The 60,948-nt window shown below is 43.7% G+C and overlaps 1 protein-coding gene and 1 long non-coding RNA gene across 3 annotated transcripts; one reads left to right on the forward strand and one right to left on the reverse strand.

Annotated features, from left to right (window-relative positions):
- Nucleotides 1-31,622: 31,622 nt before the first annotated feature.
- Nucleotides 31,623-34,587, reverse strand: LOC129817376 (39S ribosomal protein S18a, mitochondrial-like). The gene is made up of 6 exons (XM_055872538.1): nucleotides 34,194-34,587; nucleotides 33,234-33,265; nucleotides 32,850-32,954; nucleotides 32,501-32,624; nucleotides 32,344-32,416; nucleotides 31,623-32,172 (listed from the first exon to the last, which is right to left on the reverse strand). Exons 1-6 carry the CDS (start codon nucleotides 34,345-34,347, stop codon nucleotides 32,028-32,030), a joined length of 633 nt encoding a protein of 210 aa, XP_055728513.1. The 5' UTR covers nucleotides 34,348-34,587; the 3' UTR covers nucleotides 31,623-32,027.
- Nucleotides 34,588-41,920: 7,333 nt separating this feature from the next.
- Nucleotides 41,921-52,442, forward strand: LOC129817377 (uncharacterized). Of its 2 annotated transcripts, XR_008753701.1 has the most exons (3): nucleotides 41,921-46,973; nucleotides 47,074-47,177; nucleotides 47,577-52,442. It is a non-coding gene; the product is annotated as an uncharacterized LOC129817377 (long non-coding RNA). The 2 variants fall into 2 exon arrangements; XR_008753702.1 differs by having other exon boundaries at nucleotides 41,921-47,177.
- The last annotated feature ends 8,506 nt before the right edge of the window (nucleotides 52,443-60,948 follow it).

Raw genomic sequence — 60,948 nt, forward strand, 5'->3', positions numbered from 1 at the left:
CCAGACTACACTCAATCATAGGACCTACTGAAGTGATCGAGACCGAGTCTGCGTCTCTCACATGGATAGGCAGACCCTTCCATAAAAATTGAGCTCTATAGGAGAAAGCCCTGCCTCCAGCTGTTTGCATAAGAATTCTAGGGACAAAAGGAGGCCTGTTTCTTGTGACTGTAGCGTATGTGTTGGTATGTATGGCAGGACTAAATCAGAGATAGGTAGGAGCAAGCCCATGTAATGCTTTGTAGGTTAGCAGTAAAACCTTGATATCAGCCCTTGCCTTAACAGGAAGCCAGCACTGGAGTAATATGATACATTTTTATGGTTCTAGTCAAGATTCTAGCAGCCGTGTTTAGCACTAACTGAAGTTTATTTAGTGCTTTATCCAGGTAGCGGGAGAGTAGGGCATTGCAGTAGTCTAAGCTAGAAATGACAAAAGCATGGATTAGGTTTTCTGCATCATTTTTGGACAAAAAGTTTCATATTTTTGCAATGTTACAAAGATGGAAAAAAGCTGTCCTTGAAACAGTCTTGATATAATCATCAAAAGAGAGATCAGGGTCCAGAGTAACACAGAGGTCCTTCACAGTATTATTTTTAGACTACTGTACAAGCATCAAGATTAATTGTCAGATCAAACAGCAGATCTCTTTCTTTTTTGGGACCTAAAACTAGCATCTCTCTTTTGCCTGAGTTTAAAAGTAAAACATTTGCTTCCATCCACTGTCTGAAACACAGGTTTCCAGGGTAGGCAATTTAGGGGCTTCACCATGTTTCATTGAAATGTACAGCTGTGTGTCGTCCACATAGCAGTGAAAGTTGACATTGTGTTTCCGAATGACATCACCAAGAGGTAGAATGGATAGTGAAAACAATAGTGGTCCTAAAACGGAACCTTGAGGAACACCGAAACGTAGAATGGTCAGAGGACAAACCATCCTCAGAGACAAACTGATATTTTCTGACAGATAAGATCTAAACCAGACAAGAACTTGTCCATGTAGACCAATTAGGGTTTCCAATCTTTTCAAAAGAACGTGGTGATTGATGGTGTCAAAAGCAGCACTAAGGTCTAGGAGCACGAGAACAGATGCAGAGCCTTGGTCTGACGCCATTAAAATGTAATTTGCCACCTTCACGAGTGTAGTGTCACGTCTGTTCCCGCTCTCTCCCCCCGGCGCTTGAGGGCACCAGGCTGCCCTGCATCACGCACTTCTGCCATCTATTACGCACACCTGCCTTCCCTTGTTACGCGCATCAGCGATATTGGACTCACCAGGACTCACTCATTACCTGTTTATTACCTCTCCTATATTTGTCAGTCCCCTTGCTCTGTTCCCTGCTGCTGCATTGATTGTTTTTTTGTCTGTGTTACCTGTTTGCTGATGCTGTTACTGTCTCGTTCCATGTCCGTTCTATATTACATTTTTTACTCCCCGTACCTGCTTTGTCTCTCCAGCATCATCCCATGTGACATGTAGTCTCAGTGCTATGATGGGGTCTAAAACCAGACTAAAGCATTTCGTATACATTATTTGTCTTCAAGAAGGCTGCGCAACAGCTTTTTCAAAGAAATTAGAGCGGAATGGGAGATTCGATATAGTCCGATAGTTTCTGACATTTTCTGGGTCAAGGTTGGACTTTTTCAAGAGAGACTTTATTACCGCCACTTTTAGTAAATGCTGTTTTTTAGTTAGCTCCTCAATTAGGTAAAAAATATGATGATCGAGCAGAAGAGCTCTTCAATATTGCACTGTAATGTCTTTTCAAGCTAGTCAGAAGACTTCCAGTTTGGTGGAGCACCATTTCCATTCCAATTTTCTGGAAGCTTGCTTCAGGGCTCGGGTATTTTCTGTATACCAGGGAGCTAATTTCTTGCGACAAATGTTTTTTGTTTTAAGGGGTGCGACTGCATCTAGGGTATTTAAATCCTCAGTCAGGTGGTTAACCGATTTTTGTTCTCTGACATCCTTGGGTATGTGGCGGGAGTCTGGAAGGGCATCTAGGAATCTGGGTTGTCGGAGAATTTATAGCACAGCTTTTGATGATCCTTGGTTGAGGTCTGAGCAGATTATTTGTTGCGATTGCAAACGTATGTGGTCCAATAGTCCAGGATTATGAGGAAAAACATTTTGATCCACAATATTTATTCCACGGGACAAAACTAGATCAAGGGTATGACTGTGGCTAATTAAAAAAACTCACAAAAGCTCTGACGAAGGCCATGGGGCCGATACGTAAAGCTGACTAAAGAGCAGTGATACTATCAAGAGCAGTGCGTGGGTTTCTTCTTTTTTCTCCTTTTTTCTCATCACTAGAAGCTTAAAATACAAAAACACAGTCATGTTTAGTTTTGCCCAACCTAGATCGAAGCACAGACAGGGTCTCAATGGTCTCAATGGAGATAGGTCCGGGCAGCCGGCCAGATACAGTAGGTCCGGTCGGCCAAAGAGGTCCTGTTGGTCGGCCAGATAGGTCTAGTCGGTCATTCAGCTAGGTCCAGTCTGCCGGGTGGACGGCCAGATAAATCCGGTTGGTCTGCCAGTGAGGTACAGTCGGCTGGTTGGCTAACCAGATAGGTCCGGCGGGCTGACTGGACCTATCTGGCCACCCTCCCGGCCAATTGTCCCTATCTGCCTGACCAACCGGACCTATCTGGCCGGCCTACCAGACCTGTCTGCCTGACTGTCCAGCCCGACCAGAACTATCTGGCCAGCCGGCCGACTGGACCTATTTGGCCGCTTTGTGGCAACAGTTTGGGGAAGGCCCTTTCCTGTTTCAGCATGACAATGGCCATGCTCAACGTGAGGTCCATACAGAAATGGATTGTCGCGATTGATGTGGAAGAACTTGACTGGCCTGCACAGAACCCTGACCTCAACCCCATTTAACACCTTTGGGAGGAATTGTGCATTTTTGAAAGTGATCTTCGATGAGCCGGTGTCCACACACTTTTGGTCATGTAGTGTATTGTTAAACAGGTGAGACTGAGAACCCGCCTCTGTATCAATCAGGTGGGCGCAACGTTACAGAACATTCTGATAGAGATATGTACAAATAGACAATAATCTGTGTTGTACATGATTAGTATGGAATGGTTAGCTCAATGTTCAACCTTTCTATCTACAACTTTCTTAACCGCAAGCCAGTGTTAAGTTCAGATGATGTGGGATCTAACGCCTTCTTGTCCTGTCTGCAGAACTAGGCAAGAGCCATGTACGGGTGGACCCTGTGTGTGTTCACTGTCATTATGACCTGCAGCATCGCTGTACCTGAAGCACCTAGTGTATGATGCTAAAGCACCTAGCACCTTTGCCTACCTGCACACTTGCCTGGACAGATAGGTACACTTGGGAGCTGTCAATCAAGCCCTGGCCCTGACCATCATCTGGCTCTATTTCTTCTCTATCCTCTGGACAGGTAACACACTAACCTGGATAATTGAGCATTCATACATGGGAGGCTTTACTAACTTTGGCTGTTTCCCTGTACGTACCTGCTCAAGTTAAAGAACCATTTTTTACTTATCCTCCCACTTCTTCTGTTGCATGTGTTGGGGTCAGGATTCATGGCGGACACGTCTTTCTTCACCCTGGTGGACCTGTGTGGGACCATCTGCATACCTGCTTCAATGTAAGCTTGTGTTTGATGCACACACTAGGTTATTTTTCTATGTAAGTTTGTGTTAGATGCACAAGCTAGGTTCGTTTTCATATAAGTTTGTGTTTGATGCAACTGCTTGCCATGAGACTTCAGAATTTATCCACTGTTACCATGGCAACCTCCTGCCCTTAAATGGGGAGCTGAACATTTTAGTCTCACCTAAGTGACTCATATTTGAGGGTACATTATGCCTGATTGAGCATGGAATACTCCCCAAAACATTTATTCATGAACTTTTAGTCATGTCTTATCATTAAAACACTTTTCTTCAAATACTTTCATTGTGCTCATGTTTTAACACTGTTAACACTGAAAACACTTAGCTATGTATTAAAGATATGAGACAGGATTTATGTTCAACTTTTCTTTATGCACCTCTATAGAACAACTTGTCTAATGCAGGTGCATTGCATACTCATGTATTCATGTCTGGGGAGAGTGAGATGATCATTATATGTCATGATGAACCTTAAACCGAGACCAAAGAGCCCAACTCCCCCCTACCCCAGGTCCCTTTTTCCAAATGTGTATTATGTACTTCAAATCAAATCAAATCAACTCTATTTGTCACATGTGCCGAATACAACAAGTGTAGACCTTACCGTGAAATGCTTACTTACAAGCCCTTAACCAACAGTGCAGTTCAAGAGTTAATAAGAAAATATTTACCAAATAAACTAAAGTAAAAAATAAAAACAATAAAAAGTAACACAATAACAAGGCTATATACAGGGGGTACTGGTTCCGAGTCAGTGCGCAGGGATATAGGTTAGTTGAGGTCATTTGTACATGTAGGTAGGGGTGATGTGACAATAAACAGCGAGTAGACAGCAGCATGGTCAGTAACAGTTTTATTCCAAATCTGTCGAAGGGGAGAAGCAATATGGTGTAACCCCTCTCCTTGTTCTGTCCAATTATTTCAAAAAATTAGGTAAAGCCCATTTAAGAGTTTCAGAACACTTCTCTCTGTGTCCACAGGTTTACATTCCCAGGATGCTTAGAACTGACTTCCCCGACTTGACGGCCACGTCACCAGATAGGTGTAAAACCTCTCAGTTGTACGGGACCACAGACAGCAGCCCAGTCTGTCAGAGCCCGGTAGCTGATTAATTGTTGGTGAACCCCTGAACCTGAGACGCTACCCCCTTGTGGGGCACCCCAGAACTGAGGTGATGGTGTAACGGATGTGAAATGGCTAGCTAGTTAGCGGTATTGCGCGCTAATAGCCTTTCAATTGGTGATGTCACTTGCTCTGAGACCTTGAAGTGGTGGTTCCCCTTGCTCTGCAAGGGCCGCGGCCTTTGTGGAGCGATGGGTAACGATGCTTCGTGGGCGACCGTTGTTGATGTGTGGTTCGCGCCCGAGTCGGTGCGAGGGGACGCCATAAAGTTAAACTGTTACAATGGCATAGGGGAGTAGATCCCTAAATGTATTGCTGTACCATCCAACAGAGTTTAACACAGAGCCTTCCTATGATCTTGAAAATGCATCCTTTCTTTCCCTTTTCATTGAACTTAGCATGTATCTTATATCAATAGATTGGCCTTTGCTCTCACTTATTCAATAGTGCTCGATCAGTGATTATTTTCAGGAAGGGAAGAGAGAAGAAGTGGTTACGGGGCTCCTGCGACAACTCTGCCAAGGCACCACCAAGAGCTGGGAGCCACTCAGAAGCAAAGCCGTCCGTCAGAATTGCCCTAATAGACAAACCTGGCAGGCTTGCCTTAGCATAGATTATTTTCCGAAGACCTGCGTATAAGGACTGCCTCGGCTGAAAAGTGCCTTTATAGCAGAACATGGTTTAGAAATGACATTTTAAAGATCAACCCAGAGTGCATTTCCAGTTTGCTCTTGATATCCAGGTTGCCAGAATAGAAGGCATTTTGTTTCTCTGACCGACAGAGGGCACTCTTGCTGCACACTAAACCAGAGCCTTTCAAATCTGGACCTCAAGGTCCGCAGTACTGCTGCTTCTCGTCCTTCCACTCTAATATTTACCTGAACAAGACTGAACAACCTTTCTTCTACAGCAACCTTATATTTGAAACCAAAAACACAACATTTCAAATGTAGAAAATCTTACCATAGTGCAGCTGTGATTGATTATTTATTACATCATTGTTACTGTAGTTAAGAAGCTTAATTTGCCCGTTTAAAAGCATTATGCATAGGATAAGAATGATACTGTCAAGAATTTTGTGAATAGCGAACCAATAGCTTTTCTTCATACTTTGCACATACAGTAGTTACTGTAAATGGAAATCACGTTTTAAAGTTTAAAAAAAATACAGCCATGCAGTATTTTTACAAACACTTTTTTGTATTATTTAACAAGGACCTTTTATTTCATTGACTGAATCATGTTTTACAAATGTTTAATACTAATCTGATATTGAACATAAGATTTATTTGACATTTTTATTAGACTTTTGACCCTGACAAAATCTGTCATGAATTGACAGATGACAATTGATTATAAATGAGAGTATTTGTGTGCAAATAAACATCATGGAACGTTTCAGTGTTAAATAGAATGCGTTGAACTCTTTGAAATGTCAAATGGTTAATACATTATGAGCTTTTGTTGATAACTGAAGAGTTTATTTCCAAAACGCCATATCCACCAATTTTTCAAATTTTTGTTTTTTTATCAGACATTATTACTTCTGGGTTCCTTCATGAGTGTGTAAGATATTACTGTACTCAGATTTTTTATTCATAGATTTTAGATGTGAATGAAAATATATACTGTATGTATCCATTTTTCGTATCCTATATACACTGCGGATACCAAACACTAGGAACACCTTCCTGACTTACTGTAAGTCACTCCGGATAAGAGCATCTGATAAATTACTAAAATGTACCATGTAAACGTTTTACATACAGATCTCATTTTACTGTATTCAATAATTGTAAACATTTAAATATTGATGTCACATGTATCATTTGTAAATTCCTTTATAATTTTTGTTGTTGTTATTTGTTACATTTCACTCTGTAAAACCTAGTACACTACTTATTTCTCTAAGAGTGAGGCAGATATATAGCATTTTTAAATGAAACCATCAATTGGTTTTCAACGAATAAATGTCTGTTATTGAATAACCCCATGTCATGACTAGATAGTAAAAAAATATATATTTCATAATTTCTTTGACCCTGGAAATGACCCGGCCTAATGTTTTTTTTTTGCTGTATTGATCCCCCCCCCCAAATTGTAATCATCTAATATTCCATGAATTCCTTAAATAATGTGTCTTTAATGTTCTAACATCCTAGTTTTTTTTTCTTTCTTATTTTTTAAGTAAAAATTGTTTTTGCATCACTACCCCAGTTTTCATATGTGGGTCAAATATGACCGTATGTATTTCCTCTGGAATTCACCGCATTGCACTTGTCAAACTGACCTTTCTTTTTGCTACAACAATTACATTTAAGTAATTAATGCAATATTTATTAAAAATCTTGTTCTTATGTTCATTAATCACCATTTTAATTAGTCCTTTTTAACTCATTGAGTATAAGGAGTTTCATAAGGAGGCTCATAGGAATGTTGGCAGATATACAACCAAAATGGTTTTACAGATGCTGGATGAGGAAGCCATTGGTGCCTCTGACTCAGAATCTGAGGTATCCAATTCAGATGACACAGACTATGTGCCTGTGGGTCAAGTTGGAGTTGTGGATGCCCCTGGTAGTCCAGCTGTCCTAGATGATTCTACAGATGAGGAGGAGAGTGAAAACCAGTCAAATAGACTGAGTAAAAAGGTGTCTTACTTGAGTGAACCCCCCTCCCCCAAATCCTGGTTTCATCAGACTAGGGAATCTTGTTTCTCGTGGTCTGAGAGTTTTGTAGGCGCCTTTTGGCAAAATCCAAGCGGGTTGTCATGTGCCTTTTACTGAGCAGTGGCTTCCGTCTGGCCACTCTACCATAAAGGCCTGATTGTTGGAGTGCTGCAGAGATGGTTGTCCTTCTGGAAGGTTCTCCCATCTCCACAGAAGAACTGAGGCAATGGAAAGATGTGGGGTGATGAAAGAGAGCCATGCCACCACTACTCAGAGCAGCCAGGGCCAGAAGAGGAAGAGGTGCCAGCTCTGCCCAAGCGCAAAGGATAGAAAAGTCAGCTGCTGGTGTTCTCATTACAACACACCCGTCTGCAAAGAGCACAGTCACATGCTTGTGGTTTGTAACAAATGCATGGGCTAAGACAGCATAAGTAAGCATCACACACGCACACTTTGTTCCTCTTAGTGTTCATGCTTTCTAAATTCACAATTGTTAGTGTTGTCGTTTATATTTGATGATGAACTTTCGATTTTCAAATAAACATTTTGAAATATTATAAAACATGCTTAAGGTGGTTTTATTTTGTTCTTCACACTAAAAGGTTGAATGTGAAACTTTGATTGTAAGAAAAATATGCTCACATTTTCAATAGCCGTTATGAATTTTCACAATATGTTATCATTGAAATGAGTATCAAACTGTTGAAGAGCGAATAAAAACATTTCAAACAATAAAATAATTATTGAAAGGTCCAAATCTTCACTCAAAATAATTATGTTCCTCAAAATTGATAATGTTTTAGACCCGGCATATGCATTCTTGGGGGCCATGTTTACTATACATTCTATGTACCGTTTCAGAATGAAACTTTTCAATTATTAGTGTTTGAGCTTATGTGTCAATGAGTTATTGATGTATGAGTTATTGACGTATACTGTAAGTAAGTATCCATAACAACAGGGGGCACTGCCTGAGATATTGTTCTATTAGTATTTAGCATTATCTTGAACAGTGTCTTGTAAACACAGGACTTTTCTTAATTTTTTCCCTTGCTTTCTGCTCTCTCTCTCACCAGGGTGTATCAGTTTTCAAAAGGCCTCTTTAGGTCATATGTTTTTTAGAACAATAGATTAGTCAAGTAGGGTTAATGAAGTGCTAAACATGCCAGATATCTGGGTGGAGGCTTTTCACAGAGCAGAAAGAGAAAGTTTTGTTATTGGATTGGGATCAGTGTAAGTTCACCTTGTTTTTTGGGAGGAATGAATGGAACATATCAGGAACAGTAGCGAGCTGCAGAAGTCTTATTGGCTTACTACAAATGAGTACTTCCTTGTTTTGTAGTTTCACTACTGACACACTTTGTTATTCACTATTAATTAGCTGTCCCACACACACACACACACACACACACACACACACACACACACACACACACACACACACACACACACACACACACACACACACACACACACACACACACACACACACACACACACACACACACACACACACACACACACACACACACACACACACACACACACACACACAGTCAGACATAGTTCAGTTCCCCCAAAAGCCTCTTAAACTAACAGAATAATCAGCACAACAAATTGTTTAAGCCCAGCTGTGATCTGGTGAACTCAGCTCTGATCAAGGTCTTTCATTCATTCATGGACAAAGACGCAACATAAAGCAGGTAAAGTAACCATTTGTACTCTCAGAGATTGTGTAACAGCCATCTCTAGAGACTGGAGACATTTGGCAGACATTTGGCAGTATTAAGCTTAGACACCATCTCCTTACCCTTATCACATGTATACACGTGAATATTTACACACATACAGTACATACAAACAAACCTGTAATTGAGCAGACTTAAATTTAGGGGGCCCTTAAGACATACTTTTCCTTCTCTTGCTGTTGAACGCTCAAGGAGTTCATGGGTTATATGGGTATACGTTTGTTTGGCCTTTGTTGGACAGAGATTTTCAATTGCACAAGAAGTGAAACACTTTCCCTTTTTTTGTTAAGGTTGTGTGTGGGTTGGTGTTTGTGAATATGAAAGAGGGAGAGTGTGTGTGCAGCATGCAGTGTGTGTGAGAGTGTATGCTTACGTATGTGCCTGTGCGTGCGTGAAGTCCGTTAATAAATGGTAGATTTCATCAGAATGGATTACTGTTGTTAGCCTGTACCTCCCTGGAGTGTGTATTGGGTAATTGGGTAGCTGAACACCCAGAAAGCAATTAAAGAGTCATTGAGACTGCAGCCAATAATCTGCACCAGCAACTCATAATGGCAAATGTATCAACTACTATTCAAATATCTATGCCTGTGTATGACACACACACACACACACACACACACACACACACACACACACACACACACACACACACACACACACACACACACACACACACACACACACACACACACACACACACACACACACACACACACACACACACACACACACACACACACACACACACACACACACACACACACACACACAGAGAGAGAGGAGACATGAGAGTGTTAGACAGTGAGTGTCTGCGGGGGCTCTAATTGCTTGCAGGCATGCTGGAAGCTCTAAGGATGAGTTGGGAAAGAGATGTGTGTGAGTGGGACACCTGTTGTCTGGTGTGTGTCTATCTCTCTGGGGAGGTGTTGGAATTGTTGTAGGCTTAATACACTATACAGTACCAGTCAAAAGTTTGGTCAAACCTACTCATTCAAGGCTTTAATATGTTTGATTTTTTATTTTATTTCACCTTTATTTAACCAGGTAGGCTAGTTGAGAACAAGTTCTCATTTGCAACTGCGACCTGGCCAAGATAAAGCAAAGCAGTTCGACACATACAACAACACAGAGTTACACATGGAATAAACAAACATACAATCAATAATACAGTAGAAAAAGTATATATACAGCATGTGCAAATGAGGTAGGATAAGGGAGGTAAGGCAATAAATAGGCCATGATGGTGAAGTAATTACAATATAGCAACTTAACACTGGAATGGTCGAATGTGCAGAGGATGGATGTGCAAGTAGAGATACTGGGGTGCAAAGGAACAAAATAAATAAATACAGTATGGGGATGAGGTAGTTGGACGGGCTATTTACAGATGGGCTACGTACAGGTGCAGTGATCTGTGAGCTGCTCTGACAGCTGGTGCTTAAAGCTTGTGAGGGAGATAAGAGTCTCCAACTTTAGTGATTTTTTGTATATATATGGACATCCCTTCAAATGAGTGGATTCGTCTGTTTCAGCCACACCCGTTGCTGACAGGCGTATAAAATCGAGCACACAGCCATGCATCTCCACATACAGACATTGGCAGTAGAATGGCCCGTACTGAAGAGTTCAGTGAATTTCAACGTGGCACCGTCATAGGATGCCACCTTTTCATCAAGTCCGTTTGTCAAATTTATGCCATGCTAGAGCTGCCCCAGTCAACTGTTAGTTCTGTTATTGTGAAGTGGAAACATCTAGGAGCAACAAGTGCCAAAGCGAGTGCTGAAGTGTTTGTTTTGGCTGGAGTGGTGTAAAGCTCACCGCCATTGGACTCTGAAGCAGTGGAAACGCTTTCTTTGGAGTGATGAATCACGCTTCACCATCTGGCAGTCCGACCAACGAATCTGGATTTGGCGGATGCCAGTAGAACGCTACCTGCCCACATGCATAGTGCCAACTGTAAAGTTTGGTGGAGGAGGAATAATGGTCTGGGGCACAGGAGGTTGGTGACACCTTAATTGGGGAGAACGGGCTCGTGGTAATGGCTGGAGCGGAATGAGTGTAATGGTATCCAATACATCAAGCACATAGGTTCCATATGTTTGATGTCATTCTATTCCAGCCATTATTATGAGCCGTCCTCCCCTCAGCAGCCTCCACCGGTCTGGGGCGGTTTTTCATGGTTTGGGTTAGGCCCCTTAGTTCCAGTGAAGGGAATTCTTAACACTACAGCATACAATGACATTCTAGACGATTCTGAGCTTCCAACTTTGTGGCAACAGGTTGCAGAAGGCCCTTTCCTGTTTCAGCATGTGTTACAGGTCCCAGTTTAGGGACTGGTGCAGTAGATAATAGTTCAATTAACACAGGATAAATGATGAAACAGGAGAACGTGGCTTCTCTTTCAAAGGTTCTCTCAATTATTATATTTAACATTCCCTCAAGTGCAAATTGTATTTTTCTGTCTTTTCATTGTATTTCAATGTTGTTGTTTTTTTCTTTAAAGTGTATTTACTAATTTGTCTCATAAATCCCTGACACATTATTTCATAAACATATCAAAAATACATACATTTACACATAATTTAAAAAAAATTCCAATCCAATTCACATCCTAAAATTCTTTGCATTTATACCCCAAACACATTTACTCTTAACTTGAATTCACCTGTTTAGGTTGTAATTATGTAGTTGGCTGTTGCCCACTATAGCCCCATAGGAGACTCTAAAACATGAAAGGCTTTAAAGACTGGTATAATTTATTAGAAGTTACTTCATACCCATGATCAAAATACATTCACCCACTGTACGAAGGGCTGATAGAAAGACCAGACCATTACAAATGACATTGTTACGGCGTTCCTCCTCCTCTCCATTTTCGGAAAAGGAGGAGTATTGAGGGAACCAAGGCGCAGCGAAGTTTGAACACATAATGATTTATTAAATAAACAAAATAGACAAAGACGCAAACAAACTATACTGGATATAACTAACAAAATAACAAAACGATGTAGACAGACCTGAACAAACGAACTTACATATATACGAAGCACGCTGACACAGGAACAGACTACATAAACCGAAACGAAACGAACAACCGAAACAATCCCGTATGGTGTAAGACATAACACAGACACAGGAGACAATCACCCACACACAAACAGTGAGAATGCCCTACCTAAATATGACTCTTAATTAGAGGCAAACGCAAACCACCTGCCTCTAATCAAGAGCCATACCAGGCAAACCGAAACCAACATAGAAACAGATAACATAGAATGCCCACCCAACCTCACGTCCTGACCAACTAACACACAAAAACTAACATAAATAGGTCAGGAACGTGACAGTACCCCCCCCACAAGGTGCGAACTCCGGACGCACCAGCACAAAGTCTAGGGGAGGGTCTGGGTGGGCATCTAACCACGGTGGTGGCTCAGGCTCCGGGCGCGGTTCCCACCCCACCATAATCCATCCTAGCCCCCTCCCTTCAAGAATGTCCACCCTCTTTCTTCCCCCACAAAATCCTCCTAATAACATATCTAATAATGACAATACCGGGACAGAGAGATAAACCAAGACAGAGGGATAGATAAGACTATAGAGGTAGATAAAGATAGAGAGGGAGATCAGGATAGAGGGGCAACTCCGGACTGAAAGGCAGCTCCGGACAGAGAGACAGCTCTGGACTGATGGGCAGTTCTGGGTATCTAGCCTTTTCAGGCTGAAGGGCAGCTCATGGCTGACTGACGACTTTCGACGCTCATGGCAGGCTGACGGCTCTCGACGCTCATGGCAGGCTGACGGCTCTCGACGCTCATGGCAGGCTGACGGCTCTCGACGCTCATGGCAGGCTGACGGCTCTCGACGCTCATGGCAGGCTGACGGCTCTCGACGCTCATGGCAGGCTGACGGCTCTCGACGCTCATGGCGCTCTGACGGCTCTGGCTGCTCATGGCGCTCTGACGGCTCTGGCTGCTCATGGCGCTCTGACGGCTCTGGCTGCTCATGGCGCTCTGACGGCTCTGGCTGCTCATGGCGCTCTGACGGCTCTGGCTGCTCATGGCGCTCTGACGGCTCTGGCTGCTCATGGCGCTCTGACGGCTCTGGCTGCTCATGGCTCGCTGGCGGCTCTGGCAGATCCTGTCTGGTTTGCAGCTCTGGCATATCCTGTCTGGTTGGCGGCTCTGGCAGATCCTGTCTGGTTGGCGGCTCTGGCAGATCCTGTCTGGTTGGCGGCTCTGGCAGATCCTGTCTGGTTGGCGGCTCTGGCAGATCCTGTCTGGCGGGCGGCTCTAGCGGCTCCTGTCTGGCGGACGGCTCTAGCGGCTCCTGTCTGGCGGACGGCTCTAGCGGCTCCTGTCTGGCGGATGGCTCTGTAGGCTCATGGCAGACGGGCGGCTTTGCAGGCTCATGGCAGACGGGCGGCTTTGCAGGCTCCTGGCAGACGGATGGCTCAGATGGCGCTGGGGAGACGGATGGCTCAGATGGCGCTGGGGAGACGGATGGCTCAGATGGCGCTGGGGAGACGGATGGCTCAGATGGCGCTGGGGAGACGGATGGCTCAGATGGCGCTGGGGAGACGGATGGCTCAGATGGCGCTGGGGAGACGGATGGCTCTGGCCGGATACGGTACACTGTAGACCTGGTGCGTGGTGCCGGAACTGGAGGTACCGTACTAATGACAAGCACCTTCCTACTAGTGCGGGGAGCAGGGACAGGGCACACTGTATTCTCAAAGCCTACTCTATCCCTGATGCGTGGTACCGGCACTGGTGACGCCGGGCTGAGGACAAGCACATCAGGATTAGTAGGGGGAGAAGATACAGTTTGTACAGGGCTCTGGAGACGCACTGGTAGCTTAGTGCGTGGGCCCGGAACTGGAGGCACCGGGCTAGATACACGCACTACAGGGAGAGTGCGTGGAGGAGGAACAGGGCTCAGGATACGCACTGGTAGCCTAGTGCGTAGTGTAGACACTGTAAGTACTAGGCTGGGGCGGGGAGGTAGTGCCGGAAATACCGGACCGTGGAGGCGTACTGGCACTCTTGAGCATTGAGCTTGCCCAACCTTACCTGGTTGAATACTCCCGGTTGCCCGACCAGTGCGGGGAGGTGGAATAACCCGCACCGGGCTATGTAGGCGAACCGGGGAAACCATGCGTAAGGCAGGTGCCATGTATGCCGGCCCGAGGAGACGCACTGGAGACCAGACGCGTTGAGCCGGCCTCATGACACCTGGCTCAATACCCAATCTAGCCCTACCAGTGCGGGGAGGTGGAATAACCCGCACTGGGCTATGCACTCGTACAGGAGACACCGTGCGCTCTACTGCGTAACACGGCGCCTGCCCGTACTCCCGCTCTCCACGGTAAGCCTGGGAAGTGGGCGCAGGTCTCCTACCTGCCCTTGGCCCACTATCTCCTAGCCCCCCCCCAAGAAATTTTTGGGAATTACTTACGGGCTTTTTTGGCTTCCGTGCCAGACGCGTTCCCTCATAGCTCCGGTTCCTCTCCCCGGTAGCCTCTGCTCTCCTCAGTGCCTCCAGCTGTTCCCATGGGAGGCGATCCCTCCCAGCCAGGATCTCCTCCCAAGTGTAGCAACCCTTTCCGTCCAAAACATCGTCCCATGTCCATTGCTCCTTCTTATCCTGTCCCTTTCTCCGTTGACTCCGCTGCTTGGCTCTGGAGTGGTGGGTGATTCTGTTACGGCGTTCCTCCTCCTCTCCATTTTCGGAAAAGGAGGAGTATTGAGGGAACCAAGGCGCAGCGAAGTTTGAACACATAATGATTTATTAAATAAACAAAATAGACAAAGACGCAAACAAACTATACTGGATATAACTAACAAAATAACAAAACGATGTAGACAGACCTGAACAAACGAACTTACATATATACGAAGCACGCTGACACAGGAACAGACTACATAAACCGAAACGAAACGAACAACCGAAACAATCCCGTATGGTGTAAGACATAACACAGACACAGGAGACAATCACCCACACACAAACAGTGAGAATGCCCTACCTAAATATGACTCTTAATTAGAGGCAAACGCAAACCACCTGCCTCTAATCAAGAGCCATACCAGGCAAACCGAAACCAACATAGAAACAGATAACATAGAATGCCCACCCAACCTCACGTCCTGACCAACTAACACACAAAAACTAACATAAATAGGTCAGGAACGTGACAGACATTAATGCTAATTATTGGAAAATTACTGAACAAGCTAGCAAAAACCTAGCAAGCTAGCAACCAACTGACCGGAGTTAGCAAACAGCTAACAGGAGTTAGCATATAGCTAGCGGCTTTTCTAACATTTACAGCACAACAATTAAAAATTCTTAAACATCACAGTTACAACATGACGTTCTCTAAACCTTTAGGATATTGTCAAGTGTGTCTTTTTCAAAAATATAAATGGTCATGAGTTAACTATTTGTTTTTTCCTAGATCAAAGGAATGCACCGCCATCATTTCATTTTACACTCGACATGCGTTTTCTGTATAGTACGAAGTTTTACAATTACTATGTTTTTCAAAACCATTACATTCACTTCATCAGGCAAGTTACAAAACTATATTGTGGTATTCAGCGTAATTTTGCACTTTACTGACCTGCAACACAGGATTAATGATGAAACAGGAGAACGTGGCTTCTCTTTCTAAGGTTTTCTCAATTATGAGAACACACAGGTGCAGGATCGCATATAGTCCCAGTGTGAAGTGAACATGTCTCACTGTCCCCTACTGGCCAACAGTAGTATAAATGTATCGCAACAGCAAAACCTTGGAGAACGGACATTTCAGTAAAAGGATTCTTCCCCAATACAAAGAAACAATACATAAACACAAATATGACCATACATTTTATGTGCGTCACACATGACAATGTCCCCGTGCACAAAGTGAGGTCCATACAGAAATGTTTAGTCGAGATTGGTGTGGAAGAACTTGACACAAATGTGGGAAGCATTGGAGTCAACATGGGCCAGTATCCCTGTGGAACACTTTCGACACCTTATAGTCCATGCCCTGACAAAATTAGGTTGTTCTGAGGTGCAACTCAATATTAGGAAGGTGTTTGGTATACTCAGTGTATTTGTGTGTGTGTGTGTGTGTGTGTGTGTGTGTGTGTGTGTGTGTGTGTGTGTGTGTGTGTGTGTGTGTGTGTGTGTGTGTGTGTGTGTGTGTGTGTGTGTGTGTGTGTGTGTGTGTGTGTGTGAGATAGCCAGCACTGCTGGTGAGCAGAGGGAAGAGCACCAGTTCGTTGCCAGCTCAGCAGAGCAGAATTAATCTGGAGTTAAGAGCAAAGGAGCCTAGGAACCTGCTTACTCCAGACCCAGCAGTGGAGAAGCAGGTCAAACCTCACAGTGAAGCCTGAACCCGACCTGACCAGCGGTCAGACTGCAAACACAGTGGATCTGTTCTGACATTGGGTTTGGGCTGCAGTGGAGGGGTGTGACAGTTTCAATAAATTAGCCTATCATAATGAAGTGGGATATGGACCAATGCACTGAGTCAAAAGACTGCTACACCAACACACAATCCCTTTGGAAATGAAGCCATAGATTTAGAGTATTGTGATTGTGACACAGCCCATTGCTGTGTTGAATATGTAGGTGTTGGGCAAGGCAGAATCATTCACCATGTAAAGGGGATAACGGATCAGTTGATACTGGGATGCAGTCCTAGTCTGGATCAAGACATTTATCCACTGCTAATCCAGACTTCACTGCTGCAAGGAGTATGTTTATCCACGTACGTGCAAAGATATGTGTGTACATTCACACACTATGAACGTGTGTGTGTGAGAAACCCATCGAACCCAGGGCTCTCACCACATTCTTGGCATTGTGTCTCAGCGCTACATTACACCACAGACACTTCTTTATTAAGTCATCTCTCTCCCTCTTTCTCTTTTCTTGATCTTTCTGTCTACTCTCAGCTCAGTGCAAATAACTTACCCATGGCCTATCGCAAGATGAAGGGCTGGTGTGTGTGGGTGTTTGTTTGTGTATATGGGTATAAACCAATTATGTGCAGTACCAGTCAAAAGTTTGGACACACCTATTCATTCCAGGGTTTTTCTTTATTTTTACAAATTTCTACATTGTAGAATAATAGTAAAGACATCAGAACTATGAAATAATACATATGGAATAAAGTAGTAACCAAAAAAGTGTTAAACAAATGAAAATATATTTTATATTTGAGATTCTTCAAAGTAGCCAGCCTTTGCCTTGATGACAGCTTTGCACACTCTTGGCATTATCTCAACCAGCTTCTCACCTGGAATGCATTTCAATTAACAGTTGTACCTTATTAAAAGTACATTTGTGGAATTTCCTTCTTAATTAATGAGTTTGAGTCCATCAGTTGTGTTGTGTTGTGACAAGGTAGTTGTGGTATCCAGATGAAAGCCCTATTTGGTAAAAGTCCATATTATGGCAAGAACAGCTCAAATAAGCAAAGATAAATGACAGTCCATCATTACTTTAAGACATGGTCAGTCAATGCAGAACATTTCAAGAACTTTGAACGTTTCTTCAAGTGCAGTCGCAAAAACTATCAAGCGCTATGATGAAACTGTCTCTCATGAGGACCGCCACAGGAAAGGAAGACCCACAGTTACCTCTGCTGCAGAGGATAAGTTCATTAGAGTTAACTGCAGCCTCAGAAATTGCATCCCAAAGAAATGCTTCACAGAGTTCAAGTAACTGACATATCTCAACATTAACTGTTCAGAGCAGACTGTGTGAATCAGGCCTTCATGGTCGATTTGCTGCGAAGAAACCACTACTAAAGGACACCAATAAGAAGAAGAGATTTGCTTGAGCCAAGAAACACGAGCAATGGACATTAGGTGGAAATTTGTTCGGACACCGTCAGTGATTTATTTCAAATTCAAGGCACACTTAACCAGCATGGCTACCACAGCATTCTGCAGCGTTACACCATCCCACCTGGCTTGCGCTTAGTGTGACTAATATCATTTGTTTTTCTAAAGGACAATGACCTAACACACCTCCAGGCTGTGTAAGGGCTATCTGACCAAGAAGGAGAGTGATGGAGTGCTGCATCAGGTTACTACATGATTCCATATGTGTTATTTCATAGTTTTGATGTCTTCACTATTATTCTATAATGTAGAAAATAGTACAAATAAATAAAAACCCTTGAATGAGTAGGTGTGTCCAAACTTTGGACTAGTACTGTATATAAACTCTGCATTGCCAATGCTATGTATTAGCCATTAAGAGACTATGAAGCCACTGTTTGGCCATGTTGTCACTCCTCAGTAGGAGCAGTCCTCCAAAGGAGTTAATGGAACTCTACAGTATTTCAAAGACAGAATGACATGTATTTAAGGATGTTTGTTGTTGTAGGTGGATAGTAACAGTACTCTCAACAACAAAAAACTTGAAGGAAAATTTTTCTATATATTTGTTCATTTTTCATTTTCATTTTTATCTCCTTAATATAATTTCAAAGTATGCATTAAGGTGTCTGTAATATAATAAATGTGTCAAAATGTCACGTTCCTGACCTATTTAAGTTAGTTTGTTATGTGTGTTAGTTGGTCAGGACGTGAGGTTGGGTGGGCATTCTATGTTTTCTGTTTCTGTGTTGGTTTTGGGTTGCCTGGTATGGCTCTTAATTAGAGGCAGGTGTTTGGCGTTCCTCTAATTAAGAGTCATATTTAGGTAGGCGTTGTCACAGTGTTCGTTGTGGGTGATTGTCTTCCGTGTCTGTGTAATTGTTTGCACCATACGGGACTGTTACGGTTTGTTCGGTTTGTGTAGTCTAATTGTCCTATTCGTGCGTTCTTCTTGTTTTATGTAAGTTCGTCGTATAGGTCTGTCTACACCGTTTTGTTGTTTTGTTAGTTTATACAAGTTCGTGTCTTTGTTAAATAAACATGTGTTCAAACTTCGCTGCGCCTTGGTTCCCTCAATACTCCTCCTCTTCCGAAGATGCAGAGGAGGAGGAATGCCGTTACACAAAAACTAATGTCGACATTTATAAATGCATTTCTATAGCTTCCAAAATCTTTTTTTTTCACACTGGAGGAGTACCAAGATGGCTGCGTGGTGGTTTCAATACAGCCCCCCTGTCAGTCATCCAGGGTTTAAACACATCACTGGTATAAATACTGTTTGAGTTCCATGGGGGTCACTCTTCCTCCATGTCACCGCCATGATCGATGGATCTGACCTCTGACCCTGTGAGTTTGTTCCAGCCAACCAGACGATTGCGTGTCCCAACGCCAACCAATCAGATGCTATAGAGCAGGGTTTCTCTCTGATTTTATTTGGCCCCCCAAGTTTTCTGAGGTTTTTTTGTATGGTTGTTCATAAAATACTGTAAAAACACCAACAAATCAGCTTCAAGTGATTTTAAATTTAGAAATCTGTTCGAAAGTATTCCCACACATAATAGATACGTGATCGTATACAAATGTAGGCAAGGTTTGAAATGATTATGTTTTAGTCAAATATTATATCTGTTTGGGCAGTCAAATTACTGTCTAAAAAATAATTTATAATTATGTTACGGCCCCATGACCAAAAATTGGCCTGCAGCTTAATCAAGTTGATGATCCCTGCTATGGAGGCATCGTATTCCACCCTGTTCCCACCTTTTGTCCCTCAGGATTAGTTCCTTGGCAACGCTGGTCGCCTGGGAGGTGAGGTTCCCAGAGGAGTGGGACCACAGCCTACCAACTCCAACATCAGGGGGTGGGGGGGAGACATATGTAATAGGGAGACATATGTTGAAAGTGTTTGAGCATTAGTGTGTTTCCGTATGACTGTGTGCGAGTACATGCTCATGTGCATGTAGAGTACGCAGATGGTAAACATGAGCTGCACCTGTGTATATGTTTGTGTATGTGTTTGTGAGAGAGTGTGTATACACAGGAAAAGTCACCCCACTCGGTCTCTTTGTGTTCTCTGGCTGTAGTCAGGGCCATGGGGAGGACAAGGGAGAGGGGACGAGGGAAGTAGGAAGAGTGAGGGGGCTGTAGTCGCCAGTCTCCACTGAGGCTGTAGCATCTGATTTCGGCCCGAGGCAATCACACTAAACGAACAGAGCCCGGGAAACAGTAGGGTTCTGGTGCCCTGGCGGAAGGCATGGGAATAACCAGCCAGGACAGAATGGGTAGAGAACACAAAGCAGGATTTATGAGAACTGTTTTACCTACTGGGCCTTAAAGGAGTAGTTCACTATTTTACAACTTGATATTAGATGGTTCATCACACTGAAGTAGTCTATGGACCAGGAGAAACAGTGGTCCATGTTTCAGTTCTCTTTAAGTAGTCAATACAAACTTCAGCTAACTTTAGTCACCACAAGCTAACACTGAATGGAAGTGATGGGGACATGTGAGCATACTTCTCTTCCTCCTTTCTGTTGCATCCTCTCTGCTCTCTTTCCGGTCCCAAATCCTCCTTTCATGAGATCTCAGACAGACTCAGGGGTGAGAGGATGAGAAGCTGTCAGTAGAAATTGACAGTAGGCCTAAACTGGTAAATGCAATTAAATAAACCAAAAGTTCTTTATCACAAGTAATGTGCAGTTTGTGAGCTCATCAAACAACGTTTCCAGTTGGAGAATGATAATGCTATGAATTTATATTATATTGAATGAATTATCAACATTTACAGAATCCAACATTGTAAATTAATGGGGGGAAATTTTGTGATTAACAGTAACTTCATTGATGAATATGTATTTCACGGGGGCATTGATAAACATTGACAAAACAATTGGCACAATGAAACAAATAGCGTGCACAAATAGGTGGGAGAGTACGCAAATGCAATAGCGGAGAGAGAAGTGCCTATCTTCGCCACACACCCCTTCCCTTTTCTATACAAGCCTGGGGAAAGGGTCAGAGCACATCCTCCCCTTTTCTATACAAGCCTGGGGAAAGGGTCAGAGCACATCCTCCCCTTTTCTATACAAGCCTGGGGAAAGGGTCAGAGCACATCCTCCCCTTTTCTATACAAGCCTGGGGAAAGGGTCAGAGCACATCCTCCCCTTTTCTATACAAGCCTGGGGAAAGGGTCAGAGCACATCCTCCCCTTTTCTATACAAGCCTGGGGAAAGGGTCAGAGCACATCCTCCCCTTTTCTATACAAGCCTGGGGAAAGGGTCAGAGCACATCCTCCCCTCTCCAGTCTCCAGCAAAAAGCTCTGTCATAATCAATTCAGTGTCAGTCAATGTCAGGATGAAAACCTCACACACCCCATCATAGGGCAGACATTCTTGCAGAGTGCCCCCCATAAGAACAGCAGAGGAGCAGGATAGTTTGGCATCCAGCACTGCTTCATCACCAGCACCCGACTGGTAAACTTGACCCTGCCCATTTAAATCCAAATCTAATATTACAGGCGGACTCATATCACGTTATTCACTTCGCCTACCACAGAGACAAGAAATGTTTTTTCCCACTTTTTATGGAAACCAAAAGGAGTAATACCTAACCACCCCAGTGGCTTTCCATAGCCCCCTACACACACCGCAGCGCGCTCTGTCCATTGTGCTGACACAGAGCAGCGGAGATACCGATTTTTTGGGCCGCCAACATGTCACTCAATCATTTAAAATGTTTTTCTATTTTTATATAGTGACAAAAAACTAGGGAGAGGGCACAAGCTTGAATTGGGGGGGGGGGGGGGGGGGGGGGGGGCCTTTAGCCCCCTCATGGAACTGGGTACAGCATAAAGTAGAGAATCCTGCACGTGTGCAGAAGCTTCAGGACCTTTAGCAGCTGAGAAGAAAGGTCCAGAAAAGTCAGATCTGTGTAGTCACTACGTAATTTGTGCAGCAGGACTGCCATAAATTAGGATTTAAAATACAAAATGGAGAAGTATCTTCTTATTATGGTATAAAAGGTCAGCCATTTTGGTAAGGGAGTTGGTCAACCTTGGTGCCAGTGCTGTGATAAGATAATGTGTAAAATAATGAATTTGAAGATTATCTGCACTGTTTGTTCGCTAGCTAGCCAGACAGTTTTAAAGGAATAATTAGATTATTTTTTCAAAATAAAAAAAGTGCAGCAGGTTTATACAAGAAACCTGAGTGATAGCATCAGGTGTTATTGTACCGATTAGAGTCATCACACAACCTTAATACATCAGTCTATTAGTTGACCAGGTTTGCACACTGATGGCTGCAATCCGCAAGCTATGCGCTAGTGGTCTTGGTGACATGCTGTTACATGTGTTACTCGCTTACTTTTCACCACCCAACCCAGCCTCCAACTGCTTGGGCTCTGCTTTGTTCGGTCAGGGGGATTGGTAAAGCATACCTTGTTCTCTGCCTGTTATTATTGCATTTTACATGATGTATGCTCTAGCAGTGAGCTACCCCTGAAGGAGCAGAGCCTAGCGCCAAGACTAATGTACTGCATGTAATCTTCGAATAACTGGTTAAACGAATACGTGGCGTTTCCTGTCTGAATATGCCAACATTCCATTCAAACAATACAGTCAATCCACAGCCATACACTGTCTGAAATCAGTTGATGATAGGACTTAGACAAGTTTTAAATGCAACAAGTACTGATATGGTATCATATAATAACATTCAAAGCTTTCCAAGGAAACAAAAATGTATACATTTATGGTCTGTTTACATATATTTTAGAGGCTATTTATACAGAAAATTGGTATAAAATCCATATAAACTGTGTTTATAGTTATATGACAGTATTTTAGGTTGACAATAATTCTATTACACAATTTCTCACATATATATATATCACATGCCTTACTTTTATTTTTCTGAATAAGTAAAATCAGGAAATAATCACCTGCTATTCATTCCAATTGGACTGGTTTAGATTTCTCCCTGACCACAACAGCTGCGATTTTCAGAACATTGTTGAACTTTAAAGGGTTAGGAATTAGGATCTCTATGGCAACTGCTTTGTACACGGTCTGGAACGCGGCCTCCTTTTGGGGGAGCAACCAGCAGTTGCTGTGACTACACATAACTAAGAAGATTTGTTTACATTGGCAACTGGACCTGCTTAGCAGCTGTCCCCACGTAAACTTGCTAACACTTTGCCTTCTTTATTTTTTAGAAATAAAAGTATTTACTTTTCAGTGATACAGACTGTATATATGCAATGGACTCCAAGACATTATACTACTCTCTGGACCTCGTTTCTGGCAACGGTTTAACTTTGAGCAGTGAACAAAAAGCTGCCCTGCAGACTTCCCTGGTCAGCCTGAGGTACTATCTACAAATTCTGGGCATACAGGGTGACTATTTCATTGCACAAGGGGTTTCATATGATGAGATCAGTGATAAAAAAATAAGCTTTTTTTGGGGTAAGGGGTCCAAAGGAAATAGTTTAGAACCTCTTCCGCCACAATATTTATAGCCAGCTTGCTTTTAGCAAGTCACTCTTGTGGCTTTGGGGTTGTGATCCCTTCTCCTATTCAGATGTTCTCTCTTGCTCTCTCTCTCTTTTTTTTCTCTCTCTCTACTCTCTCTCTCTGTGTGCCATGTTCTCTCTGTGTGCCCTGTTGTACATATGTGTTTGTATCCTCTCCCCAATCCAGTTTCAACTGTGTGGACTGGCACCGGCTTCCCCCTGCCGCACCGAGGCAATGCTAGCGGAGGTTTCTTCTGCAGCAAAAGGTCGCTACGTGGGAGACCCCTCACATAAGTATGAGCCCACAGAGACAAGGGGAGGGGGACGAGGCTATGGGGGAGGACGTCATGGTGAGGAGAAGTATGACAAAGTATGTTGTTTGAATGTTGAAATAGGTGTTTTGCTTATTAATAAGTGATGAATGTGCAGTGACTTGATGCAGATGACCGTCATGACTGAGTGATGAGTAATGGATGCTGTGACGGATGTTTGGTAATGGTTGTTGTTTGGTTTGGGTTGCAGATCAAGGTGAATGAGGAGAAGAGGCTGCCCACCACTGTCCACACCATTGATTAGGAGGTGTCTGTGGTCCCGCGCGGCATCTCCATTAAGAGTCCCCACGGTCTGGTGCAGACAAACCGCAGCTTTGAGGGTAAAGCTACTGTTCAAAGTAATTAATGAAATGGATGGCTCCACGTAGAGAGTGTGGTGGTTACCAGTTGAGAATGTGCTCTGTCTGTTGGGAGATGGGACACAGCTGTGTGTGTTTTTGCATGGAGATGATGACTCAGCTGTGTCGTTTTTAGCTCCGAGTGTATTGGAAGTTGGAACCAGAATCCAGACCATCATATATTACACACTGCACATTGTGCATCTGTAGTGTACACATATGTTGTACTGTGTTTTCACTCTCATACATGGACAGAATCATATCATGCTGTCAGTGACTGAGTGAGGGAATGAGTGAGGGGATGAGTGAGGAAATGAGTGAGTTTGTGTGTGTTCTGTCTATCCTGCAGGTTTTTCCTCCTCGGAGACGGGTAAACTCAGGTGCTTCCTGCACTTCACTGAGCCGCAAAACCTGAAGAAGAAATCCATCCTGGAGATGGCTGACCTCGACCCCTCCATCAACTTCATGGACCCTCTGAGTTAGTACATCCCCAAAGGTAACAGAGTGCCAAATCTCTCACTACACCACTTCTTTACCAGGGCCATTCTAACAGGTACAGTCGGTCTAACTTTCCCCCCATGGGTGGGGTTTCCTTCCAACAAATTGTCTGTCTTTAGAAATAGATCCAGTTCCTTGAGTTCCTTGAAAAGCCCTTCAAAGAGTCTTTGTGGGAGACAAAATGTAATATGAACATGAGGCTACTTCTGTTGGACATGCTCTGGTGGCCATGCACTATTATACTAAACTAGCCTTGTTATTGGCGCTGACAATGATTTGGGTTGGCAGTTGAGAGCCCAGTGTTTCTGTGAGGAAACTATCCAGGCATCCTCTTCTGGATCTGGACTCCATATTTTATTGTTCTGCTCTGTAAAGCTGGCTGTTTTGGCTAACACATCATATAAAACAGCTGTAGGCCTATCTGCTGACAGCAGTTCCAGTCGTGGGTCATTAGCGAGGACGTGAGCAAGGCTGAATGGATAAACTCACAAGTCTGCAAAATGGTCAATGGAAGCCTTGCTCTACTGATTGTGGATCTTCACCAGATGGAATATAGATTCTAGAACATGGTTAAGTAATTCCCTGGGTAGTATTCAAACTGGTCTTCAGTGCTCAATCTGGGATGGAATTGAAAGAAAGCTGACAGCCTTTCCCTTTAGATAGTTATATTTCAGGCCAAGCCTTGGGCACACCACCCACTGTTAGTCTAGTCTTGAGTTTTAGAATTACACATTTCAGACAATATTATATACAGTCACCATATTTTTCACAAGGGAAGCCAACATGATTCAACCAGAAGCCAAAACAGAGGGCCAGGGATAAATGTAATACAGTACTATATCTGGATGTAGTTAGTCTAAACATGTATCAAAATGTTTTTGTTGCGTGCTCAACAGAATGATTGCAATGGACAAGTGATAGATAATACTGTGTGCGTGTCCTGACCCTGTGTCTAAAACATCTCACAGCTGTTCATTTAACAGGGATGAGTATCTCTGTGGTGTGTAAATGTGTGTGTAAATGTGTGTGTGTGTGCATGTAAATCTGCATGCCAGCAAAGCCACTACACAATACAACACTAAACAATACATCAATTGGACTATAACAGTGACAAACGGTGCCCACAAACTGTTAGGGCCTACAGAAAGCTGTCCCAACAGCGGTACCAACACCTTACCACTGTTACACCTGGCTATGAGCGAAGCCATGTCTGGAAGCAAAATAGTTCACTCAGCCTCATTTACAGCCTTTAAAAAAAAACAAGGTCGAGTCATGACATTAGTGATCTTCAGGTCGGAGCTCTAGTAAAAGGCCAGCGTTCCCGACTTGGAATTTCGAGTTGGATGACCATTCAAAACATATTTTCCCAGTCGGAGCGCGTTTTTGTCCGAGTTCCCAGTTTTCTTGAACTCACTGAAGTCTGAGATTTCCCAGTTCTGAGTTTCCAGTTGTTTTGATTGACAGCATGGCCAATGTAGAATGTTTACCTTTTAAACTTGGAAAAGAGACCCTTAAACCCAGACTTGGACCACACATCTACTCCACTGAGTAGCAGACTAGTGATTGCTTTGCAATGCTTGCAGTTAGACACTGATTCCTTCCAAACCAAACCACTGTTGTCATTTATGCTAATACACCAGCCATGCCTATCCTCCTACTAGGTTCCTCCCTATGCCTCGACTATGGGACATCCACACGCTGAGTTTGAAACCACCTATGTGAGTTTCAGTGGAAAGTAGACACCATCGCAGAGCGGTTTCTCTGAAAAAAGTTGTAATCAATAAGAATTTTTGGCCCTTGACTCAAACTGAACTCTGATGAAATCACATGGCTGGAGAGTTTATTTTGGTCATGGAACTGCAATACGTGATAAGTATATTTTCAACAGAACAACAGACCCAATTTACTGGAATAGCTGTTCATAGATAGCTCTGGCACAGAGCAGGTTCATGCTTTACATTACAACATCTGTAGAGTACAACCATACTTCACACAGGAAGCGGCACAGGTCCTAATCCAGGCAGTTGTGATCTCCCGTCTGGACTACTGCAGCTCGCTGTTGGCACAAGCGGGGAGCTCCTGCAATTTATCCAAAACGCTGCAGCCCACATGGTGTTCAACCTTCCCAAGTTCTCCCATGTCATCCTGCTCCTCCGCACACTCCACTGGCTTCCAGTCGATGCTCACATCCACTACAAGACCATGGTACTTGCCTACGGAGCAGCAAGAGAAACTGCCCCCCAGTCTATGCTCAAATCCTACACCCCAACCTGAGTACTCCGTTCTGCCACCCCTGGTCTCTTGGCCCTCCACCCTTATGGTAAGGCAGCTCCTGCTCAGCCAGGTCCAAGCTCTTCTCTGTGCTGGCACCCCAATGGTGGAATCAGCTTCCCCCTGAAGCTAGGACAGCAGAGTCCCTGCCCATCTTCAAAGAGTATCTTAAATAATCCCACATCACCAATACCAATTGAAGGGAACAAACACTAAATTGGTTGTTAAATATACTGTACGTGCTTATTACTTACGGTCGCTGCCGATAGTGGTTAATAATATTGAACATATACCGTACAAATTGAAGGAAACAATAATCTAGAGAGCACTAAGGTTACATTTGGTGTCAGTCTGCCTTCATCCCATTCGGTTTGCATCTCCAAATTGGATCCTTGCAAGAAGGCCATACAATTACAATTTGGTATAATGACACAGCATTTCGTGTGGTAAAGGGGCATAAATACCTGTCATGTTATGATATGCCTTTCAGATTCATGCCATGCCACTGGTTTCCCGTTCTTCTCCAGCGATCATAAGGTAAAATAGATCTAAAACAATAGTAATGTAGCCTATTTAGTGCCTTCCAAAAGTATTCATACCCCTTGACTTATTCCACATTTTGTTATGTTAGAGCCTGAATTCAAAATAGATTAAATCGGGTTTTTTCTCACACCCATCTACACACAATACCCCATAATGACAAAATAAAACATGTTTTTAGAAATGTTTGCAAATTTATTGAGAATGAAGTACAGAAATAACTCATTAACGTAAGTATTTACACCCCTGAGTGAATACATGTTCGAATCACCTTTGTCATATTACAGCTGTGAAACTTTCTGGGTAAGTCTCTAAGAGCTTTGCAAACCTGGATTGTACAATATTTGCACATTATTCTTTTTTTAATTCTTCAAGCCCTGTCAAGTTGGTTGTTGATCATTGCTAGACAGCCATTTTCAAGTCTTGCCATAGAATTTCAAGACAATTTAAGTTAAAACTGTAACTAGACCACTCTGGAAAATTAAATGTCATCTTGGTAAGCAACTCCAGTGTATATTTGGCCTTATGTTTCAGGTTACTGTCTTGCTGAAAGGTGAATTTGTCTCCCAGTGTCTGTTGGAAAGCAAACTGAACCAGGTTTTCCTCTAGGATTTTGCCTGTGCTTAGCTCTATTCCGTTTATTTTTACCCTAAAAAACTCAGTGATCTGTTGTGTTGGATTTGCCCCAAACATGACGCTTTGAGCTCCATTTCTGGCTAGCGTTAAGGCGGTTCTAGTGTCAAACGCACATTAGTTTGCAATTTCATCATGCAAAAACTGGAGCACTGGCATTTTCAAACCCTAACGCCAGGTTTGGCAATTTACCTGTCTTATTTCAGCTTGCTTGCGCTCAGATGGGAGGGGTGGAAATATTTGTCGTGTGTCCTTAAAAACATGATCCAAAGTGCTAATTTCAGGCAGCGCTGATTAGGATATCTAAGACCAACCAAAAGCTGGTTTTATCAGTAACACAGTTGGTTATGGCATGCATTTTGACAGTGGAACCACAGTGGAACTAATGTGCTTTTAGTGCCTGTGTACTTCGTATCTAGGTTAAAAACCAAAGCATAGCCTCCCCTCCTCTCAATTAAGGCTTTTTCTTGTCCTGCCCAATGCAATCGCATAGTCAAGACAGTCAACGAAGGCTTTGGCTCCTCCACTTGGAAATGAATCTTAATCACAAAAGCTTTATTAAAATATACATTTTGAGCAGCGTTAAACAGTGAGCTGACATTCCCTTTTTATCTATGAATTGTAGGCAGGCCCACATTATTTTAGCCATGCAGGTCCCGTTTTGGACGTGTGTAAAACCCTTTCCATGATGTAGGTTACGTGTCCATGCCCATCATTAAACGAGAGATGAGAACCTTGGTGAAAACCCCTGAACCTCGTATTTAGAAGTTATCTGTAACCTGTAATAATTGCTTGTTTTCCGTTTCATTTGTTCAAAACCCAAGCCCTCCCATAACGAAGGCTGCTTCAAAAGCAATGTTTTTTTTATCCTGTGGATTTTACAGTATTACATTTTACATGTATTTATTGTTATTTAAAAAAAAACAGATTGCTTGTTTTTCGTTTAATTTTATTACAACCAGTCTTATTAGAATGATTGAACTTCCTGGATTTATGTTTACTACGTCTGTGGCGCGCATGCACTGCAACTTCGGGAGATATGTGAATAGGATCTGATGTGTAAGATGGTTCCGGTTATGTTCGTAAAACATAGGCCTATTTGGGAGCAGTATAACAGTGAGTGTTAAGAATTTAATTCAAATGATTCAGTCTCTTTTTAGGCTGTTTTAATAATCCAATTTACAGTAAGACTTTCCCCTATATCAGTGTGAATGTTATTGAAGCCCTGCAATTACTTAGAACAATGTGGACAACTTGAAGCAATCACATATTTTGCCATGGAGCACGTTCTGATTGACAAGTGAGGGGACAAGCCTCGACCCACCCACAACTTGTTTATTCATCAAAACCCAGCCCTTTTGTGCCAACACCAGCAAGTGCGCCGATAATTGTGATAGTGAAAATAGCTCAAATATTTCTGACACACCCCTGAACCTACAGTATAGCACAACTGCCTGTGCTTCTTAGATTTACCATTACATTAGGTTTGTTAAAATAGAGTCCTTCATATTCAGGACATAAAGTTTATTTCTTTGCCACATTATTTGCAGTTTTACTTTAGTGCCATATTGCAAGCAGGATGCATGTTTTGTAATATTTTCATTATGTACAGGCTTCCTTATTTTTACTCTGTAATTTAGGTTAGTATTGTGGAGTAACTACAATGTTGTTGATCCATCCTCAGTTTTCTCCTATCACAGCCATTAAACTCTGCAAGCCTTTTAAAGTCACCATTGGCTTCATGGTGAAATCCCTGAGCGGTTTCCTTCCTCTCCGGTAACAGTTAGGAAGGGCGCCTTTATCTTTGTAGTGACTAGGTGTATCGATACACCATCCAAAGTGTAATAACATCACCATACTCAAATGAATATTCAATGTTCGTGTTTTTTTTTTACACATCTACCAATAGCACTTCTTTGCGAGGCATTGGAAAACCTGCCTGGTTTTGTGATCGAGTCTGTTTGAAATTCACAGCATTTAATTTTTTTAATATATTGAACCTTTATTTAACTAGGCAAGTCAGTTAAGAACAACTTCTTCTTTATAATGACGGCCTACCCCGGACCCGGACGACGCTGGGCCAATTGTGCGCCACCCTATGGGACTCCCAATCACGGATGGACGTGATACAGCACTGCTCAACTGAGGGACCTTACAGATAATTGTATGTGTGGGGTACAGAGATAAGGTAGTCCTTAAAAAAATTATGTTAACAGACTATTATTGCACACAGTGAGTCCATGCAACTTATGTGACTTGTTAAGCACATCTTTACACTTGAACGTATTTAGGCTTGCCATAACAAAGGGTTGAATTCTTACCGACTCAAGACAATTAAACTTTCATTTTTGATTAATTTCAAAATATTTTTAACTCCACTTTGACATTATGGGGTATTGTGTATAGGCCAGTGACACAAAATATAAATGTAAAATTCAGGCTGTAACACAACAAAATGTGGAAAAAGGGTTGTGAATACTTTCTGAAGGCACTGTATTTACAATAGTTTTATCCAAACAGATTGCTCATTTACCTGGCTCTTATCAATGTATAAATTACAGTGCATGGAGAAAGCTGTTATTTCTATCTAAAAAGAGAAAAGAGGTTTTTCCATTTAGAACAGACAGGTTCACTTGACCTCATTCATGATTTCTCCACATGTAAAGATGGTAGAATTAAGTTAAGGTCAGAATAGGTATATCTGTAGACAGACCTCTGCCACACCATTTCTGTGATCTCCACCCCAAACAAATAGCTGCCTGGCACCGGTTTCCTCATGCTTAAGTTCGAGGTCAAAATGCGCAGTGAGAAAAAGGAATAAGTTCCATTTACACCTGCGTATCTTGGGACTTGATTCCCCCCATTGGGAATAGCGGAATCAGTAATGGGAGTAATGTGAGACTTGTACATGGTCTCGATTTATGAAGGGTCATTTGAGGAGCAGCAGATGGGGGTTATAAAGACTTTCAAACCATCAGTGTGTGTGTAGGGTTGTGGAGCTAGCAGTTTGAGCGCAGCAGTACTGTGTGTGATCAGCAGCATGCTGTGGCTGGGTCCACCTTTAAAGAACCCATGACACCCCAGCACAGACACATCTACATGGGCGACAGTCTCAAAGAACCTGGGCCTGCCCTTCATGTTTTTAAAGAGCCAGTGAGATACTGAAACAAAAAAATAAAAAAATACCATCAACCACTAATCTGAGAATAGCAGTGTTTCATCCCCACCCACACTGAAAGCAGACAAAACGGAGTTATATTTATGAAAGAGATGTTTCTTTCCTGTTATTTAACGTAAATAAACAGAAACAAAAATCATTCCGTTTGATTTACTTCCACATGCACTTGGCTACTTCTGCTAATAGGCCCAGTAAATGCTTACTCATGCAATCACACACAGTATACAGCTAGTGGAGGAAGAGTAGGCAGATCTGTTTTATTTGCACATCTGTCTTGAAGTACACAATGTCAACATACCACCTACATTGAAACAGTTGTTTCACTGGCCCAATTGCAATAAATTGAGTTTTTCCAGAGTTAATTTTCAGGGCATCTTCAAAGGCCGAATGACAGAAAGGGTGTTGTTTCTGGGTATTGCTCCGAATGACTTGTTCCAATGGGTAACGGCCACTAAATAGGTTGGACAAATACAGATGCTCCCTCAGCTGTTCAAAGGGCTAGTTTTCAAAGTCAATGGACGAGTCCCAAATGAGGCAGAAGTTCCATGGGGATAGACATCCGATAGAATTGCTGCACCCCATCTATGTCCCGCCCACACCGACTCCCACTGCTGTGGGTTGACATGCCCCCATGTCCTCAATGTTTCAGGTAGAGGATTTTCTTGCCGTATTGTACGTTGTTTCTGAGAGCTGGGTGGCCGACAGAGATGCGATTTTTACACCACTTCAGCCCTGCCCTATAGATGGGCTTCACCGAATCAATGGACCAGCGAGTCAGGTATCTGTGTGATGAAACGACACAGGTGTGAGTTGGCCAGAGACAACAGAAGGTTAGCGAAAGACGAGTGTTAATGTTAAAGGTAATGTGATGAGAGGTCTAACAAGAAACAATACAGGTGTGAGAAGGTACATTCGGATACACTGCAGGAGTCAAACACACACGAACTAGTTACCTGTTGAGCTGGGGCTTGGGCTTCTTTGGTACGTGTCCCTCTGGGAGAGGTGGTTTGTGATCGGGGAGAAGACCTGGAATAGAGTACGTTTATCATTTTGAAGAAAATACATGTCACAATAGTTGAGTATCCAGAGCTGACACACAGAGTATCGTACCTGCTCTATGCGCCATTTGCACACAGATGGCGATCTTGCGGTGCTCTTGGGCACAGAGACCAGTGACTCTACGAGGCAACATTCCTCCATCAGACCTGATGAACTGACTGAGCAACAGAACATCCTGACAAAGACAAAACACAGGGAATTACTGTAGGTGTGAGCTCACAGAACAGGCACACATACTGATAGACAGAAACACAGGCACACATACTGATATAAAATGCATGAGACACATAGGAGATGTGAGTGTGTGGACCAGCACTGATCACGGTCACCGTGTTAGTTCTGCGGAGCAGTCGAGAGACAGAAGCTATGTATTCAGTCAGGTGTCCGTGAAAACACTTACTGTGTAGTTGTATTTGTTCTGCAGGTTCCATCGGTAGATGGGGCACTGGGCTGTGGGGTTGGGTGGCTGTGGTCCGGCTGGAGTATCCTGTGGTAATCCCTCAATCTGAGAAAGAATGCAATGACAGTCAATAACTAAATAAGCACCGCACAAATACTTCCAATCTACTGTAGACATTTACTAGCTAGATAAGTGTTGATAGCTAACATGGTATAGAGATTGTCTTAAATATCTTGAAATGTGTGGATACCATATTGACTAGTACTATTAAGTTAAATGCAATACATCGCCATAGCTAGAGATAAACGCAACACATCACCACAGAAACCACAAAATGAGTAGTGTGCAATGAAGAACCAACAGGTTAGCAAGCTTGTCACTTACTATTGTTGTTTTGCCTTCTTTCTTTTCGACGACTGTAAACAAACAAAATAGGCAGTCACAGTTAGTACAATTCCAGGCCGCCGTTTCATAACGAACAGGTGTTGTGCCGAAAATCTCCCCCCCCCCTTCGCGTGAACGCGCACACATCAATTATTCATTCAGTTTAGCCTACATTTCACTGATCTTAGTAGCAGAAAGCAATTTTTTATTTGTGTCCTTCAAGGCAGCTGTCAATGATCACGTTAGGCTGAGTTTCATTTTAATATGGCGGTTTGATCGCGGGGGAGGCGCCAGTAATGTCTGCAGTTTTCAGTTGGGCTGTTTCAAGAGTATTAGTCTAAATAAATCTCTTTGCCAAAATTCGTCATCTCTCCCATGTCTTATTTGACTAGTAGTTGTTCTGGATGTTTATTTCTTGCCTACATGTTACTCCCTATGTTTAATAACACACATACATGAATGATTAATTTCGGTTGCCTATCCTGACATGAAGTTTGTTCTATAGAATGTTTTGTCTATGTGTGCCACGGAAAGTATTTGACTCTAGCCACAAAACTAAGGAAAATAGAAAGGAGGTGTGGTGTTTCGGGAATGTAATTTTCTTGCCTGCCGAAATCCTAAAGGTAAATTGACAACGGAGTGAAGAGCAGAAATCTCAACTTGCAAGCAAGTCACAACAATGAAGAATCGCGTGTGCGCGCGTTCACGCGAGGGGGGGGGGGGGATTTTCGGCACAACACCGGCAAGCTAGTTTAGCTTGTGCTTCTAGTGAGTTTAAAACAAGAAATTCAACTACAACATGGTCGTTCAAATGACTTTATTCTTAGAATCAACTACCACAACTACCTTTAACGCCTAAAATACTCCTTATCGAAGGGCAAAGGTTACTGAATGAATGCGCTACTGCTAGCCGCTACTGCTAGCTCATATGGCTACAACAGGATTCAAGGAGAATCTCACCTTGTCGAATTCCTCTACTTTGAATAATTCCAAAAACCGAGAGTTGAGGGCAATTGGTTATAGTCTGAAAGGCACTCATATTGCTGCTGCTGGCCACACATTTAACACCAGATAGAGAGGTCCAAATAGACCCTAGCACACAGCGCGCTGCCATCTTGGAATTGTGACCTTCTCTTCTTCCTGCTTCTTCTTCTCTGAGGTTTATTGGCAGCCTACACGCAAAAAAGTTGTATTGCTGCCAGGTACTGTGCGGGATGAAAACAAAAAGTTCCCAACTTTATAACTGAACAAAAATATAAACGCAACATGTAAAGTGTTGGTCCCATTTGTACAGTGTTTGGTCACCAGATGTACAGTGTTTCCTCCGACACATTGGTGCGGTTGGCTTCCGGGTTAAGAGTGCAGTGTGTCAAGAAGCAGCGCGGCTTGGCGGGGTTGTGTTTCGGGGGAATTTGGGAGAAAAAAGGGGTAAAAAATATTAAAAGTTTAAAATCCAGGGTTACTCCAAGCAGGTTAGTCACCTCAACTTGCTCAATTTCCACATTATTCATTACAAGATTTAGTTGAGGTTCAGGGTTTAGTGAATGAATTGTCCCAAATATCTAAGAATGGCGCCGGAGAGGATGGCTGCCGTTTTATGGGCTCCTAACCAATTGTGCTATTTTGTGTGGTTTTTTTCACATTGTTTGTAACTTAATTTGTACATAATCTTGATGCTACCGTCTCTTATGACCCAAAACAGCTTCCGGGTATCAGAACAGCAATTACTCACCTCGAACTGGACAAAGATTTTTTCTTTAATCAGTCTGACGCGAAGGATATGATGTTGCTCCCAGACAAAGCCCAAATCCACGTCGGCGAGTGGGTAACCCGCCTCTACCATCTGTTCTATTGGTCAACGTGCAATTACTACAGAATAAATTTGATTTAAAAAAAAAAAAATTTATTTCACCTTTATTTAACCAGGTAGGCTAGTTGAGAACAAGTTCTCATATGCAACTGCGACCTGGCCAAGATAAAGCATAGCAGTGTGAACAAACAACAACACAGAGTTACACATGGAGTAAACAATAAACAAGTCAATAACATGGTAGAAAAAAAAAGAGAATCTATATACAATGTGTGCAAAAGGCATGAGGTAGGCAATAAATCGAGTAATTACAATTTAGCAGATTAACACTGGAGTGATAAATCATCAGATGATCATGTGCAAGAAGAGATACTGGTGTGCAAAAGAGCAGAAAAGTAAATAAATAAAAGCAGTATGGGGGGTGAGATAGGTAAATTGGGTGGGTAGTTTACAGATGGACTATGTACAGCTGCAGCGATCGGTTAGCTGCTCGGATAGCAGATTTTTAAAGTTGTTGAGGGAGATAAAAGTCTCCAACTTCAGAGATTTTTGCAATTCGTTCCAGTCGCAGGCAGCAGAGAACTGGAAGGAAAGGCGTCCAAATGAGGTTTTGGCTTTAGGGATGATCAGTGAGATACACCTGCTGGAGCGCGTGCTACGGGTGGGTGTAGCCATCGTGACCAGTGAACTGAGATAAGGTGTCACTTTACCTAGCATAGCCTTGTAGATGACCTGGAGCCAGTGGGTCTGACGACGAACATGTAGCGAGGGCCAGCCGACTAGGGCATACAGGTCGCAGTGGTGGGTCGTATAAGGTGCTTTAGTAACAAAACGGATGGCACTGTGATAAACTGCATCCAGTTTGCTGAGTAGAGTATTGGAAGCTATTTTGTAGATGACATCGCCGAAGTCGAGGATCGGTAGGATAGTCAGTTTTACTAGGGTAAGTTTGGCGGCGTGAGTGAAGGAGGCTTTGTTGCGGAATAGAAAGCCGACTCTAGATTTGATTTTGGATTGGAGATGTTTGATATGAGTCTGGAAGGAGAGTTTGCAGTCTAGCCAGACACCTAGGTACTTATAGATGTCCACATATTCTAGGTCGTAACCGTCCAGGGTGGTGATGCTAGTCGGGCGTGCGGGTGCAGGCAGCGAACGGTTGAAAAGCATGCATTTGGTTTTACTAGCGTTTAAGAGCAGTTGGAGGCCACGGAAGGAGTGTTGTATGGCATTGAAGCTCGTTTGGAGGTTAGATAGCACAGTGTCCAAGGAAGGGCCGGAAGTATACAGAATGGTGTCGTCTGCATAGAGGTGGATCAGGGAATCGCCCGCAGCAAGAGCAACATCATTGATGTATACAGAGAAAAGAGTCGGCCCGAGAATTGAACCCTGTGGTACCCCCATAGAGACTGCCAGAGGACCGGACAACATGCCCTCCGATTTGACACACTGAACTATGTCTGCAAAGTAGTTGGTGAACCAGGCAAGGCAGTCATTAGAAAAACCGAGGCTACTGAGTCTGCCGATAAGAATATGGTGATTGACAGAGTCGAAAGCCTTGGCCAGGTCGATGAAGACGGCTGCACAGTAATGTCTTTTATCGATGGCGGTTATGACATCGTTTAGTACCTTGAGCGTGGCTGAGGTGCACCCGTGACCGGCTCGGAAACCGGATTGCACAGCGGAGAAGGTACGGTGGGATTCGAGATGGTCAGTGATCTGTTTGTTGACTTGGCTTTCGAAGACCTTAGATAGGCAGGGCAGGATGGATATAGGTCTGTAACAGTTTGGGTCCAGGGTGTCTCCCCCTTTGAAGAGGGGGATGACCGCGGCAGCTTTCCAATCCTTGGGGATCTCAGATGATACGAAGGAGAGGTTGAACAGGCTGGTAATAGGGGGTGCGACAATGGCGGCGGACAGTTTCAGAAATAGGGGGTCCAGATTGTCAAGCCCAGCTGATTTGTATGGGTCCAGGTTTTCCAGCTCTTTCAGAACATCTGCTATCTGGATATGGGTAAAGGAGAAGCTGGGGAGGCTTGGGCGAGTAGCAGCGGGGGGGCGGGGCTGTTGGCCAAGGTTGGAGTCGCCAGGAGGAAGGCATGGCCAGCCATTGAGAAATGTTTGTTGAAGTTTTCGATTATCACGGACTTATCAGTGGTGACCGTGTTACCTAGCCTCAGTGAAGTGGGCAGCTGGGAGGAGGTGCTCTTGTTTTCCATGGACTTTACAGTACCCCAGAACTTTTTGGAGTTAGAGCTACAGGATGCATATTTCTGCTTGAAAAAGCTGGCCTTTGCTTTCCTGACTGACTGCGTGTATTGGTTCCTGACTTCCCTGAACAGTTGCATATCGCGGGGGCTCTTCGATGCTATTGCAGTTCGCCACAGGATGTTTTTGTGCTGGTCGAGGGCAGTCAGGTCTGGAGTGAACCAAGGGCTATATCTGTTCTTGGTTCTGCATTTTTTGAACGGAGCATGCTTGTCTAATATGGTGAGGAAGTAACTTTTAAAGAATGACCAGGCATCCTCAACTGACGGGATGAGGTCAATATCCTTCCAGGGTACCCAGGCCAGGTCGATTAGAAAGGCCTGCTCGCAGAAGTGTTTTAGGGAGCGTTTGACAGTGATGAGGGGTGGTCGTTTGGCCGCGGACTCGTGGCGGATACAGGCAATGAGGCAGTGATCGCTGAGATCTTGATTGAAGAGAGCAGAGGTGTATTTGGAGGGCAAGTTGGTCAGGATAATGTCTATTAGGGTGCCCATGTTTACGGATTTAGGGTTGTACCTGGTGGGTTCCTTGATGATTTGAGTGAGATTGAGGGCATCAAGCTTAGATTGTAGGACTGCCGGGGTGTTAAGCATATCCCAGTTTAGGTCACCTAACAGAACAAACTCTGAAGCTAGATGGGGAGCGATCAATTCACAGATGGTGTCCAGGGCACAGCTGGGAGCTGAGGGGGGTCGGTAGCAGGCGGCAACAGTGAGAGACTTATTTCTGGAGAGATTAATTTTTAAATGAGCTCAGTTCGAGACTATCCTACCAACAGGACATTATAAACTGTAATATCTTATGTTTCACTGAATCATGGCTGAACAACGACACAGATAATATACAGTTGGCTGGGTTTTCCGTGCATCGGCAGGACAGAACACTTATGTCCGGTAAGACGAGGGGTTGTGGTGTGTGTCTATTTGTCAATAACAGCTGGTGTGCGATGTCGAATATTAAGGTAGTCTCGAGGTATTGCTCACCTCTCATGATAAGCTGTAGACCACACTATCTATCAAGAGAGTTTATCCATATTTTTCGTAGCCATCTATTTACCACCACAAACTGATAATGGCACTAAGACCACACTCAAGGAGCTGTATAAGGCCATAAGCATACAATAAAATGCTCATCCGAAGCGGCACTCCTACTGTAGGCAAACTTAAATCCATTTAACCTCATTTCTACCAGCATGTCACATGTGTAACCAGATGAAAAAAAAACGATAGACCACCTTTACTCCACACACAGAGACGCGTACAAAGCTCTCTCCATTTTGGAAAATCTGACCATAATTCTATCTCCTGATTCCTGGAAACAAGCCAAAACTAAAGCAGGAAGTAGCAGTGACTCGCTCAATACGGAAGTGGTCAGATGACGCCGATGCTACGCTATAGGACTGTTTTGCTAGCATAGACTGGAATATGTTCCGTTATTCATCCAATGGCATTGAGGAGTATACCACCTCAGGTCAGTTAGGATCACCACTTTATTTTAAGAATGTGAAATGTCAGAATAATAGTAGAGAGAATTATTTATTTCAGCTTTTATTTCTTTCATCACATTCCCAGTGAGTCAGAAGTTTACATGCACTCAATTAGTGTTTGGTAGCATTGCCTTTAAATTGTTTAACTTGGGTAAAATGTTTCGGGTAGCCTTCCACAAGCTTCCCACAATAAGTTGGGTGACTTTTGGCCCATTCCTCCTGACAGAGCTGGTGTAACTGAGTTAGGTTTGTAGGCCTCCTTGCTTGCAAGCGCTTTTTCAGTTATGCCCACAAATTTTCATGGATTTGTGATGGTCACTTCGACTTTGTTGTCCTTAAGCCAATTTGCCACAACTTTGGAAGTATGCTTGGGGTCATTGTCCATTTGGAAGACCCATTGCGACCAAACATTAAATTCCTGACTGATGTCTTGAGATGTTGCTTCAATATATCCACATAATTTTCCTGCCTCATGATGCCATCTATTTTGTGAAGTGCATCAGTCCTTCCTGCAGCAAAGCACCCCCACAACATGATGCTGCCACCTACGTGTTTCACGGTTGGGATGGTGCTCTTCAGCTTGCAAGCATCCCCCTTTTCCTTCAAACATAATGGTCATTATGGCCAAACAGTTCTATTTTTGTTTCATCAGACCAGAAGACATTTCTCCAAAAAGTACGATCTTTGTCCCCATGTGCAGCTGCAAACCGTAGTCTGGCTTTTTTATGGCAGTTTTCGAGCAGTGGCTTTTTCCTTGCTGAGTGGCCTTTCAGGTCATGTCGATATAGGACTCATTTTACTGTGGATTTAGATACTTTTGTAGCTGTTTCCTCCAGCATCTTCACACGTTCCTTTGCTGTTGTTCTGGGATTGGTTTTCACTTTTCGCACCAAAGTACGTTCATCTCTAGGAGACAGAACACGTCTCCTTCCTGAGCGGTATGACGGCTGTGTGGTCCCATGGTGTTTATACTTGTGTACTATTGTTTGTACAGATGAACGTGGTACCTTCAGGTGTTTGGAAATTGCTCCCAAGGATGAACCAGACTTGTGGAGGTCTACAATGTTTTTTCTGAGGTCTTGGCTGATTTCTTTTGATTTTCCAATGATGTCAAGTAAAGATGCACTGAGTTTGAAGGTAGGCCTTGAAATACATCCACAGGTACACCTCCAATTGACTCAAATTATGTCAATTAGCGTATCAGAAGCTTCTAAAGCCATGACATCATTTTCTCAAATTTTCCAAGCTGTTTAAAGGCACAGTCAACTTAGTGTATGTAAACTTCTGACCCACTGTAATTGTGATACAGTAAATTGTAAGTGAAATAATCTGTCTGTAAACAATTGTTAGAACAATTACTTGTGTCATGCACAAAGTAGATGTCCTATCCGACTTGCCTAAACTATAGTTTGTTAACCAGAAATTTGTGGAGTGGTTGAAAAACGAGTTTTAATGACTCCAACCGAAGTGTATGTTAACTTCCGACTTCAACTGTATATATCCCAACCAGAAGCCATTGATTACCGGCAACACCCACACAGAGCTAAAGGCTAGAGCTGCTGCTTTCAAGGAGCTGGACACTAATACGGACTTTTATAAGAAATCCCGCTATTCCTTCAGACGATCAAAGGCAAAGCCTCAATACAGGACTAAGATTGAATCCTACTACACCAGCTCTGACGCTCGTCGGATGTGGCAGGGCTTTCAAACTATCACGGAGTACAAAGGAGATCCCAGCCGCGAGCTGCCCAGTGACGCGAGCCTACCAGATGGGCTAAATGCCTTTTATGCTCGCTTCGAGACAAGTAACATTGAAGCATGCATGAGAGAACCAGCTGTTCAGGATGACTGTGTGATCACGCTTTTCGTAGCCGATGTGAGCAAGACCTTTAAACAGGTCAGCATTCACAAGGCCGCTTGTCCAGACGGATTACCAGGACGTGTACTCAAAGCATGCGTGGACCAACTGGCAAGTGTCTTCACTGTCAAAGGAACACCTATGTGAGAATGCTGTTCATTGACAACAGCTCAGTGTTCAACACCATTGTGCCCACAAAGCTCGTTACTAAGCTAAGGACCCTGGGACTAAACACCTCCCTCTGCAACTGGATCTTGGACTTCCTGATGGGCAACCCCCAGGTGGTAAGGGTAGGCAACAACACATCTGCCACGCTGATCCTCAACACGGGGGACCCTCAGGGGTGCATGCTTAGTCCCCTCCTGTACACCCTGTTCACCCATGACTGCGTGACCAAGCACGACTCCAACACCATCATTAAGTTTGCTAACGATACAACGGTGGTAGACCTGATCACCGACAATGATGAGACAGCCTATAGGGAGAAGGTCAGAGACCTGGCAGTGTGGTGCCAGGACAACAAGCTCTCTCTCAATGTGAGGAAGTCATAGGAGCTGATTGTGGACTACAGGAAAAGGAGGGCCGAACAGTCTCCCATTCCCATCGGTGGGACGGGTCGAGAGTTTCAACTTCCTTGGTGTCCACATCACCAACAAACTATCATGGTCCAAACACACCAAGAAAGTCGTGAAGAGGGCACGATAACATCTTTCCTCCTCAGGAGACTGAAAATATTTGGCATGGGTCCCAAGATCCTCAAAAAGTTATACAGCCAAGCGCCTTCTTCACCACACTGTTTGTGTGGGTGGACCATTTCAGATTGTCGGTGATGTGTATGCCGAGGAACTTGAAGGTTTCCACCTTCTCCACTGGGGCCCGTCGATGTGGATAGGGGTGCGCTCCCTCTGCTGTTTCCTGAAGTCCACGATCAGCTCCTTTGTTTTGTTGACATTGAGGGAGAGGTTATTTTCCTGGCACCACTCCGCCAGGGCCCTCACCTCCTCCCTGTCTCATCATTGTTGGCAAACAGGCCTACTACTGTTGTGTTGTCTGCAAAGTTGATGATTGAGTTGGAGGCGTGCATGTCCACGCAGTCATGGGTGAACAAGGAGTACAGGAGGGGGCTGAGTACGCACCCTTGTGTGGCCCCTGTGTTGAGAATCAGTGAAGTGGAGATGTTGTTTCCTACCTTCACCACCTGGTGGTGGCCCGTCAGGAAGTCCAGGTCCCAGTTGCACAGGGCGGGGTTCAGACCCAGGGTCCCGAGCTTAATGATGATCTTGGAGGGTACTATGGTGTTGAAGGCTTAGCTACATGACCCGCTAAACCGCTCATTTTAACACCCGCCAGCTTAACCCGGAAGCCAGCTGCACCAATGTGTTGGAGGAAACACTTTTCAATTTAAGACCAAAGTCAGCCTGCAGGCGCCCGGCCCGCCACAAGGAGTCACTAGAGCGTAATAAGCCAAGGAAAGCCTCCTGGGCCAAACCCTTACTTAACCCGGATGACGTTGGGCCAATTGTGCGCCGCCTTATGGGATTCCCAGTCATGGCCAGTTACACATCCTGGGATTGAACCCGGCTCTGTAGGAACACCTCAACCACTGCGATCTTGCCACCCATTCTAAAACTAACTGCAGATCTTTGTTAATTGTTGCAGTCATTTCAGTCGCTGTAGTAGCTGACATGTATAGTGTTGAGTCATCCGCATACATAAACACACTGGCTTTACTCAAGGTATGTCGTTAGTAAAGGTTGAAAAAGTAAGGGGCCTAGACAGCTGCCCTGGGGAATTCCTGATTCTACCTGGATTATGTTGGAGAGGCTTCTGGTAAAAAACACCCTCTGTGTTCTGTTAGACAGGTAAATCTTTATCCACAATATAGCAGGGGGTGTAAAGCCATAACACATACGTTTTTCCAGCAGCAGACTATGATCGATAATGACAAAAGCCGCACTGAAGTCTAACATAACAGCCCCCACGATATTTTTATCATCAATTTCTCTCAGCCAATCAGTCATTTGTATGATAGTGCATTGATCAGTTACAGTTTAAGACCTACTTTTTTTGTTTTTCCCCCAGTCGACCTTTTAAGGGCTACCTATCTGTTGTCTAATGGACACAGGATCACAAGATCACAAGCCCTGGCCAGCAGGGCACACTACTGGGAGACCCCTCAGCATGGTTATCCCTAAAAGAAGCTAATGGATTGAACATTCAATATTTGTGGTATGTACTGTTAGATGTGAAAATGGGTGATGTTCTCGTTCCTGACTGTGGTATTGTGGTTGTCCAAGACCATTGTTTGGCCAATACAGATGGCCTAGTGGGAACAAACATAATAAAAAACTGCTGGGACACCTTGACAAAAGACAATTTGACTGTGCCTTTCTAGTGGACACTTTTAGCAGCAGGTGTGGTAAAGGCCATGAAGGTGTGCACCAAAGTTTGCAGCCACCAATGGGATTACAGGGTATGTACGTACCATTAATTGCTATCCTCTGAAGACTCCAGGTTCAAAGTGAAATCCTGGTGTGGGGTCAGACCAGAGCGGGAGAGGAGGGCAAGGACTACCAGTGTCTAGTGGAGCCAATCTTTGAGAATGAGTTGCTCATCACCCAAGCTGTGTTCAGAGTCCAGCAGGGAAGGCTGCCTATCCGACTGAGGAACATCGGAGACTGCCCTACGTCGACACCAAAAACTTGCCATGGCCTTCATAGTGAACCCTGCAGACGTCATACAGGAGAATGATGTGAGTATATCCAGGGCGGGGGAACAGGCTTTGCAAGACAGTTTAACACATGTATAACAATCAACAACAGACAGCCTATACAACAACCGACTACAGAACAGCCTATACTAGTTGACCTGACAGGTGTAGACATTTCCCCTTAACAGAGAATGAAACTGCAAGCACTGTTACATAAGCACCAGGCTACATTTGCTGCCCATGGTAAAGATTATGGAAGACAACCATAGTGCTGTTAGGCAGGGCTGAGCAGGTGAACCCAAGTGCAGACTCAGACGAGGAGACAGGAATAAGGTAACTAAGATATTTATTGAAAAGCAGGGGGGAGATGGGGTGCAGGCCAGGGGAAACTCAGGCGGGTAGCAGGGAACCAGGAACTGAGGCTGGGGCAAGGGGAGTAGGGGCAGGGTAACCAGGTCCGGAGTGGAATCCAAGGAAGCAGTAGAGCGGGGTCCAGGGCAGGGTAGCAGGACTGACGAGACGAAGGACTGGAGACAGGGACCAGAGTCGGAGCAGACTGAACTGTAGCAGAGAGAAAAGCAGCGTCAGGCTAGGGAAAAATTGGCACAACAGGATAACAAGATCTAAGCAGGAACAAACGGCTTGAAATGACTGAGCAGAGGCTACGATTTGGCAGCGTGGAAGTGGTGGGGCTGAGTATTTGTAGAGGTCTTGATTATGGAACAGTTTGCAGCTGGTGGGGATACGCTCAGCCTCCAGCACACCTGTCTCTACTCACACAATCACATACACCCACAGAGAGAGAGAGGGAGAGAGCACTGGGGGAGTGGCGGCAGGTTAGGGAGACCTGATGAGAAGTAGAGGGCATGGCAGGAGCAGATGTAACAAGTGCAGCATATGATCTCCACTGGAGATATAGGCCCAGTCAGAGAGCGCCACAGACAAATCCCTCCCAAAATGTACCAAGAAGTGAAAACTGTCACGTCTGCTCCCGCTCTGGCGCTCGAGGTCGCCAGGCTGCTGAGCATTACACACAAATGTCATAAATTGTTACGCGCACCGGCGCTTCGTCGGACTCACCTGGACTCCATCACGTCATTGATTGCCTCCCCCATATCTGTCACTTCCTCTGTTTCATTACTGTGTCTGCATTGATGTTGTTATGTTTCTCCTGTCCAGACGCTGGTCTTGTTTTGTTTCATGGCTATTAATTATTAAATACACACCCTGTACTTGCTTCTCGTCTTCCAGCGTCTGTCGTTACAGAATCGTAACAGAAAGCATTGATTCAAGGTATGTTGAACTCAGGAATAGTTAACCCATGTACTATCCCATGGGCAGCCCCTATTGTTTTGGTTAGAAAGAAGGATGGCATATTGAGATTTTGTGTGTACTATCATAAACTAAGCTAAATTAAACACAAACCCACAATGATGCTTACCCACTCCCTCGTATAGAGGAATCTCTAGCCAGTTTGACCAAAGCCAAGTACTTCTCAACTTTAGACCTTGCTATTGGCAGGTCCAGATGTCTCCAGCACATTATGGAAAAGACTGCCTTTACAACTCCAATGGGTTTGTTCGAGTTTGACCGGATGGCATTTGGGGTTATGCAACTGGCCTTCTACATTCCAAAGATTGATCCAAACATGTTTAGGAGAGCAAACTCTAGAATCTCTTTTGATCTATCTGGATGATGTTATTGTGTTTTCTAAAGATCTACATCAGCCCATCTAAATCACATGGATTTAGTGTTCAGCGAACTAGCTAAGTATGGACTCAAACTGAAACCAAACAAATGCAATTTTCTGAAGCAAGAAGTACAATACCTGGGGCATCGGGTATCTCCTGAAGGAGTATCATCAGACCCGGACAAGGTCAAGTGTGTGTGCAGGACTGGCCCACGCCCAAAACGGTAAAAGAACTTTGGTCATTTCTTGGCTTAGCAGGATACTACCGTAGATTTGTAAAGGACTTTGCCAGAGTGCCAGCCCCTTACTTGAGTTGTTAACAGGGCTGGCCCCAAAACAAACAAGAAAGTCTCTCGACTCTCCTACCCTCACTGGCTGGAATCAGGCATGTAATATGTCTTTTGCAATCTTAAAACGGTCCCTCACTACCTCCCCAACTCTAGCTGACATCTGTATACAGATGCCAGTAACAGAGGCTTGGGGGCAGTTCTAGCCCAGGTACAAGAGGGTAAAGAATGGGTAATCACATTTGCAAGTAGAAGCCTCCATCCCTCAGAAAGAAATGACAGTAACTATAGCTCATTTAAACTTGAATTCCTTGCACTGAAGTTTGCAGAATACCTCAATGCCTCACCTATTGTGGTTTATACAGGCAATAATCCTCTGGTACATCTAAACTCAGCTAAATTGGCAAGCAGAGATGGGTAGCCAGATTGGCAAGTACTGTGTAGGACGTAATAACCAGAGTGCAGATGCCTGGTCTCGTTTCCATCCAGAAAACACCATTCCAAACCAGCTGGAGGACTGAGACCCGGCATTCCAGGAGATGCCACCCGAAGTGGTAAAGGCCCTGTGTGCGGGGGTGGGGTGGAGGACAAACAAGCCGTCAGAAGACCAGGATGCAGAAGAAGGACACGGCAAGCCACTCATACCAGAGAGAACTGTCTCAGAGGAAGAGCCTTCAAGAACCGCACTGTGCTTTATATCTTCCCATACTTATAAGAGAAAAATTAGAAAAATGACATGATCAGGCTACACTTTTACATTATCTCCATCAGAGATCCATTCCTGTTACTGAAACATGGTGTAGTACTTTAAGAGTTTTAAATGAAAATATGAGATAGTTACAAAACTGAAATGGTTGTTATATGGTAGGCCTAGTTTAAATGTACATTCAAAAACCTTTCCAATAACAGTAGATGTCTAAATGTGTGCTGAGTTAATTAACACAGGTCAGGCAAGGTTTCCATAAAGGAGTCTTAAACACTCCCACTGGGCACACAGTGGTTGAATCAACGTTGTTTCCACGTCATTTCAAAGAAATTACGCGGAACCAACGTGGAATAGACATTGAACTGACGTCTGTGCCCAGTGAGCTGTGACTGCTGAGAGAGGATGAGGGCAGCTACCTGACAGACAGGAACGAGAGTCGAAAGAGGCCCTAGATGTGCTCATCTTACATGGAAAGAGGGTGTGTTGTGTCGGACATTCCAGGACCTCAAAGAGGTAGAGCCGATTGTCCAGCTGGTTGTCCCTACTGGTGAGAGACAGCTGGGAACTGTATCATGGAAGGGCAGGCTACTGGGGAGGCAGAAAAGACCACAGCGCTTATCCATGCCAGATTCTATTGGCCAAACCTAGCCAGAGACATTCCAAATTGGTGTGCCACTTGTCAGCCTTGTGTCTTACGAAAGCACCAGCTTGTCTGAAACAAGCACCTTCAGTGTCAATCAAAACGTCAGCCCCTCTTGAACTAATGTCTATAGACTACCTAAGCATAGGCCATCCAGAGACCCTCATCACAATGTGCTGGTAATGGTAGACCATTTTACTAAATATACTTGGGCCACCCCTACTAGGGACCAGACGGAGACTACAACTGCAAATGCACTGTGGCAGAAGGTTATCCAGCCTTTTGAAGGTAATCCAGTTTATTGGACATTTTGAATATCAGTTTATAAAGAATCTATGTGGATTGTATGGAATAACCAAAAGTCACACTACTCCTTATCATCCATCAGGGAACGGCGGGTGTGAAAGATTTAATAGAATGATCATAGGTTTGCTGGGGACGCTTGGAGTGGAAAGACGGCGCTGGCATGACTACCTGCAGGAAATGATTGAGGTATACAGCAACACGTTGCACAGCACTACAGGGTATACTGTACACCTGCTGAAGAATCCCCTCTGCTGCCTGGGGAGTAGACACTCGTGAGAGACATTAGAGCAAGGGGCCGGGGTAAGCTTGCATACAATTTGGAGCAGCTCCCTCATGTGGTAGTTAAACAATCTGACCCAGAACTGCCGGTTTATGTGGTCAGACCAGGAAAAGTAGAGGGAGAGGGTTTTGCACCGTAATCTTGTTCATTTCTCCCAGTAGAGAGACCAGGACAACCCCCTAGTGAAGTTGATCTCCCTCTTAGACTAAACAAAGCCCCCAGCCACCCTCTGACTAACACGCCATTGAGAGATACAATTATAGCCCCTGTTGCTGTTCCCTGGATCGGATTTTGGGTCCCTACAGGTGCTGAGCCGGAAGCTGGAGATGGGTGCCATGGTGATGCAGAGAAACCACGAGCGGGAGATTGGTGCCATCGTGCCACGGAGACACTGCAGGTGGGAGATGGGTGGCCATGGGACTCCAATCTGAAGATGGGGACCGCTGTGACAGGGCTGAAAAGGGCTAATGTAACCTTTGTGAACCAAGGTGATCTACAAGGACCACTAAGGGAGTTCACCCCATAAGAAACAGAGACTTAGGTTAAACGGTTGGGTTATGTTATGGCCATTGGGGACACTGACGTTTCAGTAGGGAAGGATGTAACAGGGTTCTACAAACCTGCTTAACGTTATTACTTCTGTCACTAGTGTGGTTTGACTGAGCACATATTTTATTTCCTTCACTTGACTGTTTTCACATTTTGAATTATTTGCACGCTTGAGAATCCTGCATTTAACGATTGATTTTGCGAACGTCACCATAGTTTGCTGTGTTTCACAATTGATTTAAGGTGTGTACTGTGCTGGTTACTCCCCTCTCTCTCTCTCGCTCTCTCTCTTCCCTTCCTACATAATGATCTCCATTCAGTTCTCTGGTAACAATGTCTGACACCAGGTGTTTCTGTTAAGGTTGGTCCGCTATCCTTTTCCTCTCCTCATGGTTGCCCTATTGTATAGTTATTGGAATGCTGTCTGATATCGGGTGTCTCTGTTAAGTCCTATGTGCCAAGGTCTGTGCTCTGCCCCATCTGGATCGTTGGAAACCCTGAGCTGTCCGTGAGCTATCCACGCAACTGGTGTTGCTACTGTAGATACTGCTGCTGAGACTGAGCTACCAAATGAACGTGTGCAGTACGTGAAGCAGACTACGGTGGGCCGCTCTGCTTAAACACCCCAACAGCAACGGATGAACTGAACTAGCCCACTCGACTGCGATTGCTGGCAATCTTTTTTAATCAACCTCTTTAATGAAGAACCTTTTTGTGACTCCCTTTCCTCTTCCCTTATAATATTTAATCAATATTGTTATATTTTGAATAGAGCGTGGGTGTGGTTTCTCTTGGTCATCCGGGTGTCAATGCTCAAACCTGGTTTATTCTGAAAGTATTTGCGTCTAGTCTCGCCCCTACACACACCGTTCCTTACAGAACCTGGTTTAGTAATTGTTGTGATCGGTGTCTAGGCAGCAGAATCCTCACAACATATTTCCAAGCTCTTTTATATATCTGGATGATGGTTGGTTCTTAAGTGGAGCTTGTACAGACGTGCTCAAACTTGTTAGTACCCCTCCACAAAAAACGAAGAATGCACAATTTTCTCTGAAATAACTTGAAACTGACAAAAGTAATTGGCATCCACCATTGTTTATTCCATATTTAATAGAAATCCGTCTTTGCGTTTGATTTTTTTATTCAACATAATATTGTAAATTACAAAACAAATAAATGGCATGGGCAAAAATGATGGGACCCTTAACCTAATATTTTGTTGCACAACCTTTAGAGGCAATCACTGCAATCAAACGTTTTCTGCAGCTCTCAGTGAGACTTCTGCACCTGTTAACAGGTAGTTTGGCCCACTATTCCAGAGCAAACTGCTCCAGCTGTCTCAGGTTTGATGGGTGTCTTCTCCAGACAGCAAATTTCAGCTCTTTCCATAGAGCTTTCTGACACTGGGCAGTATGTTTCACTCCAGAATGCCTTGATAGTCTTGAGATTTCATTGTGTCCTGCACAGATTCAAGGCACCCTGTGCCAGGCGCAGCCCCGGCACATAACCCAGCCTCCTCCATGTTTCACTGTAGGTATGGTGTTCTTTTCTTTGAAAACGTCATTTTTTTGTGTGTGAACATAGAGCTGATGTGACTTGCCAAAAATATCCAGTTTTGACTCATCTGTACAAAGGACATTCTCCCAGAAAGATTGTGGCTTGTCAATATGCGTTTTAGCAAATTCCAATCTGGCTTTGTTTTTCTTTCAAAAGTGGAGTCCTCCTGGGTCTTCTTCCAAATCAAATCAAATTTTATTTGTCACACACACGGTTAGCAGATGTTAATGCGAGTGTAGCGAAATGCTTGTGCTTCTAGTTCCGACAATGCAGTAATAACCAACAAGTAATCTAACCTAACAATTCCACAACTACTACCTTATACACACAAGTGTAAAGGGATAAAGAATATGTACATAAAGATATATGAATGAGTGATGGTACAGAACGGCATAGGCAAGATGCAGTAGATGGTATAGAGTACAGTATATACATATGAGATGAGTAATGTAGGGTATGTAAACAAAGTGGCATAGTTTAAAGTGGCTAGTGATACATGTATTACATAAAGATGGCAAGATGCAGTAGATCATATACAGTACAGTATATACATATACATATGAGATGAGTAATGTAGGGTATGTAAACATTATATTAAGTGGCATTGTTTAAAGTGGCTAGTGGTACATTTTTACATAATTTCCATCAATTCCCATTATTAAAGTGGCTGGAGTTGAGTCAGTATGTTGGCAGCGGCCACTAAATGTTAGTGGTGGCTGTTTAACAGTCTGATGGCCTTGAGATAGAAGCTGTTTTTCAGTCTCTCGGTCCCTGCTTTGATGCACCTGTACTGACCTCGCCTTCTGGATGATAGCGGGGTGAACAGGCAGTGGCTTGGGTGGTTGTTGTCCTTGATGATCTTTATGGCCTTCCTGTGACATCGGGTGGTGTAGGTGTCCTGGAGGGTAGGTATGGAGCCCACTTTCGCTCATAAAGCGACTGATGGTGCGATCAGAAACTGACGTACCTTCACCTTGGAGTACAGCTTGTATCTCTTTGGCAGTTATCCTTGGTTCTTTTTCTACCATTCGCACTATCCTTCTGTTCAATCTGGGGTTGATTTTCCTCTTGTGGCCGTGCCCAGGGAGGTTGGCTACAGTTCCATGGACCTTAAACTTCTTAATAATATTTGCAACTGTTGTCACAGCCTTTACCTTTACCATGCTTGTCTATTATTTTCTTTCTGATTTCCTCAGACAAATCTCTCCTTTGCTTTCTCTGGTCCATGTTCAGTGTGGTGCACACAATGATACCAAACAGCTCAGTGACTACTTTTCTCCATTTAAATAGGCTGAATGACTGATTACAAGATTGGAGACGTGTGGTACTAATTAAATAAACACATTTGTTTGAAGTACCAACAAATGTGTCCATGCCATTTTAGAATATCTTTGTAGAAGAAGCAATAATTCATATCTTTTCACAGGTTCTTTGCTTTATTCTATGACATACCAAAGGCATGCAAGTATACATGATAAAATTGAATTTTAATTTCAAAACTTTTCAGGAGGAATGAAGCATTATTTCAATGAGCTGTAAGGGTACCAACAAATTTGAGCACGTCTGTTAGTGGACCTTGTTGGCCTAGTTAAATTTAGCCTAATGGCAGTAGAATCAACCTAGTGCATGAGCAATGGGTATTCAATAGGGGACGTACAAAGGGGAGGTATTTGCTGTTTTTCTGACTTTGACCTACCTTAAACTGATATGAATTATAAAATGTCCATGTACTGCATGATTAGACTAGATACTAATGTTGACGCAGGAAACTCCAGAGACTGGGCTAAAGGGCACAGCTTTTTGTTTTTTGTCCTCAGACATTTAAGAATGAAACAAGTAGAAGTGGGTGTCTTGTCACAGTAACTCCGCTGTAGCTCCATTTCACCATGTGTTGTACAGAAGGCCATATGTCATCTTCTGGATCTGATTCATTGGATGAGAGAAAATAGAAGAGAAAGAGGTGTTCTGTATGTATTTGTATTTATTATGGATCTCCATTAGCTGCTGCCAAGGCAGGGTATTAAGAGTACTGTATGTTTGTAGGAGCAATGGAGTGATGTTGTCATAGCAGTAATGCTAGTTTCCTCTGAATGGCAACAGATCGTAGGCCTATTCCTGAGGCCTGAATAGGCTATTCTGTGATGATACCTTGAAATCGAATCAGTGACCACGAAAAATTGCTCAGTGATAGCCATTTTTTATTTATTTAGTTGATCTATTTAAGACCAGGCAGGAAAAAAACACCTCTACCACCACACCACAATATTTCAGTTTATGTTGGAACTTTGTCATGGCATTTTACTATTCAGTAAGCACAGCTGACTTTGCCAAATCTTTTTTCAAGTAGACTATTTTTTTAGTGGACTACACTTTTATTTCTAAGTTATATACGCAGATACCTCTTGAAGGGAAATATAACCTCTGATGAAATGCCATACACAGGCTTGAAGTGGGACAGGGTCTTGCATGTACTCAATTCAACTCTTTCAGCATGAGCTAAGACTTCCTGCCCCACTTCACGTCCCTCTGAATTTACGATTGGTCATGTAAAGGAAGCACAGCACATCCAGATGTGTGCAGCACATGCACGCTGTGATTTGTACCCATGTGAGGATGTAAGTCCAAATTTATCAGCATGTGCCCGTGCAAGGTATAGTTCTGTAATGTATACGAACATATAACATGTCTATTGGACCACAAAGTTCTCAAAGCATTTGGTTTCTCCCATTGCTGTTGTTAAGATTTACATCGTGTCGGCAAGGATAGGGATGTAGATATCGTTGCTATGCTCTAACTCATTGTCAGATGAAAGGATGAGGTATTGAGAAAGACAATGCAGGAACATGTCCTGACTTTGTTACAAAAAAAAAAGATAGAGGTGGATTTGTTAAGCCCAGACAGCCAGATAAAGAGACTCAGCTGATGCTTGATAGTGTTATCAGACCATTGCATGCCTCTGCCTCCTACATAAGCAGAGGACAGAGAGCATTAAAGCAGGTTGATGATAAACGTCACAGAAACCACACAGAGATTAATTAAAGAAGAATAAAGACCATAGAACAGAACTGTTATGTTTTTGTTTTCTTTCATTCAGGATTTAGATGGGTTCTGTCACTGGCATGAAAGAAACCATTCATTGTGGTAAGATCTGCTTATAGGCTAGAGGTATTTTGTTGTCAGGGGTCTGAATGAACTCAATGCTCTCAGCCAACTTAGTTTAACAACTAACTACATAAAATTGCATAGACTGCTGATTTACTCAAGTCTTTTCCCAGTGGAAGGGGAGGGATGGGCTGGTCACCTCTTCTGTGCAAGTCCAAAAGCATAAATCCAAGAATAATATTCTTGGCCTCTACACCCCTGCCCCTTGGTTTTACCATCCCTTTGATTTTTGACACCTTCAGTAGAATTATTCATTTGGGAATTTGTGAAAGGGAAACCATTGATATGGCCTGGAGCCCCTTTGAAAATGTAGGGCGATCTCACATGATTTACAGGTGTACCTCATTTTCAGGATCTGCCTCAGAGAGAGGTCAACATAACACACATAGAGGAAAGAAATAAATTCCAGGACAATAGCAATGCCTTTCTCCATTTTAGTGGAGATAAAGTCAGCAGCATAGCACCCTGCATCCTACTGCTGGCTTGTCTCTGAAATTAAGCAGGGTTGGTCCTGGTCAGTCCCTACATGGGAGACCAGATGCTGCTGGAAGTGATGTTGGAAGGCCAGTAGTGGGCACACTTCCCTCTGGTCTAAGGAGATCTTAATCCCCAAGGCAGTGAAGGGGAATTTGCCCGTGTAGAATGCCGTCTTTCGGATGAGACGTTAAGTGGGTGTAAAGATCTCATGACACTGGTTGTGAAAGTAAGGGTGTTTTACCCCTGTGTTCTGTCCCCATTCAATCATGGCCACCTAATCATCCCCCTGATTCCCAATTGACATATATCAGTTATAACCATGATAGCTGATGTGTGATGAGCATTTTGGCACAAAGTGGTTGCCGTGCATCACCCACGTGGGTGCTACACATTGGTTGTAGAAGAACCTACTGTAGGTGGAAAGGCCCTATATAAATCCAATCAATTATTATGATTCATTTAATGCATTGATTGAGATGATAAAACCTGTCTGGATGAATTCCTTTTTCACTGATATTGGATTGAGGCAGAGCATTGGAACACAACATTGGAATTTAGCTTACTCCTTGAAATAAAGGATTCAACAAGGACAAGTCACCCATTTGTCAAACAGAGCATTTGATGTTTTGTTTCCTGAATGATTTACAATACTTTTTTCACCCATTTGTCTTTTTGCATTGTGACAACTGTCACCAGGGGCCCCAGTGTGTCTCTCTCTCCTCAGCATTTCCCATAGTCACCATGTACACTTTGACAGGAAGAGCAGTATGGAGACTGAATGTCCTGGAATGTGACAAGGGGGCGTCAGAGGCATGTTAACACTCACAGCTTTGTTGCACAAACTCTAGTGGTCCGCTATTCAAAAATTCAACCAATTTAATTTCATCCCAATGGCGGAACCTAAAAAGAGCTGTATACTGAGATGCAAATGTACGTTTTTCGGTAATCGTCTCATCAATGGTGTGGAAGGTTGAAAGACAGAGATTACTATGGACCTGTAATGACAAAGCAGGCATTGTTTTGGTGACCCTCTCCTTTCGTCGTGGACACTTAATCAGTTACATTTCTTGAAAGACGCCCCAAAAAATGGCATTTAAAGTGTCTGAGCACCTTCTCGTGGGCTTTGATATTCAAATGAAACACAGTGCTATACAAACAGGCGCCTCGGCAGAGGAACAGGGAGTAAATCATATAGGATTTCGCTCGGATGAAAAGAGCTGCTCTGACATTTTCATAGTGAGCACTGGGGGACACTGAGGCAATGTTGGTTTAATAGGCAACTTTGAGGCAACTTTGATGGGGGTGGGGGCCACAAAAAATCTGAACTCACCATGAGGGGCCGCAGTATCTCACTGGTCTGTGTACCCACATCCATACCCCCCCCCACACACACACACACACACACATTGTGAGCAAAGCATTTTAGTGGCCCCTCTCTTGACAGCAGAGATACATTTATTTACATTTTAGAGTTCATTTCATGCAATTCTACACATTTTGCCATGGGCCGGAGAAAATTGCAAAACATTCTCTAACTCATTTCATGCAATTCTGCTCATTCTGCTATGGGGTGGAGATGAACATTTGCTGTTTTACACACTTTGGGGGGTGGGGGGGGCTTCAAAATGGGGTACTGGTTGCCCTTTCCTGGTTTAATGTCATGGTGGGAAGTTATGGCTGTGTGGATATTTTACCTCCCTAACCCTGCTCCTCTGGAAAAACTGCTAAGCACAACATGAAATGGTCAGATGAACCAAAATAGAGAGAATGACGCCACACGCAACCCTGCTTCGTGATCCCCCATCACTACTTAATGTCATTGTGGGAAGACATAGCATAATAGTTTGTTTTGCAATCAATGTTTTGCCAATGGGGATGATCTATTGGCTGTTACCCCAAGGAAGAACCCCAAAATATAAGAGATTGGCAAGACTCCAGAAATACATTACTGGGTCCATGTCTATGTTAAAATCTAACCAATTCTTCAATGCTCATGATCCTATCTCGTACTTGAAGCACGGCAAAGCTAGTTTCTTTCATTCCCATGCAGTGGAATGTCTGGATTTCTCCAAATTGATGGGCACAGTCTGGTATGCAATTAAGGTGTAGCTGTCACTAAGAGGCTTTCCAGGGTGAGTAACTTGTAAGGGCTGTTGCATCCAATGAAGTCAACTGGACACAATTAGCCTATTTGGAGAAAAGGGGATTTGCAAAAAGGCCCCTTTCTGTAAAATGAAGTATGAAATTAAACTAGCAAAGCACACAGACATAGATTTACTAGAACAGCAGTCCTCTCAGACTCTGTCCTGTCAGTCAGCTCCAAGTCCAGCCTGAAAGAGAGAGACATGACTGAATGATGACATTCACAATATCCACAGTGTGTGTTCACCGCTCATCTTTTGATGTGATGCCAGGTGGTGCCTTGATGTGCCAGCGACGTGAAACTTCACCCATCTGAGCACCAACAAGTGTATCCCCCTTTCACTGTCTTTCTCCCACTCTCTCTGCCCAGCCAAGCACCCCTCCCATACCCTTGTCTGCCAAATGAAGGGGCCTGTGAAAAATCAATGCTCTTTGGAGAAGTGCTTATCCTCTCCTTCTCCCTCCGCTTGGCTCTCCCTGCGCGCCAGCTTCTATCCTCACGTACTCCAATGTCGCCTTTGTTTCACACACACACACACACACACACACACACACACACACACACACACACACACACACACACACACACACACACACACACACACACACACACACACACACACACACACACACACACACACACACACACACACACACACACACACACACACACACACACACACACACACACACACACAGGCACACAGGCACAGAAACACAGACATACTACTCACAGAAATACAAATGATCTCACACACAAACACAAACGTTGTGCTTTGCGTGCCACCAGCTGCCGGTCCCTGGGTCCATTAATGTAAATGCAATGCAGGACACATCGCCTGTGATACAATGACGCTATAGGCTCCTGAGAGCTCTCATTTAAATGTTTGGAAACTTTTCAACTCTTCCTGCAGCGGAGTGCGTTTTTGTTTTAGTTTGGAGCTTCTGGAGTATCTCCTGAGGTCAGTATTATTCTTTGGTTGAGTTGTGTTTGTCTGACCTTTAAAAGGGTCACCCCCGGGAGGTGGCCAGTGAGAAGACCCATTTTTGTAAAAAGGAAAATATTATTAAGAGCCTGAGGTATACAAAGATAAAACGTTTCCATATTGGCTGAACCGAAGTGCTTGTGTATCCAAATGTTCTTGTGTCTATTTGTGTTGTGTATTTAGTTTAAGTTCGTGCCTCTGCTGAGACTTGATTAGATTTCTGTAGGAGGGCTGCCCAGGAAGGAATAACAATCAAGCTTCACCAAAGGTTACATCGACCTGGCACAGGACCGTCACTACATCTCCACCAAATGGTTTCAGGGACAACAAACATAACCGATGATTCAATTAAGTTGCAAGAGGTCTCTGGTATGATGTCAGGGTTTCTCATGCTGTGCAGATCTGTGAAGCACTACCCAGATTAGATTCCCACCACTGCTGTTGTCCCTTTGCTGTTCACTTCCTCTTTGTGTGTTGCAGAGGTACCCCAGAGCGGCATTCTCACACAGACTAGATGGTTTCCTGCCACAGATCTCCTCAGTGGTGAAAGCTGCCCACAGGTGGCCCACAGGTGGTCATGTGACCTCAGCGCCTCAGCGCTGACCAGCACCATTAAACATACAGGAACTGGCACTTTAATCTCTCTCAGCACAGCGGGGAGAGCCAAGATTACTTGCTTTTAGCCTGCACTATAGAAAATATGCCCGAATCTTGCTCGATGGAGCATGAGTGATTCTACCCTTATGTATTGGGTTGACCCTTTAGAGTCCTATGAGTCACAAGAATCAGGAGTGCTCCCAGGTGGCGCAGTGGCACCAGCGACTCCTGTGGCGGGCCGGGTGCAGTGCGCGCTAACCAAGGGAGACAGGTGCACAGTGTTTCCTCCGACACATTGGTGCGGCTGGCTTCCGGGTTGGATGGGCATTGTGTCAAGAAGCAGTGCGGCTTGGTTGGGTTGTGTTTCGGAGGACACATGGCTTTCGACCTTCGTCTCTCCTGAGCCCGTACGGGAGTTGTAGCGATGAGACAAGATAGTAATTACTAACAATTGGATACCACGAAATTGGGGAGAAAAGGGGGTAAAATTAAATTTAAAAAAAAGAATTTAAAAAAAAGAATCTTCTGAGTGGTCAGAATGTGGAGGTGGGAGTGGATTGTCAATATGGAGGTAGACCATCGAGACATGAGTCATGAGTGACATTTTCAGTTTGACAAAAGTCTCTGCTCACTGCCTTGGGAAACTTAACAATCGCACACCAAGTGCCTCTCATGGACCTAATTGAGCAGAAGTCTTAGGTGCTATACCAACTTTGTGGACTTGTGGTTAGAGTGCCCACTCTGAAAATGAAAGGTTGCGAATTGGATCCCTGGCCGAGTCATACCAAAGACTGTAAAAATTGGATCCGGTACATCTCTGCTTGGCATTCAGCATTAAGGAGACAGAATGGAGGTAAGGCCCTGCGATACACCAGTGTCCCTCCAGGGGGTGTACTTGTGCATCAAGCTGCCTCACGCTACAGAAACAGGAGATAGGCTCCTGTTCCTAAAAGCCATACTAGCTTGCACGCGCCAAGGCTCGTGCAAGGGTACTTACTACATATGTAGTGGGCAGTAATATTTGATATGTTAATATACATTAGATTATACAGGGCCTTCTTGAAAGTATTCAGACCCCTTGATTTTTAAATAAAAATACACAGAAATCTACACACACTACCCCATAATGACAAAGTGAAAACAGGTTTTTAGAATTTTAGTAAATGTATTAAACATAAAAACAGATACCTTATTTACATAAGTATTCAGACCCTTCGCTATGAGACTCAAAATTGAGCTCAGCTGCATCCTGTTTCCATTGATCATCCTTGAGATGTTTCTACAACTTGATTGGAGTCCACCCGTGGTAAATTCAATTGATTGGACATGATTTTGAAAGGCAAACACCTGTCTATATAAGGTCCCACAGTTGACAGTGCATGTCAGAGAAAAAACCAAGCCATGAGATTGAAGGAATTGTCCGTGGACCTCTGAGACAGGATTGTGTCGCGGCACAGATCTGGGGAAGAGTACCATAAAATGTCTGCATCATTGAAAGTCCCCAAGAACACAGTGGCCTCCATAATTCTTAAATGGAAGAAGTTTGGAACCACCAAGACTCTTCCTAGAGCTGGCCGTCCGGCTAAACTGAGCAATCGAGGGAGAAGGGCCTTGGTCAGGGAGGTGACCAAGAACCAGATGGTCACTCTGACCGAGCTTTAGAGTTCTTCTGTGGAGATGGGAGAACCTTCCAGAAGGACAACTATCTCTGCAGCACTCCACCAATCAGGCCTTTATTGTAGAGTGGCCAGACGGAAGCCACTCCTTAGTAAAAGGCACATGACAGCCTGCTTGGAGTTTGCCAAAAGGCACCTAAAGACTCTCAAACCATGAGAAACAAGATTCTCTGGTCTGATGAAACCAAGAATGAACTCTTTGACCTGAATGCCAAGCGTCACATCTGGAGGAAACCTGGCACCATCCCTACGGTGAAGTAAAGTGGTGGCAGCATCATGCTGTGGGGATATTTTTCAGCGGCAGGGACTGGGAGACTAGTCAGGATCGAGGCAAAGATGAATGTCGCAAAGTACAGAGAGATCCTTGATTAAAACCTGCTCCAGAGCGCTCAGAACCTCAGACTGGGGTGAAGGTTCACCTTCCAACAGGACAACGACCCTAAGTACACAGCCAAGACAACGAGGAGTCTCTCAATGTCCTATAGTGGCTCAGCCAGAGCCCAGACTTGAACCTGATTGAACATTTCTTGAGAGATCTGAAAGTAGCTGTGCAGCAACGCTCCCCATCCAACTTGACAGAGCTTTAGACAGGATCTGCAGAGAAGAATGGGGGAAACTCCCCAAATACAGGTGTGCCAAGCTTATAGCGTCATACCCAAGAAGACTCAATACTGTAATCGCTGCCAAAGGTGCTTCAACAAAGTACTGAGTAAAGGGTCTGAATACTTATGTGAATGTATATTTCAGTTTTTTATTTGTAGTATTTTTGCCCCAAAACCTGTTTTTGCTTTGTCATTATGGGATATTGTGTGTAGATTGATGAAAACATTGAAACAATTTTAGAATAAGACTTTAACGTAACAAAATGTGGAAAATGTCAAGGGGTATGAAAACTTTATGAAGGCACTGTATATACCTCACATGCAATTAGCCTATAAAAATTTTTATCTGACTCCATAAAGATCATTAGCAATATGCAAGAGACTATGGTTGAATTACACTAATAGACAATGAAGAAATGTCTGAGAATGGAGTTTTAAATACAAGTGTATTTAATTACTTTGTAAAATGATTGGATTCACATTCAAGGCATAAAGCTTCATTTACAAAGCATTAACACGCATTACAAGACATTATTCTAAGCATGGTCAGAGAGAGAGAAACCATAGCCTGAAAGGCTATGCCCCAAAAGTCCATGAGGTGGAGAAAGAAAGAATGTTTCACCACAGCAGGTCAGGAACAAATAAGAGGAAGAACAATGAATCCAATACCTTCGTATAAGCATCTGAGTTGCTTGGATTCTAAATATGAATTGTTGACCAATAGTATTACTATGAAGTTAACCCAATCAGATATCAGACCTGCATGATGTCACCTCTGCTTCTCAGAGGTGAGATAATGGGGGGTTGGCAAGATCAACACAGAGAATGGTGAATTCCTACAACAACACATAGGAAATTCTTGCATACAGTTGATAAGAAGAGTCACTTCGGGAGGTGCCCTACACATACAGTGCCCTCAGAACGTATTCACATCCCTTGACTTTGTCCACATTTTGTTGTGTTTCAATGTGGGTTTAAAATGGATTTGATTGTAATTTTTTGCCATTTTCAGGTCTTGCCATAGATGTTCAAGCAGATGTAAGACAAAACTGTAACTAGGCCACTCAGGAACATTCAGTGTCATCTTGATAAGCAACTCCAGTGTAGATTTGGCCTTGTGTTTTAAGATATTGTCCTGCTGAAAGGTGAATTTGTCTCCCAGTGTCTGTTGGAAAGCAGACTGAACCTATGATTTTGCCTGTGCTTAACTCTATTCTGTTTCTTTTTATCCTGAAAAACTCCCTAGTCCCTGTCGATAACAAGCATACACAACCATAACATGATGCAGCCAACACCACGCTTGAAAATATGAAGATTGGTACTCAGTAAAGTGTTGCGTTGGATTTACCACTAACAACGCTTTGTATTCAGGATATTTTTTGCAATTTTGCTTTGGTGCCTTATAGCAAACATGATGCATGTTTTGGAATTGTTTTATTCTATACAGGCTTTCTTCTTTTCACTGTGTCATTTAGGTTAGTATTGTGGAGTAACTACAATGTTGTTGTTGGGGTGGCAGGTAGCCTAGTGGTTAGAGCGTTGGACCAGTAACTGAAATTTGCTGGGTTGAATCCGTGAGCTGACAAGGTAAATAATCTGTCGTTCTACCCCTGAGCAAGGCAGTTAACCCACTGTTCCCCACTAGGCTGTCATTGTAAATAAATAAAAATCTTAACTGACTTGCCTAGTTAAATAAAGGTTACATGTTAAAAAATTAATTAAAAAAATGATGATGCATCCTCAGTTTTCTCCTATCGCAGCCATTAAACTCTGACTTTAAAGTCACCATTGGCCTTATGGTGTATAATATCTGAGCCGGTTCATTCTTCTCCGGTAACTGAGTTAGGAAGGACGCCTGTATCTTTGTAGTGACTGGGTATATTAATACACTATCCATTGTGTAGTTAATAACTTGCTCACTGCTCAAAG

The sequence above is a fragment of the Salvelinus fontinalis genome, chromosome 20 (assembly GCF_029448725.1).
Source record: "Salvelinus fontinalis isolate EN_2023a chromosome 20, ASM2944872v1, whole genome shotgun sequence".
Classification (NCBI taxonomy): Eukaryota; Metazoa; Chordata; class Actinopteri; order Salmoniformes; family Salmonidae; genus Salvelinus; species Salvelinus fontinalis.

Bases quoted from the DNA above. Each gene is read 5' to 3' on its own strand.
- LOC129817376 (XM_055872538.1), bottom strand. From the start codon at position 34,347: ATGGCAGCGCGCTGTGTGCTAGGGTCTATTTGGACCTCTCTATCTGGT. The intron at 33,266-34,193 runs GTGAGATTCTCC...GTTTGTTTACAG, and splicing joins AAGTAGAGGAATTCGACAAG to TCGTCGAAAAGAAAGAAGGC. The intron at 32,173-32,343 runs GTAACTAGTTCG...TTCATCACACAG, and splicing joins CCCAAGCCCCAGCTCAACAG to ATACCTGACTCGCTGGTCCA.